A 64,005-nucleotide genomic window follows, 5' to 3' on the forward strand; every position below is an offset into this window, starting at 1 on the left:
TTTTGTCACATACGAATAAAGTTTTTTGTTTTAAGATGGGCTGAGGAATTCCAATACTTTGACTGCGCCAAAACTATATATTGTGTTCATTATTCTTCTATATGTATTTTATTTTATTTCATTCTTCTTCTTTGATTTGCTTTTAATTTTTGTTCACTCATGTTCATCAGTGTCTGACACAGTTTTCTGTTCGCCTCTGTGCTGTTCTCTTCCCAGCCTTTGCTTGTGATCTTTCTTTTGTTTCATCTTCATGGTCTATTTATGTCTTACTTCTGTTCTGTGCCCTTTGCTCTCTGCATTATATCTTCTGTTTATTTGCATTGTGTGCTCTTCTATCTAAATTTGTGCTCCTTTTTATCCTTTTCAAGCCTGTGCGGTTCTGTTCGACTCAGTCACAGTCGGCTCTGTTCGATTCTGTTTTCTGTTTTAATGTGAAGCCCTCTCAGACTGCTTCCTGAACCCGCTGGTGCATCAGAAGCAGCAGCAGCTCCAGTCTGTTCAGGTAGCCTCCTCCCCTGTGGAGCCACTCTGAGGAGGAGGCCTAATATCTGCAGACATCTATGGCCACCGCCCAATCTGTTGCACGCTCCATTCATTTCACGCACTGCCAGAAGTGCTTTGTAATTATCCTGATATTGATGAAGGCTGATTCCAGCAGGTAATCGCTGGCAGTTCAGCTGTTTTTACGCATCTCAGCAAAATGTCTCTATCCATTACCAGTGGCAAATTAATTTCCACTCAAGGACCATACTTGTTGATAAACTACGAATTGGTGTGTGTGTGTGTGTGTGTGTGTGTGATTGGGGGATGAGAAATCCCTGACAGAGCTCTGAACCACAGCATATAACTTGGTCTGCCTCACACAAAGATAACTGTGGGTGTTGGCGCAGTGGAGTGCAGCACACTGCTGTTTCAGTATTACTATATGCAGTGTATATTGTATATATATGTATTGTTATTGAAGTAAGAGTAGTCGTGGCTGTGCTCTATATAATACTAATAGCCTTGGAGCAGTTGTAGAGTCAAACACTATCAGTGTTATTACACTAATCGTAGCAGTATATTAGTAAAGCAAAATACCACCAAAATGAATTTTTAAAAAAGCAGAAATAAGACGTCAAATGGGAAAAGAAGTGGAAATAGCAATTGGAATGTGAATGTGAATTGAAATTGGAATAAGAGCAAGAGTTGAAATAGGAATAAGAATGATAAAGAGAATAGGAACAGGGACAGAAACATAGAAATGTCAAGCAAAATTGATTTAAAGAATGAAATAGGAGTAGGAATGGGAATACAAATATTAATTGGAATAACAAATGGGGAGATTGAATTGGAGAAACAATACAGATGTGATAGACAGGGAAGTACAGTTAGTGTATAAATGGGAATAAGAATAGAAATGAGGAAGGAACGGGAATGATAATCCGAATTGGGAAAAGAAATGGGAACAGGAAGGGAACAAAAAAAGGATGCAGGAATACAAACAAGAATAAAGATGGGAGCAAGCCTATGAATGTGAATAATAATAATGTAAATGGAATAGGAATGGAAAAACAATTAAGAATAGATCTGGAAATATGAACAAGAATGAAAGTGGAATTAGAAATGGGAATAGGAATAGAAATATGAATGAATGAACATACTGAAATGAAAACTGTGATTGATAAGAATTAATGGGAAAGGAGTGGGAATGATAATAATGGGAATGGGAAAAGAAATGCAAGTAAAAAGAGGAATAAGAATTCAAATTAGAGTAGGAATAGCAGTGGAAATGGGAATAGAATTATGAATAGGAATAGATAGAAAAATGGGGGTTGGGGTTAGGAATGGGGGGGGGGGGGGGGGGGGGGGGGGGGGGGGGGGGGTTAAGCATTGTTTCATGCGATCCACTTAGATCATCAAATAATGCTGGTCGTGTGTGTGTGCCGGGTGCAGAGCGGACTTCCTCCAGAGTTTTTGCTGCCCCCGTGCTGAGGCTCCACAGTGACTCTGCACGTCCCCCAGACCACCTTCCCCAATCACTGACTCCATTTCTTATGCAGCGGAAGGCATCAGCATCGGTGACGTGGATCAATGCACGAACCATGATGTGATGCATGTGATGGTAACAGGTGGGTATGAGGGATAATGTATTTTCTTATTTCCCTTTATTTTGCATGCACTGCACATGAACAATATTGTTTAGGAAATTCAGCAGAGAAATGGTCTAAACTGACTAAAAAATTTTTATAATGAATTAAAAGGCCACTTCCTCTTTTGTAAATGCCTCTCAAGGCCTGTTTTCCAGGTGCTTCTCAACAAAAAGATGACAATCAGTGCAATCTTAGGAGATGTTTTGATTTCTGTATATGTTGTGTTCTGCAAGATCAACATATGCTTCATAAAGATTTGCAGCTCAGTACATTAAAGATGTGTGATTCATGCTATAAATGACCGCTTAAGCTTAGATATGCCATTTCAACAACCTGCCGTGATGCATTGTGGAGTATTGGAGATCCCTTCCGCCACAGCACTAAGGGTAAATAAATACGCTTTAAAAGAGTAAATGAGCTTGAGCAAAGTGGCCCTTTGAGTCCCCATGTTTGTGGAGCAACCATAATGGATTCTTTAGAGCCGTGAACGGTTTATAGGCATGACAGCCATGTTTCAGCACGATGGGCTTATCCCTACGCAAGGCGCTAAGGATATTAGGGAATCAGCGTAAAGCAGCATGGAAATGATGACTGGAGCAAAGCCTCAGCTCGCTGGTATTATAAGCCCTCAATTCTCCAGCACTCCATCCTCGGGAAAGAGAGGGAAGGAGCGGACTTGGCACAGCTCCACAGCGTGATATCCTCCATTATTTCTTGCTCCATCTCTGTTTTTGCTGTATGATTAAAAGGATGTCACCCAATCTGGGGATGGGACAAATTCAGAGGAGGTCAGTGTCGCCTATTGTGGTGTTTCCTTTTCAAGACGGCGCTGGAATCCCTGTTGTCCATATGGAGATCTGTTGGAAGAGCTGGAGGAGAGCCAACTCTGCGATGCCTGGCACTGAGCTGCAGCCTCATATGCAGCACTGATGGGACATGCCAAGCATGAAAAGAGACGCCCACAGGGTTCCCTAAATGAGTCTACGTCAGAGCACTGTTTTCAACACAAATTCACCATCTTCACAGCAACCGTCATTGTTTGGTCGTCAGCAACAAAAAGTTTGTACAGCGTCAAAGTAAGTTTACCGAACTCCACGGTGAGCGCACCAAAACGAACGTCTCCACCCAATCCACCCACGGTGGCTCGCCTGTCAGAGAAGGGCCACGGCAGAAGGATGATTTATGTCCCACCTCTCACCCCCCACTGTAAATTAGAGACCATGGGTCGAAACAATTTTTCTTGGTGAGCAGGAGCGCGCTTGTGGCTAAAAAGCAGGGCAAACACTGTTTATCATCCGCCTGACGACAGCCCTCCTCGGGGCAAATTAACCACGCTGCCATATCGACTGGCACAGGCCGGGAGTCAGTGCCCCTTCACTTTGATTAATCTCCCCGTGTTCCTGTTCCAACTCTATCAAAGTGATCTAAGTGAAGACACGCAGCATTGATCTGTAAACACAGCACACTACTGTACTGAAAACACACACACTGAGAGGGACCGAGGCCACAATTATTGCAGGTGAGCCTCTCAAGTTAACATTAGTCCTGTTTGAATGAATTATAACAGTGGAAAATGTCACATGTACTTATTCTTGGATATGGATATCATATTTGATGGAGGTCGCTGAAAAGTTATGACAGTGTTTTCACACATAAAGGCCTTAATGTGAATCTGAAACCACCTTTTTTCAGAGTATTAAAAGAGGAAAATTACTGTTTTGTCACTGAAATGTCAGAATTTCATGAGCTACGAAAACAGCAGCCAGTTTTTCAGCTTCCTTCAGCTCATCCAACAGGGATTTTAATCGCTTATTTAGACAAATGTCATCCTTCACTTTACCTGACAAACTCAAAATGACCAAATTTGGAGAAAGAATCCAGCTACATAGAGAAGAACAAAGACACATTTACAATATTTTATTAGATGCAGGATGGTGGTTTTGATATTGTCTTTTGGACAGCAAAGTTTGGAGACCAAGGTCATACAAATCTCCATCAGAAAATATAGCAATTCTGCAGGCATGCAGTAGTTTGGTTGAAATAACTTTTTTCAAGGTAATTAAAAGGTATAATGAAACAAAGGATGACAAAAAAGCCACTCAAAAGTATCACCTGCTAAAAGTGCTACATGCAAAGTGCAGAATGGTTCCCTGCAAAGCTACTAGCTACACTGCTATGCTCTTGTCTTTTAATGCCTTCTGATTTCTGCAGGAAAGGAATTTAAGAATTCATCAAACAGAAATATTAGATGTTTTTCCTCCGTAGGCAGCATTAACTCAGAGGTTTGAGAAAGCCTGGCGTGACTGTATGTGTGTCTGAAACTGGCTGTTACGCCGAATGAAAAACATGCTGTTGAGAGCTGCAAGAGATGCAGAATATTTTCATCCCGATCTATAAAGTTTGATTGAGGTGGCAGATTGCGCTCATCTATTCGAGGAATCCCCACAAAATGTTGTGCTAATCCATTTCTGCACTGCCCAGCACCGACTGCACCACATATGCAAAACAATCTGTTTTATGTGTAGCCCTGCCAACGTGTTTGGCAGACGGTGACTGAGCATTTTTTTATTGTGTTATTTCTGTTAACTCATGTGGATCGGCTGCTTTAAATCCTGTGGCGTGACATTTACAGAACCCCACCTCTTGTCAGTGATTTTACAAGGAGGACAGATGGTGCGCACATCAGTTCACGTTAAACCGGACAGGGCATCAGGGCCTTAAAAGTACTATTGGGTGTCTTGGGTCTAAGTGATTTCAGATAGTTGAGTGTGTTGGCAGGAATTGCTTGTATGCAAAAGAAAAAACAAAAAACTGGTGACCATGTGGTGTGAAAGTCTGAAGCACTGGTAGAAAAAAGGCCAAAGATTTGCAAATATAGAACCCCAAATGATCTTTGAACTTATAACAAAACGCTGGTCTTGTCAATGTCAATCTTGGAGCCCATCAGCTATCCAGATAGCGGATATCTGCGCCAAGATTTCCTCTTCCATGCAACAGGAATTTGAGACTCAGCAACAGCTCGACATTTCAGATCCCAATAAACAGATGCCTGCATACGAACACAGATACATTTCTTAAAAAGCTAATAAAAAGCTAAATCACCATCAGACGATAGCAGATGGGTTCCTGAAGTTGCATTTCAGCCAAAGAGTTCTGCCTGTCTAGCACAGAACTGTTTGCAACCAAAGCCCGCTCAAACGTGATTGGTCAATACGACTACAACGACAACCGAAACAAGAACGCTCAGTGTTGCTCTTGTCCCCTGCCGACAGATTCTGCATTCATTTGTCGATCAATCAAGCAGTCATCTAAGCAGTCGGGAACTGTTGTTCAAAGGACCAGTGTGGAAGATTTAGTGGCATCAGTGGTGAGGGTCCAGGTTACAACCAATAACCCTCGCCGGACCCTTCCCCATGGCTGCTCATATGAAAAACATGCAAGGCACTGTCTAGGGCGAACGTTTGGTTTTTTCATTCTGGGCTACTGTAGAAACATGGTGGTGGACCCTGTGGAAGAGGACCCGCTCCATCTTTGAATAGAAAGTGCTCGTTCTAAGGCAACGAAAGCGCAAAGATTCTTGTTTTCATGTGACTTTATGTGAATGAAAAGGTACAAATGAATATTAGATTTTATTTCTGTCATATTCTGCCAATAGATCTGCCTTAATCTGACACACAAACCCTTTCAGGATCTTGCAACTATTTAAAGTAGTAGAAGTGACACATGAATGTTGTCATTTTTTTAACTGCAGGCACACATTTTAAGCGTTTTTTGCATTTAAAGTTAAGGCAATGGCTGGTGTTAATTTACAGCCCCAGAGAAGGACATGAGGAAAAGGTTTAGTGTGCTGGATCTCTGCAGATTTTGCTTTTAGCTTCACCATGTGGTCAGCATGTTTTCCAAGATCATCCTGAACACAAGTTTTCAATGTGCCGGGACATTGTGATGTGATGTGGACTGACATCTAAAAGATATATATAAATATATAAAAGCTGAGTGATTGAAGCAGCCAATGTAAGTCACTGTACTCAATTGTTTTAAAATGTACTGTCCTTGTTGGAGTTTAAATATTTTTATTCATCTCATTTGTCATTTCATGCAGATTAAGATACTTTGTGGTCAGTTGTCATGTGGCTTGGATTATCCACTTCATTCTCTTCTTTTTATTTTTTTGTGTTGCCATCTGTCTTTGCTTTGAACAGTTGCTTTATAAAGCTTTTTTAAATTTCATCCGCATACATTTCCACATTCCTTTTTCATTCCTGGTGTTTTTATTCTTATTATCATTATTATTATTATGAATGTTTTACCTCAGTTTTTATCAGTACCTTATATGAGATGTTACTGTCTAAATGCACAATAAATTAACATTCTATAAAACGTACTGCATACCCTGCAATCCACTCCATTTCCTTAGTAGATTTTAAAAATTAAGACAAATTATATTATTTCACCAAATTGACCAGGAAATTATTTTATTTTGGTGTGTTGTTGTTATAGACTGTGGGTTTTTATTTACATATCTGACATGAAGACCAATAAAGCTTTGATGAAGCAATTAAAAAATAAATTTAGGTTCCAATAATAATTATTTTCTGGCTACATTTTCAAAATATTTGTTGTAATTTGTAGTGCAAAATTAATCTCACGTGTCTCTGACGTGTTGCAACTTCCGCCGATGACGTCAGTTCTGCAGGCAAATATGGCGGCGTCCTGTGCGCGAACCGTGGGATTGTTTTTCGGAAGATGTGGGAATTGTAGCTGGAATTTTAACATAGTCACGTCGCAGTTACGTCGACAGGTGAAGTGCGATTTTGTTTTTTATAAAGTTACCGGCTGTGTTTGTAAAACAAACGTTAACTCGTAGAGATTTGCCACAATGCGCAAATGACGTCCTTGAGCTAGCATCTTCTTGGTGCTTCCGCTAGCCGAAACCGGCTTGACGGATAATTGAAATAACAGTCAACCAGCGTAGTTTTTATTGTTGTTATGGTGTGTTAAACTTTGGGGTATCGTAAATTGAATGATTGAACCCTTAATTAGAGTTCGGCTATAGTTGCGTGCTGCTCCAGACATTTAGGTAACATGTTTTGGCTAACGTTACATATCTCTACATAACGGCGCTTGTGCTTCTCCTCAGGTCCAGAGCAGGCAGATATGTGTGAGCTCTGCCCTCCACAGAAAGAATCTGGCGGCTGCAGGCCCAGAGAAGTTCACGATGGAGTTCATCCAGAAGCAGGTGGAGGAGTACAACATCGGGAAACGGCACCTGGCTAACATGATGGGAGAAGACCCCGAGAACTTCACCCAGGAAGACATAGATGTAAGAGACAGAAAGTGTTGTGCTTCTCTGCATACATGCAGACTGTCTTTAATGTGATCGAGACTGCATCCGTTTCATGAAAACTTAAAAATTCGCTGTTCTACACTTTCATGAAGTGTGATTATGCGTTTCTTGTTCCGGTTGGTTGTTTTTAGCATGCAGTATGTCAAGCAAATCAACATATGAAGGAGCTCTTAATTACCAGTGCTTTACAATCAGCTCTGCATCCATGCTGCTCCTCTTCCATTGTTTGGCTGTAGAAACAAAAATCCAGGCTTAGAAAGTTGCATTAGTTCAGACAGCTTCATCATTAGGATTTGGATTCAGTGAATTTCAACTTCTTTGAATAATATTTAAAGTTAAAAAGTGCAAAGTCCTCTTGGAGTCTGAAGCATTAAAATGGGCAAATTGAATTGACGATCAGTAATAACAAAAAACAAGACTGGTGATACATATTTTTCTTATTGTCGACAAATCCGAGGAAAAGACTGAAACCAACAAATATTTTCTGTGCATCCAAAGCCTCCAAAGCCGAAATTCATCTTCCTCTGTGCCATAGAGCTCCATTGTTGTCCACAAACTCTTAAAATCACATGAAAGAGCCACATAGTTGCACTGGCTGACTTGTTCCTTCATTACCATGAACACACACTCCAGTTTATTTTGACTGTATCCTAACTACAACTAACAATTATTTTCATTGTTGATAAATCTGTTGATTATTTTCTCACTCAGTCAGTTAGGTTGGTCATTAAAATAGCAGAAAAAAATTACAGCTTTTTTGGTGGAAAGTCAGACAGCTGATTTATCAACATTTATCTTGAATGAGACAGAGCTTTAAAGCCACAAGCAGTTAAAGCATTTAAAACATTGATTAGGCTCCATCTTTCACCAGCAGCAGGCAGGTGGGGCCACCTCTGGCTAATCCACCACATCAGGGATATTAGCAACGCCCTCAAACACACACCCACACGCTGATCTCAGATTTTGGCAAGACGTTAGCCCTCGCTGCTCCAGTCGTTTAGCTTGATTTCCCACTTCCCCGTCGCCTGGTCCCCAGCGTCCCTCACAAATAATGAAGAGAGCTGTTGGCGCCAGGCTGTGAAAGCCAAAGCGACGGCTCGCAGCATAAACTCAGATGTGTGGAGGGGAAGAGGAAAATTTAGGAGGACTGGATGAATCCTTCCACCCTGGTTTGGAGTCTAGACTCTTCAGGTGTGACGGAGAGAAGGAAAAATCAGATGGATGTTTATCGCCAGGGGGAGAAATTACTGCTGGCAAAAGACCCATAAATATCTCTTAGGACTGTTGAATGTACACAACTTTTAAAAGCTTTTGAAAATGTCTAAAAATACCTTTTCCTGGGAATCATTGTCACACATCTGCAGTGACAGTGATGGGAACCATTTGCTGCACAGAGATACACAGAAATGAGGCCTGCAACGGAAGATTTTCACCATTGATTAGTCAGTTGGTTGTTACTTTGATCTATTAATTAATTGTTTTGTCTATGAAATGTCAGGAAATGGTGGAGAATGAGAAGGCCAGTGTGATTTCCCTTTACTAAAACAATAACTTCAGGAATTATTTCATGAGTTGAGCTAAAGAAAATTAATTTTTAACATTTTAAAAAAATAATGATTGAGCAAAAATACCCAACAGCTGCTGTGGCTTTTTAAATATTAGAATTTGCTCGATTGTCTTCTTGTAGTTTCTTCCTCATATTTGAGAAGCTAGAACCAGCAAATGTTTGGATTTTTTTCGCTTGAACATGGCTTAATTTTCTGTTCATCTATTAACGATGTGCACGATTAGTCGACTAGTTGATTGAATGTTGCTCCTCTCGCTTGTCGGCACCAGAAATGCTGCCAGTTAAACTTATTATTATTTCATTAATGTAAGCTTTTAAAATACAGGGTGATGTGTAACGGCTCCAAGTGTCACACAGTATTTAAAATGTGATTTGTTTCCAGAAGAATGAGATTAATGGTTTCACGTTGAGCTTTTAGGTAATATTTATTCAGGCTTTGTTTAACCTTCTTGATTAAATTGTGTGTTTTCTTACTCTTAGACATCAAACTTATTTTATGACCTCTATAATTTGATTTCTGATTCTTTATCCTGTGGTTTTATGGGCTTAAAAAACCTGTCCGTGTACTGAGCTTGATTTTCATGACGCAGAAGCCGGCGGCCTTCTTCGCCTTTTTACGAGTTTCAAAAACAGCAGAGACGATAAAATAGTTTCGATCTTGTCAGCAGGCTTGTCAGAATTGATTCTGACTGATTTCCTGATGCTGTTGAAAGTAGTAAAACTTGACATCCTCCTGCGACGTGGAGCTGATCAGCTGTCCTGGTGACTGTTAGACTTTTTCTTCCTGCATCAGTCCGTCTTTGCCCCTCGGGGATTTGGCCATATTGTGCTGAGGCTCAGGGGACACACAGGTGTGTCTTCATCTGTTCCCTGCCTGTCTCTCCCTTTCCCTCTTTTCTTTGTACCCTTTAACTTCTTCCTCTTCCTGTCTCTCTCTCTCACACACACACACACACACACACACACAGCAGTTCTCTGGACCGGTCCTTTTTTTCCTGCTTTCCGTCGTTTTGACAACCTTAAAGGCAGCAACCTGCGTGCAGCACCTGCTGCCTCACTAATTGAACCGCCGGAGAGGAGGAACAAACGACAGAGGAAGAGGAGAGATGGTGGGATGCAGCAAGAGAGAGATGAACAGACTGTCTTGATGAGTGTGGCGGGGGCCAACACACTTCCTGTCTCGTCCTCTTCTATCACACACACAGTTTACAGTGCCATCTGTAGCCCTGCTAATAACCCGCACACACACGGCGGAGGATGAACTTGGAGTGAACTGTTGGACGTCCACAGTGTCCTCTGCTCACTGTCAGCCAGGCCAGAAACTTGTGCCTTTTTCAGCTTGTTTCCTTCTTGAACTCTGCAGACACACACACACACACACACACACACACCATGCTCGCCTTTCCTTGAACCCACCAGCAGCTTGTGCCTCCGCTTCTGTCACTTTCACTGTCGTCCGTTGGTGTGACCTGTGTTGTTCGGACACATCAGCGTTGTCATAATCTGCCATCGACGCATCTCTCAAACTGCCGTTTTTTCTCCTGTTATTTATTACATTTTTTTTCTCCTCTCGCCAACAGAGGAGCATCGCCTACCTCTTCCCCTCGGGCCTGTTCGAGAAGAAAGCCCGGCCCATCATGAAGGTACGTCTCTGCGGCTTAGACTCACATAAACTTGGCTGATGGGAAAATTTAAAGCTGTTAATTACTGGTTGTTATGATGTGCATTCTTGTGACACGTTTTCATTCACTCACATAATAAAACTAGAGAAGAAAATGTCATTTAACATTTTGATTTCTTGCCTTATTTGGATAAAGTACTTGACCCACTCGGGAAGTGGTTGTCAAACTCCTAACGTGTGTTTATGTTGTTGCGTTTTCTCTGATTGTTCATTTTTCTGCCTGTAAAAGTCCTCCTGTGGGTCACTTACAGTTGACTGACCCCTGAGATAAAGGGCTCACACAGATGGTGCTTCATTTTAAGCGGTTGGAGACCACTGTTCTAAGACACAATATCTGATATGTGTGCAACAGCATGTGTTCCATGTGTTGTGTCATGCATGACATGATAGCAATGTCACATGTCACATTTTGTTAATTCTTCCTGACAGCTGGCTCAGAATCGGTAATTTTGACAGCAGAAGTTTGTTGAACGACATCATGTCATCGCAGTTGAACTGCATAGAAAAATCAAGAAACGATGATTGTCTGATCTGATTCCTGTTAGGAGAAATAATTGCAATTCATGATTTAATTGTCTTTCTCTGTTCATTTTCCGCCACTGTAAAGCAACAAATGTGCTCTGTTTGATCCTGACATTGCAGCCCATTTGCCTCAACCAGCTGATGGACAAAAAAGGCCAAAGCTAAGATTTTAGCTTTTATTGTGCAAATATAAAAGTAAAAACAAATAAAAGCCCATAAAATGGACAAATCAGGTAAACAGGCAGTCAGAAGTGAGTGATTACAGATATACTTGAATTCTGAGGATCAAATCGATCACAAATCGTATAAGTGTGTCGAATATCTGAGCCAGTGTTTACTGCTGGTGTGAATAACTGACAGCAGCTGGACCTGCTGACCTCTGTGGATGAATCACTTCACTAACTTCAGTGTCACTCTTCACTCATTTACTGCTCGTTAGGGCATGACAGCTTTAATTTTCACGCTTAACGAGAGCAAAAATAGTGTCTCATTCACTCGTGCATGTTTTACCTCACACAAAATCTCTGTTTTCATTTCCAGCATCCAGAAGAAATATTTCCAAAGCAGAGGGGTATGTTTTCATTTATTTTACTTGAAATGGTTCCAGAGTTGTGAGTTTTGGGTGAACTTCTTCTCAACTGGTTCTCTGTCCTGTCTTCAAAGCTGTCCAATGGGGAGAGGACAAGCGGCCGTTCCACTTCCTGTTTTACACCGGCAAACAGTCCTACTACTCCCTGATGCACGTGAGTACTACAGGCAGCTGTCAGGCTCCTCTGTGAGGTGGAGCTAAATCTTCATCCAGCTCAACTCCCTGGTTTTTCCCTCACCCGCCTCCCCCTGCACCCTCGGGTCATCTCCTATTCAGACAGAGTCAGTGGAGGCTCCCTCAGAGGCAGCATCACATCCTCTGTTCACACGGAGAGCTGCAGCTGAGCAGAGCGACAGTAGAGGGGAGGGGGGAGGGAGGAGCGAGGCGAGCAGGGTGGAGGGGTCGAAGGCGGTTAAAGGTAGATCCACTGAGGAGTACGGCCATCCAGAGCAGAATCAGGCAGGACCAGTTTCATGTGACGTTTCTTTTACTCTGCTTCCTGTCATTCCTGTCTTGGCTTAGCTGGAAAAATGTGTGCATTCATTCCTTTTTACTGTTTCTTTGTGAGTTAGAAGACAGTTGAATGAAAGATAATGAGCTCCTTGATTGGGATACGTTGAGCATAATCAGGCGCAGTTCAGCATTTTTAATAACTCAGGAACACTGCAGAACTGATAGCTTTAATAGAAAATGTTTGCAGTATTTTTCCCCAAACTGATAAACGCTAAAAAAAACGCCTGCAGCTCAGGTCAGAGTTCGAGTTGTGGCACAGGGAGGGACTCCTCCATGAGGATCTGGAGGGAAGCACTGATTGCTCCTCCTCCTCCTCCTCACCTCTGAGCGCCTCTTTCTTCCTCCACCTTTTGTCGCTCTCGCACACTCAACTTCCTGTCTGCTGCTGACCTTGTTCAAAGACATTTCACGTATAAGAGGCGTGCGCCTGTATCGAAAACATAGAGAGAGGTGTGATGTCTGAATGTTGGTCCAGGCTCACACTGCTTGCACACACACACACGCACACACACACAGCATTGTGCCCTGCAGCTGCAATCTGCACCCCCTGCTGTTGGTTTAAATAGGTATGTCAGACATGTCTGAGGGCTTGTGCTGCCTGTCTGCAGCTCTCTTTTACCCTCAGATTTCCCCTCCTCTTCCTCCTCCTTGTGTCCATTCCAGGGTTTTATTTATTTTTTAGCCGTTATCACCAACTGTCACTCTCTCTCTGTCACACACACACACACACACACACACACTCCTCAGGAGTGTTGCCAGGAGGGGGCAGTGGCGTGTAAAGCAGCCTTCCTGCTCGGCTGCTCTGCTCTGGCTGTCGTCGGGCTCAGCCAGCGTGGTGCATTAACCTGCTCACTGCTCCGCTGAGCCCTTTATGGCCACAACCCCGGGGGACCTGAAACCCCCCGACACACCTTCCCCCTTCACTTTAACCAGCGTGCAAACAAACGCACGACACCAGAGCCTCTTTTAGTCACATTTAAAGGCTTCTCTCGCAGCGAAAGCTTGAACTGGAGGGCCGGTGCTGTGCATAGTCTTTATATGCTTTGCATATAAAGACTACTTATTGAATAGTCTTACTCTGTGACCGCCTCGACTTAAACCTACCCAGATATTGGCCCTCTTCCTCTTTCATCCAGCCAATCCATGCAAATTATTCCTCGCCATTGTAGCGCCCAGTGTTTGCAAACGTGTAACGCAGCCCTCCTCCTCTCCTCCTGCCTTCTCTTTTTTTCTGATTTTCTATTAAGCTTTTTTTTTTTTTCTTCAGAAAATTGGTTTTTGCTTGATGTTTGCTTTTTTTTTTGTACACCCCCTCCTCCTCTTCTCCCTCCTGCTCCTGCTGCACCTCTCTGTCGCTGGTCGGAGTGGCAGCGGATTAGGCACACTCTATCAAGAAGGAATTAAACAAACATCTGGTGAATAATTGACGGGGAAATGAGTTCTCACCCAGGCGCTGGGCGGCTGAGGTGGGGTGTCTGCCTCCGGGACGTGACCAGCATGCCCACCCTCTACCCCCACCCACCCACCCACCGTCTGTCTCCAGCTGCACCCGTTACCGTGGCGCACTCCCCCTCGGGTTATTCCCAAAGCGAGAGCGATCAAATGACGAGCGAGCCCAGATACTGTCCCGCCATTTATTGAGCCTCGCGTTGCTGCTGCGGCAGGTTTCCTTCCAGCTTCGCTTCGGGCCAAACACAGACGCAGGTGTCGGGATCAGTCCAGTCCAGGAACTGAAGTAGAGTGAATAAAGTTTTTGCTACTGTGTCGCTGCTCATCTGTGTGCAACACACCAGAAAGTCCTCAGCAGCTCCAGAGGGCTGTGGATTCATTTTAATTCAATCATCGGTCATTAAACACATCAAAATGAAACGATCATCTTTAATGTAAATTGAATATTGATCACCGTAGCGTGAGGCTCTTTGCTGCTTTCGTCAATCTGCAATGCTTCAGATTTGTTCACTTTTTCATTCATTCAACATCATGAAATGTTCAGGAGCTGGGGCAACTAACCCGTTTGATTTTCAAGTAACGGGTTAGTCTATAAAATGTAAAATACTGAAAATGCCCATCCCAAGTTCCGAAAGCCCAATGTGATGTCCGCGTACTGCTTGTTCAAAATGGAACGATTTTCAAATTGCAAAGATATAAAACAGAGAAAATGGGTTGATCATCACATTTTAGGCGTGATGAACCTGCATCAGTGGTTAAGGATGTGCATCTGAGGCTCTTAATGTATGTGCACCCAAACATTACACACACATGTGATTGTAAAGCATTTAGCCCCAGAAACACTGGGCTGCTGGCTGGAACATCCTCCACCCTTCTGGTGTGAGGCTATCCACCCTGGCTGCAGGAGTTTGCTCCCATTGATCACATCAGTGAGGTCCAGCTCTGATGTTGGGTGATCAGGCCTGGCTCGTTTCAGAGTCCCAAAGGTGTTGGATGGGGTTGCGATCAGGGCTCTTTGCAGGCCAGTCAAGTTCTTCCAAAGCAAACCGGGAAACCCTTTTCTTTTTGGACCAGGAGGGCACCAACATAAACTGTTGCCACAAAATTAGAAGCACACTGACCTTTTTCCTACTTCTATCACAACATATTTATATAATGGAACTGATTCTTAAATCCTCGACTTCAGTCTGGTTCTGATGTTGATCGAAGCTACAATAACTATGGCTGCATTAGCACTTTAATATAAAAAATATTGGTGTCTAGAAGATTGTTGTTGCATCAGAAATAAAGTGCATCCAGCCTGGAAACTCATTCACATGACCATTACATACACTATGCATGTGTGTACCAGTGCCTGGTGTTTTCCTCCTGCACATGTCGGCATTAGTAGCTTCAGAAAATGCAGAATTTAACTGCAGAGCAGCTGCCAGCATAGACAACACCTGCAATTCATTATCCAAGTTAAATGAGCTGCTGCGAGTCCAGGCTCATAGATATACAGGCTGATATCTTCCAGAAAAGGGTCACGTGATCAGGCTGTGTCGAATCAAAGAACATGCTGTTAAAAAAAAACAGGAAGCGAACATGAATGTCACTCTGAATGTTTTTGTTGCGTTTCAGGAAACGTTCACCAAAATCCTGAAAGTCGAGAAGCACCAAGATCGTCTGAGAGCCAAGGGACTCTTCACCCCGGACGTCAAGCAGATGTGAGTCGAGGAACGTGGTTCCTGTGCTGTACCACCTTTGTCAGCGTTGTATTTGTCTTAATCTCACTGACTCTGGCCTGGCCTCTGTCTCCATCAGCTCGCTCAGCACAAGCAGGTGGCTCACAAAGGAGGAGCTGGAAGCGCTGCTGGTCGAGACCATCTCCACTTACGATGTAAGAACTGCGTTTCTTTCCCCTCCTCATCTGTCCACTCTTTTATTGACAGACTTATGTGACAGAGAATTTGTTGTTTTCTTCAGTATGATCGCTTCCTCCAGCTGATGGGGCGCCTGCTGTCCATGCCCTACTGCGCCACAGAGGAGGAGTTTGTCCTGCGTTACCGCCGGCAACTGGAGGCCCAGTCCACGAAGCAAATGATGCCGACGCTGGAGAGGGACGACAGGGGGGTGGCCTTCAGCACCGCAACCGGTACCTGCTCCTACCTTTAATTTACAAGCAAAATTGTTCATTTTTAACACTAAGTTTGGTTTGATTTGTCAGCCTCAGTGATAATTCTGTCCCCACGAATGCTGCCGTCACATGTGCACACTGACAAAAAAAGACCCCAAGATTTAACTTTAATCTCCACCAAGAAAAGAAATTCACCTCGGAGCAGAAAGGAGGATCTATGAGCACCAGTCCGGCTTTAAAGAGACGCATAAATCATCCTCTTGAGTTTATACATGAAGAATACAAATATAAAGGTGTGTTTCCTCTCAGGTCGGAGGAAGACGTCCACCTGCTCCGTGGTTCTTCGAGACTGCGGCTCCGGACGCGTCACCATCAACGGCCGGGACTACCTGCACTACTTCCCCGTACTACAAGACAGGTAGGACAGGCGTGCACAAGTAAACCTTTTCCACATGGCAGGCCGCTTCATTCACAGATGCCGCTCCCCTTTAAAATGCAAGGCGCGATGCGTTTGACTCCCCCCCCTCCCCAGAAAAAAAAAAAAAATTAAAAAGCAGCTTTTTCACTCTTCACGGCATCGCCTCGTTTTTTATTTATCTCCTTGTAGTAAGTTAATTACACAGTTGAGTGAGTGTGTGTGTGTTTCTGTGTGTGTGTGTGCGCGTGTGTGAGAGAGAGTGTCCAGAGCTGGTGTTGTCACGCAGTGTGAGGACGGACTGTAATTGGAGCAGAGAGGTGACAATTGACTTTGTCAGCAGCCATAGGCCATTCAGCCTGAGACGCCATCCAGAACACACACACACACACACACACACACACACACGGCCTTATCCCATTCCTGCTGAGTCAGAAGTTGCTCTGTAATATGTGGTGGTGAGATTGTAAAAAGAAAGCTTTTCACAGCGCCAGGATCCTCTGGTCTTGTCTGAAAAGTCACCCAACCAGACATTAAATTAGCTAAGCCGCCGCCGTTGATACCGCTATCTGTTAAATAGCACACGCTCCCGCTCTGCCTATTCAACCACACTTCATTCTTCCACCTCGTCTTCTTCATTATTATCTCTCTGTTTATCCCTCACCTCTCAGAGAGCAGCTGATGTTCCCGCTGCAGTTCAACGGCCTGCTGGGACGCTTCGACCTGGAGTGCACGGTGAGCGGCGGCGGGCGGTCCGGCCAGGCGGGGGCGCTGCGGCTCGCCATCTCTCGGGCCCTGCTCAGCTTCCTGTCTGAAGGAGAGATGGAGGCCATGAGACAGGGTGGGTGCTTTTTCACTGCCGGTTCGGCTTGTGTTTAATGATTCCTTTTCCTGTTTTTTACTCGTTAGCTTTAATTAGCTTTAAACTCAAGTTCACTGTTATCACTGTGACTGATTATTTTCCACAGCATGCCATAAATACACAATCTTTAAATACTTGGTTTTCTGTGCAACTTTCAGAGACCATTTTTTAAAATGTGCCTTTCAATGCAACAAAAGCACATTTTTAAAAAATCCACGTTGGTTTACTGACTTCCTGATTAGATTTTAGAACAAATTGGGACAGCTGATGGTAATCAAGATGCTGCTCTTCAAAAACAAACTGTATGAGGACGTTTCAAGCCCCTGCAGAATGATTTTAATAAGTTGCTGAGCTAAAGTCCTCTTGCATGCTGCTGCATGTAGATTTTTATATGCATTTTCCTTCTAGTTTACTGTCAATAAATGCTTCCCTAAGAGCTGAAAGGAAGAAATCGTTGAGATGGTTTGAAAGGTCTAAAAATCTTTGATCTTCTTGTGGCGAAGAGAGATGCATTGAGACAAATATCAAACTCATTCATCCAAAAAGTACCCAGTGCTGCACTCATGAGTTCCTCCTCTTTGCATCCAGTTTCACTTGTCCACCTTTATTAATTTTTTTCCTTCCAGCTGGTCTGCTGACCTTTGACCCGAGAGTGGTGGAGAGGAAGAAGCCGGGCCAGGAAGGAGCACGAAAGAAATTCACTTGGAAGAAACGCTGAGGAGGAGAATCCCCCCACCTGAACTGAAACGTGAAGCTCATTATGAAACTTAACGTGCTCCCATCTGAAAAGATTCCTTTGCAGCGTCTCGTCAGTCCTCCTCAGTATATTTGAGCTCTTGGAAGAACACACAGCTTGAATGTCTTCGTTCTCGCAGGTCGCCATGTTTCACGCTGCAGCCCGACAAGCTGCAGTGAGCATCTTCGGCCACCAGATGGAGGTGTGTGCCAAGGAATAAATGAAAAGGCTCAATATATTTATCAGTCCGTTAGACAATAAATGAGGTTTTTTCACAGAAAAATACGTTTTCTTGGTATTCTTTTAGTATTTTTCTTCTTTTGTTTGTAATTATCAAGGGGTTCAACCATTTTACATGTTTTCTGCACGTTTTCTGATGTCCAGAATTTCCCACATTCATTTCATAGTTTGTTTACACTTAAAATTCTCGATTACATTTCTGTCGACCAACTAATAAATTAATTGTCCAGTCTTTTTGGCACACTAAACTTTTCCAAACCCACTCATGTGCAGAATTCTCCACTTCATGTCATAACCACCATTTGGCCACAAGATGTCACAAATGCTCGTCATTGTTTGCCAGGTGCGCTGCTCATTAAAACCTTTAACAGCCGAGGTTCATTAGGTCATTGATTCATTGACCGGACGCTGATTAGTAATTAATGTCTGGTGTAGTGTTTGTGCTTGAAACATAGAAACATGTTTAAACTTTAAAGTCTGGTTGGAAAGAAATGCTACAGGTTTGCAGCCCAAACTAAAGGTCTAAAATAGCTTTTGTTTTGGATGTTTGCCCACATTTTAGCCTGACAGGTGCAGCATCTACCTGTAATCAGGCTTGTGTGTTAAGAAGACGGAGGCTGGGGTGTGTGTTTGTGTGTGGTGGAGGGGTGGAGTCACATGGTCTCCCATCGAGTGACGGTCCAGACAGGCGTACTAGACAGATTACTACCGCTCCCAGAACACAGGACCCAGTCTGAGGGCGACGGGTGAGCCGGGAGCGTCGCAGCAGCTGGGCCCTGCCTGTCCTCCATCTCTCATCCAATTTGGAGGCGCGGTCGTGGCTAAAATAACGCGTTTCCTTCAGTGCGCCGGTCCAATGGAGGCAGCGGTGCTGAACCCCGCGATGTTGACCGAGGTGGACTGCAACAGCAACACCCTGAACGCCGAGCTGGAGGTGAAGAAGCTGCAGGAGCTGGTCCGGAAGCTGGAGCGGCAGAACGAGCAGCTGCGGACGCGAGCGAGCGGCTGCTCGGGCGGCCCGCACGCGCTGCCTCCGTCCCCGGCGTACGTGCTCGGCGGCGCCGGAGGATACTGCCTCCCCAGCTCGCTGCCCACCTTGCTGTGTCAGTCGTCCTTAGGGTCATTCGCGCCCCCGGACGAGCCTCTGGACTACTTCCTCCCGAACGCGGGCGGCGATGGAGCGGCGGAGGCGGAGGACGGATCCGAGCCGTCGGTTCTGGATGAGCTGGAACTTCTGGACCTGAATTCTCTGTCCTGCTCAGATGAGTCTGATGAAACATGGTAACTACCTACTGTTTGCATTCATTTTCAACCATTTGTTGCGTGTCTTGCAGGAGCTTTGGGTCATGACTCCTGCATGCAGAGGCCACGTGTGTGATCGAGGCGATCCTGTGATTTTCCCCCCGTCATTGTTTGCGGGTGGAACCAGCCGGTCCGGCCCCCTACCATGCCGAGACAAAGCAGCACACCTCGGGAGCGAATTAGGCAGCTGGGAGGAGAGGCCACTTGTTATCAGGCCTGTCATCAGGGCTGCACCAGGCTGCCAGTCCTCCCACCCGTGACTGTGCCATGCTTTAAAACATGTATCTCCAGTAGATAGTGAAGTGGATAATCTTAAATGTAATCAAAAACCTGCAGAAAAACCCTTTAATCCTGATGTGAGACATGGTGATCAGTTATTTATTGACTGATAAACACGCCTGAGGTTGTTGCAGAGACCAAATCAAAATCAGGAACTGAAATCTTGCTTATTTTGCAGGATGAACTGACAACAGGAAGCCTCTTAGTTTGACTATCGGACTGTTTTTGTTGAATAGGGCTGCAACTAACAACTGTTTTCATTAGCAACTCATTGATTTTGCTTTTTCACTTCATAAATTAGTTAGCTACTCGAAGTGGTGTCCTGAAATGGCTTATATTTCAGTCTAACAATCAAAAAACTCCTGTATTCAGTCAATAAGCTGTAGAAATGGGTAGTAATCTGCACATAGTATTAACTTAACAGCCAGGAGTTAATTATCTGTCAGTACACTCATTGATTTATCACCTAATTGCAGCAAACACTGCTGTAAATCTCACTAAATAACATGAATGTGTCACAGGTGTTCATTCAACTTTGTGGCCATTCTGGAGGCAGTGTCCACCCTGTTTACATCAGTAGAAACAGCAACTGTGCACTGCAGCTCACTCTGATTCATCTTTTATTGACTGTGTTCGTATCGCAGGCGTTTCCCGTCCCCGCGTCCAGGAATAGCAGCTGAGGCGTGTTCGTGCGTCCCCTGCAGGTCAGACTCACCTGGTGCCAGCCCAGGTTTTAATCTATAATTCAGCTCCCTCCATGTTGGCCTCGCGGAGGAGTTGAGGGCTGTCAGAATAATCAGATCCACTCCGTTTGAACAGAGCAGCTCCTCTTCCTCGCAGCTGAAAAGCTGAGCCAGGGCCTGTCAAGAAATGCACTGAGGAGTCGCTCCAACAAATAAAAATAAAATAAACCCAAATCTATCAAAGAAGGTTATTTTAATGTTTCGTTTTTGTAGCAACGTGGATGCCATCATGTCTCAGAATAAAGAGTTGTGTTTCTGTCCTAAAAATAAGGAATAACTGAGGAAAAGGCCGCATGTTGGCAGTGTGCGTGTTAGCATTCGGCTCAACGCAGCCTCACACAGTGTGTGCATGTCTGCAGACGTCATGGCGCCCATTCTCACACAAAAACCAAAGTTTTGCCTCTCAGCATCTCGATCTGTTTGTCTGTCCAGGTTGTACGTGTCCTCAAAAGCTCGAGAGTCCGCGGGCGACTCCCTCACACCTCTGCAGTGGTGTCGGCAGGGCCTGGACAGCCCCAAATCCGAGGTGGAGGTCGCCAGGCGATCGCTGTCCCTCCGACTGGAACAAGGTACGAGACGATGGTGTTAATTACGCTGTGTGAGATGTTGTTCTGTTAAAGATGATAAATTATTTCCACATTTTAAAAACATAATACTTTGAAAGGACATCCAATAGAAAGATGTGCATCTTAACTGAAGATGGTAGTGCGACATATACGTCTTCCAGTTGTTGCTTTTCTCTTGTGTCTATGTATGTGTTTTTAGCAAGCTAATAATGTAAACTTTCACCCCTTTCCAACTGGGAGACGCCCAGTTCAACCAGTGTGCTGCAGATACTGAGCAGCTGGAGGGTTTCGCTGTGGTTTGGTCCAAAGCCTCAACAAGAAAGTAGAGCAGTGAAATGTCTTTCTGCGTGTGTTGTGGAGGTTTGGAGGAGCTTCTCGCTGTTGAACGAGCGGTGCAGAAACGTCTCGAGTGGGGTTCAGCTGGAGTTCAGTCTCAGGGTGCTGCTAATTTTTAGATTTGTCACTTCTTTCTTTTAATAAGATTAGAAGAGTTTTTTGTGGCTGTTTATGGCTTATTTAATTATTTTCTGTGTCCATTTTATAAGTTTGGCGTCCTTTTCTTTTCACACGTGTCGCTCACACACACCCTCAGCTTTTTGTGTCGTCAGTCATACATGACGGGCCGAAGCTAAGGCGGAGACAGAAGATTAGTTCGCAGGCTGCTGTTCTCCTCCAGGCTATTTCAAACCGATGCACGCAGCTTTTAGGTGTCTTGCCAAAAACACAGGAGCTCAATGACTCACACGACTCAAATCTTGGCTGCGAAGAAGCGCTAAAGTGCCTCTCGTCTAGACTTCACAGCGAGATGCTCTCGCTGTCTTGGGAAGGAAACGGCCTGGCACCAAAATCAATGTAATTATCTTTTTCTTCAGATTGCTCAGTATGTAATCTGTTAGGGTCTGTATTGATCATCTTACTGCAGCTATGTAGCTGCTGCAACAATGGATGTTAGCAAATTAAGTCATTTCTAAAAGTCTAAAATGAGACTACACTACAGAGCAGGTCAGTGAGTCTTCTGTAGGCTTTGTGCCATCATTTACACACAGAAAAACTGCAGCAGTGTTTTTGTGGAGCAAACCACCTCATCGGTGACTTGGTGCTGTACTTTAAAGAGCACTCTGCTGATGTTTTTTTAATTTCACACATTCTTCTTCCTTGTCAAAACCTGCGTTACATTACCCACAATGCAACTCAACCACTCACAGTTCGGTCAGATTGAGGTGTTTTATGCAAGTAGCAGCTAATATAACAAGGCACAGTTTTGAATTAACTTCCTTCAGTTACTCCATTTTATATCTTTTCGTGTTTTCGGACTGTTTCTGATGATGATTTTTATGATTTTAATTTGTCCAACAGGTCTGGAAATCTTCCAGAATCTTAAACAGGACTGTTTCTCTCCACTGTCTATGTGCTGCAGGGTTAGGCAGTAATATTGTATTACTCACTGATATATCAATTCACGCATCTGTGTTGTTCAAATTAAGGATATCTTATTATCTTATCCAAAATAAGATAATAAAGGCTTTAAAATATGATTTTGCATGCGTTTGTTCTATGGAGATATGCATCAATACCAGAAGAAGAGCCATAGACATCAATCTACCCTAATGTGCATTTGTTCTGCTTTGAGAAAGGTTAATTTTCTCAATTGTTTAAGTCTTAAAGCTCTTTTAGAAAGGATTAAGTGCAACCATTCTGCACAATCTGTGCTTGTGATATTTAAGCACATTTAGAGGCGGCTGTGGCTCTGCAGGTCAGCACATCGTGGAGCACTCTGGATAAAAGCTCGATATTAGCGCAGGCCATTAGCTATTTTGCTGTAAATACAGTACTTCTGTCTACTTGCAGGACCTGCGCCTGCAGTGGAGTACAGTATGTGTACATTGTGGTAGTACTTTTGTATCCTGCCACTGTAATTAATATCACATCCACGTATCTCCAATTATGCAGCCCTGTTATTGGCTTTGTGACTCTCTCAAATAATCCAATTGGAGCCAAGTAATAACATGCTATTTTTACGAAAGCACGCATATTCAAACGTGATGAATGGTAGTTGCTGCTGCCCAGAAGAAAAACAGAACGGAGTCCAAACACTCGCTAACGCTCCCACGATCGTTTATTAGCAAGCCCCTCCTCAGCCAGGTAACAACAGAAAGTGACTTCTCAGACGTTTTCCTTTGTGGCCACAATAAGCAGGTCGAAGCTGGATCACCCTCATCACTTCACTGTGACTAATGGGCCTCAACAGGACCTTACAGGCCATAATCCGTCCCTGCCTCACAGCATTAAGCAGATCAGGCCCGGATCACCTGACCTGCATGTCTGCTGATTACAGGCATCACTTAGTAGCAGCGATACTGAAGAACAGTACTGAGGAAGTAAAGCAGGAAGAGCAGCGACTGAGCTTCCTGTCGTGGTTACATCAGCTGACGGGACATCTGGAAAAAAAATCTGAATTCTTTGTTGTCGTGGTTAACTCACACGCCTGAATCCACTCTTAAAAAACAGATTTCATGTCTTGAGATTATCGACAGTCGAAGCGGGAGAAGCAGATGAGGGTTTTGCGTCCGGGTGCTGGTGTGTTGGACTGTGAGGGGGCCGAGCAGTGGGCCGCGGCTGAAGTGTGAATGGAGGCGACAGCTCCCACGGCCTCAGCCGAGCAGGCAGCTTGACACCCCCGAAGCCTTTCATGAGATAAGATGGTTCTCGACTAACCTGCGTGGGCGCGCTTGTGTCTGCGTGCGAGGCCGCTCCGCCCTCCCACACTTTGAAAATAAAGTCATTATCTGCAGTATTTTCAAAGGAAGTGCATCCGTGCTGGACTGCTCTTTTGCCTTCAGTCAGCGGCCAGTTCATGAAAGATTCTGCAGTTTCTGGTGCAGTGAAGGGACTCCACACACTGCCGCCACCACCTTTATGAAAAAGACAGTTTAATGGCTGATAAAATGACCAGAATGTTGCTTTTTCAATAAGATCAGTTTTTGGAAATTCCCTCGCTGTCGTAAAAACTCTTGCTGCTACTTAGAGACTTAGAGAGAAGATTGACACCACTCATATCTGTGCATTAAATATATGAAGCAACAGCAAGCAGCAGGTTATCTTAGCTTAGCACCAAGAGTGGAAATGGTGGGAAACAGGAAGTCACTGCGTCCACGTACTGATTGAGCAAACAGAACATAACATGCACATCAGTGGGCTTTGGAGGTGCCGACTGCTGCATTTCGACACTTTTAGACAGAGCTAGCTGCATTCCCCTGTTTCCAGTCTTTATGCTATGCTAAGCTAATCAGCTGCTGGCAGCAGGCTTATTATCTGCACAGACATGAGATACATCATGAGTGGTATCAATCTTCTGACATTCCTCTCAGCACGAAAAGCAATGAGTGTATTTTAATCATGGATTTTGTTACCTTTGGAGTGAACTAGGGACACTTTTTCTCTTGTTTTCAGGTGCCAGCTGTAGTTTTTTCTTGAACGTGCAGACAGGAGTGTGTGTGGTAGTAAGTGTATTTGCCCAAATTTCATTTATCAAATACCATAAAATGGCAGATTTGTGCAATATTACATAAAAAGAGGTTCAATGTAGTGAGTATAAAACAAAGCTCTTCACACACTGATTTCAGCTTTTTACAAACCATTTGCTTGGAATCATTAACGTCAGCTTTCTTCCCCAGCAATCTGAGAAAATGTACAGACGTTTAATTGCACTGCTGCTGGTGTCCGCATACTTTTGGCGAGCTCTGACGTAGAAGTCTCTGCAGTATGCGGGTCACAGTGGTCGACCTCTGGCTTGGCTGAGTGCTGTGAAGTTGCACCAGCCGTGCAGCTTGTTGCATCAGAGGCAGCGAACCTTCCCTCCACGACGCTAACGGTCCTCTGCTGGAGCCCGAGCGTGAGCGGCAGAGGAGTCCTCCCACCAGCTCGGCCTCGCTGCCTCAGGTTGAGCGCAGTGAAATGGAGAGCTGTTGCCGTGGCAACCGTTTACATGAAAGAAGCGCACCCCCAGCTTCATTGCTAAGTGGCTTACATTCACACTGACAGGTAACAGAGAGAAATCCTTTTCCTGGTGCTTCAATAGGAGCTGCACAATACAACACATTTTTATTCATCTTTGTTCCCACGTCACCTCAGTATTCACATCACAGGTGGTGCAAAGCCGTCGAAGTGCCTTGTCTCCATCTATGAATGATAACGGTTTGTCTGAGACGCTCAGCACCAGGTACAGCTGCAGTGAGAGCAGCTCTGTTGTGTTGAATGCAGCTTTGTTGTGGAGCTGCTGAATAGAGCGGCTGGTGGCAGTCACAGTGCTGGTGAGGTAACGGCTGCACAGTGCTGCACCCCCCCCTTCAAACACTGTGTGTTGTGTATGAATATTTCTGTCTTTGCATTATTGTTGTTGGAGCCAGCTTCTGCTTGTGGAGCTCTGAGATGAGAGAGGGTCTGTTCTGATGTCTATTTTAGGAATTTTGTTGATATTCTGTAGAAGCTTCATACACTCTGCACTCTTAGCGAAGAAAATCCCCATTTTAACTGCTAGAGACTTGTTAACATCTGCTTTTCTAAATGGAGTGAGGAGGAATGAGGCCTCCCTGCAAAAGATTTGTGTGAGGGCCCACCATCAAAGAAAGACATGGTTGCACCCATGCATTAAGAAGCTTTTCAGTGCCTTAGTTATTTAAATGTGACAAAAAGTATGACGTGAAAGAATACAACGGAAATAAGACAAAATAAGTGTCAAGAGAACTCATGATGTGCAAAGTAAACTGGAGTAACTGATGTGAAAAAGTACAGCGTGTTAAAATGCATGGAGGTCTGAGAGCTGAGCTGTGCTACATAATGAAAGAAGAATCCTTTAAAATAAGGAGAAGAAGAAAATGTGGTATGCTGCACTGCTTTAACAGCACAGTGGGAGTCCACATTTTTGGTTTTGACACGAAAATGGTGGTGCATGAGGCGGGTGGTGTTAATATGGAGACAAAGTACAGGCAACTAAGTAAAAACCTAAATCAGTGAGTAGAGAAACTGAAGGAACACCAAAGTGACTGTTTTGGAATAACATGGTGGTAGAATTGTTATTTTGATATAAAAATAATCCTTCATCGACTCATTTGCATTTAATGAAGCACATTTACTCGAGTACTTGTACTTAACTCTATTTATTACATTTTCTGCAGTTTTGTACATCTACTCCACAGCACCTCAGAGGGACGTCTACTACAGCTACAGCTTTAGTTACTCGATACTTTTCAGATTACAATTCGTCAGACCCTTCCGTATCTCCAACTTTGCTAATAAACTTAAATATGCTTTTGAATGCAGGACTGGTATTGAAGTATTTTCACAGTACTTTTCCTTGAGTAATGGCTGAAAACTTGTTCCTCCACTGATTCTCAGACACTGATGATGTATGAATGCTGAAATGAGGGTGACTTGTTCTTAACACCCCCTCTGCCTGTCTCCTGCACTCCCTCCTCAGTCTCCAGGTGGCGTAGCTCCCTCTCCAGCCCTTCTCCCTCCTCCTCCCCGGGCCCCCCTCTGAGCCGGGTGGCCGGAGTGTCACCCATCAGTGCTTCCTCGCCAGCCAAACCCTGCTCCACCCCCCAGTCCTCTGAAAGACACGGTAATGTTTGGAATGAGATGATGCTTGAGCATGAACCTTTAGAGCTGCAAAAAAAACCACCTCGAATTCCTCCTGTCCTCCCTCAGCTCCACCCCTCTCCTCCCCGCTCCACCCGGTCCTCCATCGCACGCTGAGTCCTGTAGGGAAGGAGCTCTCCCCCGTAGCTGAGAGGACTCCCACGTTCCTCCCTCACCACCGCAGTAAGCCTCAGCACTTCTCCTGCTTTCATACCAACACACCGCACTCCCTGCTGTTCATACAGAGCAGGACATAAAACCAAATGTGCTTCGAGTAATCAGAATACTAATGTGTAGGTGAAGACGCTGTGTAGAACTGGGTCAGCCACAAGCTTTTCAGATACTCTTTCAGCTCACGGATGTCGTGGGAGTGAAGGAATATATTTTCCCCGCAGCCTTCGAGCTACGCTTCGCTCGCAGAAATTAAACTGTGCCACAGCCTTTATTGTGCATTATTCGTGATGGAAAAAAAAAATTATGTTCCAGACACAGCAGAGGGCAAAGCTGCAGGGAAGGAGCGAGGCCACGTTGGAGGACTGTTCAGTCTTCGCGGAGCAGCAGAAACTAACTGCCACAGGGAGTCACTGGTGGCTTTTCAGCCCTGGGCTCAGTTCCATGACGGTGCGAGTCCAAACAGCAACGTGGCATTTTCTGTCAAGATATTCAGTGTGTTGTTCCGAACATAAAGCTCACTTTCATGTCTGTGCCACCAACCAAACTCCATAATGATTTTTGACTATTAAAACAAAAAACACACACACAAAATTGCAGTTAAAGATTGAATGCTTGACCTTCCAATGAATTTGATTCACCCACATCAAAAAAGAAGGAAACCTTTTGTGGTATTTGATATATCTGCATGGCTTTTAATTCAGGGTGCTTATACTATTGCAATAAACCAATGTAAGAAACCATGTCTTTCCAGAAGCAGATTACTTAGAATAACTCTATTTTCCTTGCTGTAAACAGTTTTAATAAAGGGGAGACTGTTTCTTCAGTGGAAAGCAGTAAAAGTTAACCATTATAGTTAAGTTAGTGAATGTGTTGTGTAAAATTTGGGTGAAAAATGACCCAAAAAGGCCAATAAGGGAGCAGAAATCTTTGCCTGAGTGACCACATAAGAGCAAAAGGAATTAGACTAATACAAATGATGGAGAGGATTACTTTAGAGCGCAGTCATGGTGCGCAGATATCTGGAATATCATTAACTGGGGAGAGGTTGGTATAACCTCTGTGCTAATATTCTGCCTCACTGCTGCTTAATAGGCTCTAATTCTCAGAGCCAAGTGTCATCCTCCATTAGTTTGGATCCTCCATCTTTGTGCAGAGGACACTCAGAAGACTCGAGGGTGCTTTTCTCATCTGCGTGCTGCCAAAACTGTGCCGGTCTCGCTTGTTTAACTCTGGCGGTTGTGTCGCACACGAGCCGGAAGGGTAAAATGAGATCGAGGGGAAGTTGTCGGTGAGGAAAACTGGCAGATTCTGTTTTCTAAGACCGTTTTTATTTTTGTTCAAAGGCCGCAGCCTCCGGCGCTCAACCCTCAGTCCCCAGTCGTCTGTGGACAGCGACTTCGGTGCCTCAGAGGTGGAGGACGACTCCATCACTCTGGGATACAAACTGCACGACCTCACCGACGTCCAGGTTATGGCCCGACTGCAGGAGGAGAGTAAGTTATGGACTCTGCTTGGTTTCAGACAACGCTAAGCAGGAAAACATGCAATAGTTTAGCTCTGCCTCTTGAGATTTAACACCCCTAATGACAGTATTTCTATCCCCAGAGTAGCTCTTGCTCTGAGAAATGGCGTATAATTAACACTCTAAATTGTAGGGATTGTGGCTCACTGCATGCCGGCTGTATTGTTCCTTATTTTAGGTCAGAGGGCCGGAGACATTGCAGAGGAGGCCTGGAAATATGGAGTGAATTTAGAGTCAAACAGACCAGTTTCACAGCAGACATTTCACCTGTTCACAGGCGGGTTAGGGTTATGCGTTTATAGAGGCTACGCATGGATGCCCCGAGTACTCGCATTATACAGATATACGCGCCGCTCCTCTGGGGCTAATTTCTTCAAAACGACTCCAAATGCCACCAAAGTTGTCTGGGTGTCTAAATGGTCGTATTTAATGCTACAAATAAGGTCCAGGTTGTAAAAAACGAAAGTTATCCTTTAAGTGACATTAAATGAAACTGGAATGGGGTGTTTTTAAAAGAGCTGTGTATCATCACAGTACTTTTTTCAGTGCTATACAATGTTCCAGCAAAAATTACAGTATTTCTCTCTGAGATGCAGTCAAAAATCAAGTGAAGTACATGTACCTTTATACTTACTGTAAGTACAGTACCACTTCATGTGCTGATGAAGACTGGAGAAATTAGCTAACCTCTACTTCCAGATAAACAGTCTGCTATAAATAATTACAGTATCTCCTAGTTATTACAGTGTTTTTGAAGTCGTCTCTGTTATTGTGTGTCTCACTTCTTCTGCTGTCCATCTGTCTCTATTGTTCCCTCCTTTCTAATATTTTAACATATGGCACCAGATCTCAGAGCTCATCGCTACTTCAGCTTCATTAACCCCAGGAGGTGATGACTGTGTGTGCGTGCGTGCGCACGTGTGTTTGTCCTGTCTGTGTGTGTGTTTTGCACGCCGGTCCTCATATCTCGCTCCCCCAGGTCTAAGACAGGACTACGCCAGTACATCATCGGTCCTGGCCAACCGCCGCAGCCAGAGCTTCACCTTCCAGCTCAGCCAGCTCAGCGCCGGCCCCGACCTGGAGGAGGAAGACGAGGAGGACGACGAAGACTACGGCCTCCTGCCCCCGCCGCAGCCACGCCTCACCCGTCTCCCGCACTCCCACACCTTCTCCAGCATCCGAGACTGGCGAAGAAGCACAAGTTCCCTGTCCACCCCTCCTTCCACCCCCTCCACCCCTCCTTACCCTTCCGCTGGGTTCGCCTTTCAACCTCAGCCCCAGGGTCTGGGACTGGGACTGGGCAGCCTCTGCGCAGCCGAGCCACAGGGCCTCAGACCAGGATCAGGTGAGAAAAGACGCTTTTAAAATCTGGTGCAAATCTCTGCAGATTTTTACTGGAGTCGAGGGGAAAAGAAGGCCTGAAAGAAGCGTCAATACGCTTATAAATACTTTCACATTACCAGAAGAACAAATGGCTATTTGTAATGTAAGGGGTTGGTCGTGCAGAATTATCACCAACACTGCATATTCTCTGAGCCTGACAGTCGTTTTAGAGTCTTTGAGCTCGTTGTTTCGGTTTTAAAGACCAAAACATCACTGTTTCGTTTCACGACCACCACTCTTATTTACATCGTCAGACACCACAGGGAGCGACGCCAATGTTTGGGACTAGCTGGTGTAGCATTTAGCAGCAGAAGAGCTTAACTTTCCCTCAGGAGACCAAAACAGAGCGAAAGGGAGACTGAATATTTCACTTACATTATCCGGTGGTGGGAAACAGAGCTCCAAAGGGTGTATAGAATACGACGTGTCAAACCATCAATCCTTCTCTTCCCATCATGCAACTCTTCATGCACGTGAAATGACTACATCTGGCTTTAATTTTTAGTGTAAAAAATGAGGGAGAAAGATGTTAGCCTCGACCTTGCTAACTTATAAATACACCATGTGATTGCTATCCATAGCACTAATCAGTTATCTCTTTGTTTACATGTTTTGTACGTGAAATACTTATGTGTGTATTTGTATATATGTGAATGCTGTTGGCCGTGTTGTTTTGGGGAAACCTCGTCACGGCGTCCAGCCGAATTTGAGAGTAAGTCGACAATGTTTTTACACTAAGATGAGATTTCAGTCTTCTAACCTCATTAACATTGAAAATTTGCTATTGAACATTAATCCAACTTTTAAACACAACATGTTAAAGCCATTTATTGCTTATTGCTTATTTCCTAATTTTTTCACATTTTGAGACATATCCTGCCTTCGCTCTTTAACCATCCATCGACACCCAGACTGACCCACACCGATGTCCCTACGACTTAATAATAACTCTGTCTAAGCCTCTTGTACAACCGTTCTTAAAGTGGTGACTGGCCTGTGTTTCCGTTCTGAGACTAGAGAGAGTTTGATGGGATTAAGAGTTAGGAGTGTATATCTGAAACTGCTGTTACGGTGAAGGAGATCACGGCAGCTTTACGAGCCGTCTTAAGGGACGGGCTTGTAATAAAAGAACAGGCAGGGATGGACAGAAAACAGCTGCATTTTTACATTAAAATCAGCCCTTGTTTATCTCATAACTAAATGGATTTACATTTGTGTGGGTTTATCTCTCTGTCTGTTAGATAAGCTGCGGAGGAGCATGCCTAACCTTGTCAGAGCTCCCAGCATGTCTAGTGTGCCCATTCCAACCAATCCTAGCGCTTCCCCTTGTTTGCTTCGTAACAGCCAGAGTTTTGATTCGTCCAGTGGGCTGACTCGACTGCAGTCCTCCAGTAAGACACCACCTCTCTTCTTTCAAGTGTTTCTTTGGATTAAATTAATTATTATGCGTCACTAATTTTAGCTTTTTTTTCTGCTCGTACATCTGTTAGTCCCCTCCCCAGGACAGCTGCAGAACAGGGTCCAGAGCGTCGGGAACTTTGCCTCGTTGTCACGGCAACCACTGAAAGCCACCGCCTACGTCAGTCCCACCATCAAGGGTTCGGCCTCAATGCCGACCTCCACCAGCCTCCAGTCTCTGAGCAGCAGCAACGGGGGTAACAACGGGGTAGGCAGTGGGATCCCTCTTCTCAGTAAACAGGCTGGTGGAGGGGGCATGCCCACTTCCACCCCAGCCGCTCGCAGCAGCCTGCCCCGCCCCGCCTCCTTCGTTGGCACCACAAGTTCCACCCCCCGCAGCAAGGTGGCCCAACCAGCACGAAGGTAAACCCTCTTTTATTCTTTCAGAAACACTCGTTTAGACAGTTAGAGAATAAAGTATTTGATATTTGATGGTGTGCTATGAAATTTGATAAAATTAATGTGTCCAATTCTTTCATTTCTGACCAAATACCTGCAAAACTAAAGACGTTCACATCAGCCTCAGGTGCACTTTGTGTTCACTGCTAATTAGCAAATGTTAGCAAGCTAACATGCTGACCACGGTTAACAGAATGCCTCCTGGAAATACTGTGCCTAAGTGCAGCTTCACAGAGCTACTAGCACCGCTGTAGACACTTGTTTGTTTACAATAATCATCAAAGGAGTTGAAGAACCCGCCAACTAATGTTCCAAATTTGCCCTTTTTTTTGCAAGCCATTGCTTTCACAAAATGTGTCTGAAACGGCAACATCAGATCTTATTTAGCAGCCTCTGTACCTGCAAATCAGGTAAAACTGTGTCTGGGCTTTTGTTTTGTAAGTATGGCATTAAAGTTGTAGATTTAGTTAATCTCTTATCTGTCTTGTCAGCTGATTTTCCACCATTCTTTTCTTGTTTTCCTCAGTTTACTGACACCTCCAAAGAGCCTGTCCACCCTCAGTGCCCTCCGTGACAGCACCTGGAGAGACGGCTGCTACTGATGAACGGATGAAGTGGTGCAGTGGCCCCCCGCTGGCTGGGGTACGTCACTACGCCTCAGCAGAAATTGAGACATTTCAATGGGTTGGACCAAAAAGTAACAATTAGGTTGTCTGAGATCCTGCATAGAATGGGTCAATGTCCAAACAGTAGAGGAAGAGAACTCATCCATTCAGTGCTATGCAGAATTTCTTCGGGGAAGGCGGGTTGTTTCTATCTGGATGCACGTCAGGTCTCATTTTACTGACGGCTCGACTGAGTTTGGTTCGTGCCAAGAGGGAGTTGCTCCCTGCTGCTCTTGTGCAATAAACCACCGTCTGTAGGGTACCAGTAATACTAAGCGATTAAAGAGGGCTGCCAGTTTTTATCAAATGAGTCTCACAATACTGCATTTATTTATATATTTATTTTGAACAAAGTTTTTGACTAATCAGGTGTTTTCCCTCTGGCAACAAGAGCCAATGATGCTGCTAAAATGTCATCAGTCCCTGTTTGTTTGGGCACATTTGGTCTGATTTTTTTCAAGACATTAAAGTATGTATTCGTGTACAATGCTGAACGATTAAATGTGCATACATATAAGTATATATATATGTATATATATAGATGCAATACTATTGAATTTTAAAATCTGACTCTTGACCAAAAGGAAAATGTTTCAATGTGTTTACTAAATTCTCACCATGGCGTACATATTTACCCTTTCTAATCACCGACAAAGGATCTGTTCTTGTTGCACTTTGTATAAATCTCTGAAGTTACTGATATTTTTATGTTCTGTTGACTAATGTTTGCACTTCTGCATTTAATCTTCTGAATTTATGGAATAAAATAGTGAAGTAAATGTTTTGGGGAGATTTCACAGTTAAACACGGCATAATGTAGCACCCTTTGTTTGTAATATTCCACCTGTGTTTTTAAATGGCCGCTACCACGTTTCACAGAATCCTAATACTTTTGTTACTGTGATGAACTGAAGCATTTTATTAAAACACACTGAATTAAAGATTTTTTTTTTTTCTCCTCTCATTACTTAATGTTGACTATCAACAGGCAGTGATTTGACACTTCACTGCAGCATGTTGCCTTGTTAGAATGTATAGGAGAGGTTAGTTGTTTTGATGTTGCCATCTAGTGGGAGAACTTCAAATAGCTCAGTGTCATCATTGGCCAAAAGGTATGATAATGCTTCCTGTAATAATGAACTGTTGATAATTAGATTTGAGTTTTCTGTATTTCTTTTACATTTTTTTTATGCCAGGGATGTGCTACGATGGTGTTTAAGAGAGCTCGGGTGTAATCTGTACTTAAGGTCACCTGGACCGTCGTCTACAGGAATAGCTGTTCATGTGGTTAAGATAGATAATGTTGATCAGACTGCAGCTTCAGCTCAGTGAGATGAATTGCTGATGTGGTTGATATGGATAATATCTGTGGTTGGTGGATCATATCCTGGCAATATTTTCAATGTTTTCTCTTCAGACTCATGTGAACAACAAGTACAAGTTCCAAGCAACCCCTTAACAAGGTCAAGTACAGCTCAGTAAGATAAGTTGCTGATGTGGGTCTTGAAAGCTGAGGTTGGTGGATCAAAACCAGGCTTCTGTGGACTGATATTTTCACTGTGTTCTTGTCAGAGTAAAGTGAACACCAAATAGAAGTTCCGAACATCATTTATTAATATCAGGTACAGCTCACTGGGATAAGCTGATGTTTGCAATACCTGAGACTGGTGGATCAAAACCAGGCTTCTCCCCTGGTGAGATTTTCATTGTTTTCCCTTCAGACTGACTTGAACAATAAATAGAAGTTCCGAACACACATGAATGCAAAAGGCTCAGTGGGGCAGCGGTACCGTCCAGGCTTGGTGAAATATCTGCACTGTGGCAGACCTGGTTCGAGACCCGTGTAACCCTGAGTCCTGGAGCGGAGGGTGGGGGGTCTGGGCGGGGGCCGTGCCCCCTGGGTTCCTGGAGAGTTACAAGCAAAGGGTTATGCAAGAGAAAATCAGATTCAGCTGGTGTTTTAAGAGAGGAGAGAAGAGTAGACAGGAGGAGGGAGAAGATGTAGACACAGAGGAGGGCAGACGGAGGGAGGGCAGACGGAGGAAGACTAGGCAGACGGAGGAAGACTAGGCGGAGAGGAGGGCAGACGGAGGAAGACTAGGCGGAGAGGAGGGCAGACGGAGGAAGACTAGGCGGAGAGGAGGGCAGACGGAGGAAGACTAGGCGGAGAGGAGGGCAGACGGAGGAAGACTAGACAGAGGAGAGCAGACGGAGGAAGAGAGAAACCTTCACCTCTTTTTGCAGACTTTCTCAAAAATTCTTCACAAGTTGCAGGCCAACATGTGCTCTTTGAATCAAGCAGCACATCCAGATGACAACAAACCAGACTCATTCAACACAAGTTCAATTATACAATATGCTACACATTCACTCTGTCACAGTCAGTATGAATGAAAGCGATATGACAGACCAATGAAAATTCACCTTGTTTCTGGTTTTGAAAATACATCAATACCAATTGAGGTGATGAATTTTATCATTAAAGAGCTTATAACTTGTCCATTTCCTTTGACAAAACATCTATGTGTCAACATACACACAATCATAAAGACATAATAATAAACTTGATACTTACCTGAAGACTCTTCCAAAGTTGTCAACATCCGTATCCATTGTGTATCCATCTACAAATATCAAACACAAAATAAATATAGTCATTTTGTCATCAGATTTCATGAACTGTTGCATTCATGATATGAAACATGGTGCACACATGTTTCAGAGCTGCACTTGTCCACAGCAGAGTGGACAACACAGTATTCTGCACTTCACTTAATCTTCATACTTGCTTTTGGCACATAATGCTACACATGCAAGTGAGTTTTGTAACAGGAAAACTCAAAACCAAAAAACAAAGCAGAGCAGATCAAAATAGGCGCCCGGGGATCTTAGTTGACCGACAGGGGGCCAAGCAGACCACGATGATGTAACACCGTCTCCCGTCCCTTCCCAAAGATGATTGCGACCAAAGACCACCCACTCTCTTTCTTTTCCGATTCGATTCCTTTCGAACTGTAATTGCTCAGTCTGTAAAATGTTAAACGAATTGTGGAAAAATACTCAACTAGATTGATAGATTTACAATTATTTACTTCTAAGGCTCAAATCCTGGTGAATTTGAGTGTTTGCATTTTCTTTTCTCTGAGTGACACATCTTCCGGCGGAGAGGATCTTCGGCCACACACGCCCAGCCTCAGCACCAGCTCATCCTTTCTCCACGGGGCTTTTCCCCCGTATGTGCGCACCGACGTTACAAGAAACGGTGAGAGAGATGAGGCCTTCGTGAAAAGGACAAGCACCGCTGGACATCGTTCTGCTCCTCCCGAGCTCGTCTGTCGCGGTTCGGTATGTCTTTGAGCCTGCTCCCCCTCTCGCCATGCCCGCTGCTGATCGCCACCTGCCGTCTCCGCTGCTGCTCTTTCTGCGGTCTTTGCTTCTGATTTCCTGCCTGGATGTGGCGGTGAGAGCAGCGGAGGAGGGCGGCGGCCTGCCCTCCTCTTCGCCCGGGGACAATGGCCTCACCGTCGCAGTGGGAGACCCGACCGGCCCGGGGCGATCCGTCAGCCCCTCCGCCCCGATAGCAGGTAAACACGCACAGGAACGAGCTCGGGCTGCTTCAGGCCGTCATTGTTAGAGAAAATGGAAATTAGCTGCAATAAAGTGACTCATAACGTATTCAGGCAGCAGTGTTAGGCGGTTTGTTTTTGTTTCACCGAAACTGAAAAATGAGACGTGTCATTTCTTCACATTATATTGCTTATATTCTTTGATTTCTAGAGAAAATTATTGAAATATGGAAATACATATATATTTTAAAATGTACTAAAATACATTGCATTAAATCCTGTCACAAATCCATATTCTGGATATTTATTTTCTACCTATCTTAAAGCATAATGTACTTCTGCCAGTCAGGAAAAGTGGCATTTTTTCTGAAGATGAAGAGATGCCAATGTTTAAAGTAAACCATCTCCATTAATACTAACCTTTGCTCTCATTAACTATCCTAAACACCAAGCTATTGTCTGATTGTCTGTTTCCGTTGGCCAGCACACTAACAGGATTAAGGTGTATAATGTGGAGGTTTGAGGGATTAGGGTTTTTATCTTTTTGGCCTGAGCAGGTGATGTATTAATGGGGAACATGGTAATCCTGTGCTGCACTGCTGATACAGTAGGTAAACCTGTGCTCATTGATGGCCTTCTGTTTACATTCAGTGGGGTTTTCAGGTGTCAGTTTACATACTGTGAACCATCAAAAGCACACTTGAATGCTTTCCAGGAACTCTGCTGGCCACATACAGACTTACAGACCATAGCATCATGTATATGAGCAGTTACAGTGCTCAATACATCCACTTGGACAGTCTGACTAAGATAAAAGAGATAGATATGTAATACATGTTCAGAATGCATATGTAAGTGACAGCGTTAGAGGGGAAGAAATGTGGCTATGCAGACTTGCTTTCTTCTCTGTCACTTGGTTTTGATGTATTTTTCATTCTCCCACCAAATCTATGTGGCTGCCTCATCACTTTTTCATGGTGAGGGAAAGGTTACTGAGTGCTGCTGCTGAGAGGAAGTGGCAGAGGCTGCTCTGCATACAGATAGAACTTATGCACAGACACATGTTATACACCTAAGACATTTAGGTGATAACAGAAAGAATACAATACGAAATACAATTGTGTTTCAAATTTAACAAAGTAGATCACTTGAAAGCCTCAAACAGGCATTTTGATGGTCTGAATTGCATTACTTTTGCTTACAGAGTCCCAGTTTGCCCTGAAGGTGCTGGTGAGGGACATGGCGACCCGTCAGGTGCTGCCAGGTGCTTCAGTGGATGTTTACATAAACCACACCCTGACGAGCTCTGCCCGAACAGGGGAGAGAGGTGAGGTTCTGCTCTGGGTAGCGTACAGCCCAGGCCTCACTCTGACTCTGCTGGGCAACATGGAAGGCTACGTGCCCAGCCCCCTGCCCTGGAGCACCACCAAGAGACCGAGTGAGTAACACCCACGCACCCAAAACCTTTGGCAATCCAAACAAGACTGGCTGACATCTCATCGTGTCTCTATAGGCTCTGTCCACACATTCAGACAGGTCACAGCTGACCCTGACCTCCCCTTAGAGGGAGGCGAGTAAAGAGGATTTTCCAGCAAGTATCGATCGGAGCATGAGGCTTGAGCATTGCTCTTCATAGACGTACGCTATTTAAGCTGTGTAAACAAAAAAACATGTAAATTATGGTGTGGGGAGGCTAAAACAAGCCATTTGCAAGCACTTATTTTCAGCCGTGCCAGCCAAGGTATTCACACAACTGCATTATTCATGGACATTACAGATTGATGAAGTGTCTGCGACAACATACAACTTGTCACTGAGGTTTGTTCATGATGAAGCAGTTTATGTTCCCAGCGTACAGTGTAACTGAAGGCTGTGTCCTGGAGTCATTTTATTGATTGTCTCCACAGCCATGGAGAGTCGAGTGCTCGGGGGGAAACGTATCCCTGCCTCAGCAAACTGTCTTTGTCCTGCCCTGACTCAAACGCAGAGGGGGGTGGGGGCTCTTTAGCTACACCGGTTTTTCTATATGTTTTCCCACTTCCTCTTCTTGGTCTCACTCAGGTGCAGGAAGGTGGTGTTTTAAAGCATACATGGAGCAGGTGTTACAGGGTATAAAAATCAGACGGATGATAAAAGAGTGTCATCTGTCGAGACCTGCTTTGCTCTGCATTATCAGAGGCGCCTCCCTTTTGTGCTGCTGAGCCAGACAGCTGAACCCTAAAAAAGAGGTTTGTGGCAGTACTGCCATCTGCTGGCTGTTTCACAGGCCTACAAGTCACCATAAGCAGCATCTATGTCCAAAAAGCAAAAAGCAAAGGACAATGACAGAAGCGCTGGTGACTTTTGTCTCTTTGGAAGAACTCGGGTAAAAATGATGAATGAATCATGATTTTTCACCTTTTTTTTTTTGTCTCCCTGCAGTTTTCTCTGCTGTGACGCTGCTGCTGCTCCCTCACAGTCAGGGGAACATCTGGCTGTTTGAAGACTCGGTACTCATTACCAGGAAGCTACCTGGTAAGTTCACACGCTTTTTTGAGGTCGGAGCAAATCAGAGCTTTGATTTGGAGCTGAACACATCCTTCACATTGCACTATGAGGTGGATGACAACATTTTATGTTTGAAAAATTTTTAACTAAATGTGAGAATTATAATTACTTTTGGTTGCTCTTAAGTTTTTGATTTGCACAGATTAAAGTGGAAAATTAAGAAGTGACTGGTTGACAAAACACAAGAAAACAGCAAAGTAACTGCATGACTATTGACTGTATTACAATATTAAAGTGTGAATAGGACAAAGCTACAACACGGCATTATGTGCCATCTTGTTTTTACAGACAGCTCCTCTCAACCCAAGGTTAAGTTCCCAAAGAACCTCCTCACCATGACTGATAAGAACAACATCTCTTCACTGACGGCATACCTGACTGTGCCACAGCACCACCTAGCTAAAGACTGCAGCAACTGCACTCCAGGCATCATCAGCAGCAGCAAATCAGGTGAGCCTTAAATATGACAAGGTGTGTGGAGTGTTTGTTTAGATGGGGCCTTAAGTCTAGCTTTGTTTTGTTGTTTTATGATAATTCTTTACAAATTGGTTGTTACACTACTGAAACTTTAAACTTAAGAATTTACCTCACTCTTCCTCGTGTCTGCAGTGTTAAGACGTGTCGAGCTGAAGGCGGTGGCGGCCGTCAACGTCCTGCTGTACTCCGGTGGTGAGGAGCTCCAGGTTCGAGGGCCCATTCAAATCAGCCTGCCCCTGGGACACAGCACGCGCCTCAGGGCTGCTGATACTGTTCCAGCCTGGGCCTTTAACCTAAAGACAGGTAATAATAATAATAATATAATACTACATGACACACTCTTAGATTGCTTAGAGAAATGCATAAAAGTTGCATCATGCTTGTAAATTTACTTTCTCTTTGAGATCTTCACACTGAGTAAAACACATAAACACAAAATGGTGTAACTCAGTAGTTCACAACACCTGCTGTAATGTACAAACATCAATTTCATTGTGTTTGAAGGTGCCTGGGAGAGTCAGGGTCTGGGAATAGTGAAGACAGTTGGTGATGAGCTGGTTTGGACCTACACCGCCTCCCATCTGGGCCACTGGATTGCCGCCCCCCTTCCCTCATCTAACGGTACATAAATTTCATCAGCTCATACTGGAAGCTTGTGACATTTGTACTGGTAAATGTTTTATATCTATCTCTAAATGTGACCTTTCAGATTACCAGGGACACGGAAGCTCTTTGGATTTCTTATCCTACCACACCTATCTGTTGCTGGGAATACTGGGAGGAACGCTGGCTATTGTGATTGGATTTCTTTCTTTGGTGCTGTGTCACTGCGGGTAAGAATCTCGGTCAGGTTGAATTTTCAGTATAAAGAACACATTTTTTTTCCATTATTTTCTTCATTATTTTCCATTTAGTTATTTAGTCAGAATCACCTCTCTATGTACTGTATATAAAAAACATAGACTGTATGTAAAGATGGACAAGGCTGTGCAAAAATTAAGGCAAAATATCCCAGATATAGGTGCTGTTAGTAATGACATTACATCCCATCTTTGTTGCAGAACATAACTAATTAAACACAATCAGAAAAGTAAACTAAAAAAAGTAAACCCCGCTTTGGCTTCACTTTTGGGGAGCTGTCATGTCATCCATCTGCATATACAGTCAGCTTTTGCCTGTTTGGAAATCAACCCGATGAAACTGAAGACCACCCTGATTAAATTCAGTTTCTCCCATATACAGAAGCTTCCATGGACAGCCGAGGAGAAGGACAGCACGCTTTTCCAAACTCACGGTGGTGAAGAAAGACCAAACCACCTCCACCCACATGGAAGAGGGTCTGTTGTTCCGTTCTGGCGACAACAGCCTCGCTTCCTGCAGTGTCCAGTGTGAACCCTTGTCCACGCCGAGGCACAAAGCCAACTACAACATCTATGTGGAGGATCCAGGGAGTCGCCCGGCGGCTCCGTTTTATGAGAACATTGCTCCGGATCGGATGAAAGGTCCCCAGCCGCCATCCCACTACATCAACAGTGAAGAGGTGGCTCGGCTTCGGGAGAAGTCAGAGCAGAACCGGGTCAACGTGAACTCTGACAACTTCTTCCAAGATAAGCTGGTGCATATCTACAACCAGCCAGTGGCTATCATTCAGGCGCCAGAGCTTTTCAGCGTTCAGGAGCCGCAACTGTCAGGTTGCAAGTCTGCTACCTTCCCCCGCAATGGAGTTGAGTATGATGCTCACTCAGAGCCTGCAAGTAAAGACAGCTACACCCAGACACTACCCAAAGTCCCTCACCACCACTCCCAAGGTGGAAGCAGCCCACAGCAGAGCAGCCAAGACGAGCCCCAGCCTCTGGAGACTCCCCCCCAAGGCCAAGGTCCTAACGCCGCTGTGTGGGGACGCTACAGTAACCTCCTCGAATCCTCCGTCTCTGTGCCTGGGACTCTTAATGAGGCAGCTGGTATGGAGGCCTTCAGCAGTGGGCATGGCGTACCCAGCGAGCTGCAAGGGATTTCAGAGCGCACCTTGCTCGAGCTGACCCGGGGAAAGCCCTTGTCGTCTCACCCCAGGGCCTGGTTTGTCTCCTTAGACGGGAAGCCGGCCGCACAAGTTCGCCACTCCATCATTGAGCTCCAGAGTCGCCACCGCCCACCGAGCAGCAACGACACCAGCCTGGACTCGGGGGTGGACATGAACGAGCCTCTGCAGAATATCCGCGAGACAGAGCGCGACAGGCCTTCAATCAGGGCCTCTTCCCTGCCGCACCACAGCCGAGGGGGGCGTTACGGTGAAGAGCAGGACCTGAGCAGTAGTGAGAGTGGCACAACGGCCACCTGTACGCCAGAGGACCCTTCCCTGAGGAACATTTTAGACGGGAGCAGTGGAGCTATTCCCAACATTCCCGAAGAGCGGGACGGGATGGATACTTCCAGCGCTCAGGAGGACAGTGAGTCGAGAGGTACGCCGCCTCCACGACGCCTGAGGAAGGTGAGGGAGAAGGGGAAGACAGAAAAAAGGAGTGCCAAGCATGTCCGTGAGGGGAGACCTCTGACCAAGCGAAGTTAGAGCATGGCCCATTGCAAACATGGAGACGAGCATTTTTTCGTTCATGCTTAATTTAAATGTCCCATTTTCCATCTAACCCATTGCGAGCTATTTTCATCACAAGATCCGAACTAGTTTTTAAACACTCGTGCTCACACAGGCATTGTTGTTGTTGTCGAGTTATGTGATTGTACAACTTTGCCAAAGAATGCATGAGCTAGCTCAAGAAATAAAGCAGGATCTGCGTCATGTCAAGCATTATGTAGCTGCTGTTAGACAAGTTTGTGCACCATGTTCCCTCATATTCTACCGAATCTGAAGATCACCAGCGAGATTCTTCACAGCAAAATGTCCGTGTGAACACGATATCCCACAGCCCCCAGTACTGGCATTATAAAGGTTGCCTTCTTACTGCCTGTAATCATTAAACATGATTACAAAAGACACGGTATTTGTCTATATTTAGTAAAATCTGGTGAATTTGCAGGATGGAAACAGATACAGGTCTATGTGTAGTGCACTTATCCTCACCATTAATGCCTGCTGTAAATTAAATAGCATATAGAAGCTTTCCCGGTTTGCAGTGCTCATGTCTTGTTTGAATCATACTGCATCATTTTACTTAAAAAGACACGCTGGGGTTCATAAACAGACTCAGTTATGTCACTATTGAAATGAGCTGTGTTGGAAAATTTCATATTTTTAACCCATGGCACGAACTTCTCCTTTGTATTGGAGTAAAACACGGATGTATATTGTAAAGCTGAGCTGCCGTTTTGAAGTTATCACACCTGATATTCAAGGTTTTAAGCCTACAGTTATTTTAGAATGCATGAAAATGAATGTTTCCTTGTGTGTATGAAAATATCTTGTGTTTTACTGCAGAGCTAACAGTACATCATAGTAGCTTTTCGATTGCTTGATGACTGAATGATTCATTTTGTTGTTTAGTCTTCAAAGGAGACTCTGTTTTGTGCTGCAAACTGTAACTACAGTTCTCATACTTTTACAACAATAATATTCCAGGACTTCTACACTATGATTATGGATTAATACCACAGTTGGCTTAGAGCTGACGCGTAAACATGCCAAAGCTACATTTTCTGAGATTCATTAGTGAGTGTGCGACAATTCAGAATGCCTGTCTGAAGCAACTCATGGTACAACCCGCTCCTGTTAACAGCCTGAGAAAGGAGTCGTTGCTGATTGGTTTGAAGGATGCTGTTAAAATAATTCTAAATGCACAGCTCTGAGGTAACAATTTGATATGTTCATTAATATGAACAATTTTCAGGATTAAGGAGGCCAAAACCTTCTGCTTAACCCCTCCGATTGTGCATTTGCATTATTTTTTTTTAATAACATGCAGTATTATCCCTTGTAATTATTTTCTTCACAACATGAATTTGGGGACTTGGGAGTTTTGGTTTCACGACCTGTATTTCCAAACCTCTTAATGCTTGTGGCTAAAATATATTTACCTCCTGATCAGCATGACCATGGGATTTACTTTTGATTGAGAGATGTGACTGAAGAAAGAAAAATGGTTGTAAACTGATTTTTCAACTTTTTAAAAATTGGTGCTGAACATGTTGTCCACAGAGTGGTCGTGGCTCTCGGGATGGCAGTGATGCTGACTTTGGTGATCCCTTTTCCTCCAACGCCACATGACATTTGTGGATCCCCTGTGAAACGTTTATACAGCTATTGGATGGATTGCCCCCTTATGAATTGGAATAACTTTGGTGATCCCTAAACTTTTAAAACTTCTACCAGCATCATTAAAATCTCAATTTATCGAATAATTTATATGGCAACAAACTGACAAAGCTACATTCCTTTTAGCCTCAGCTGTAATTAGTGTTTTGTGCAAATAACCAAATGTTAGCATGCTAACATGCTCAAAGAAAGATGGTAAACGATGTAATCATTATACCTGCTTAACATCATCATGTTGACACTGTCATTGTTTCATGTCTTTCCTCCACTAAATGACATGGCAGCTTTTGTCTGGAGTCAAATAAAGCACACCACACTTTAATATGAGCCCATTTGGTACACTAGCATACCCCATTCCCAGAAATCTTTTGAATTCTCAGCGTGTAAATACTACGACAACAATACAATACTGAATACTCGTAGATGTATGATCAAATTTGGCAAAACACTCACCACGAATCCTAGAAAGTGGTTCTCCAAGCAATATGTACCATAAATTACATTTTAAAATGGAACTTTGCAGCCACAATTTTGCCATATTTAGTCTTCCGTCTTGGCACGACTGTAAATTTTTCAGTGATGAGTTCATTTTGTATGTATAAGGCTCGATTCTGTAGCTCCATTCATGTGTTTTTTGTATATATATAGTAAAGCAACATTTCATGTATTTCGTGGCTGATTGTATTTATTTTGTGCTGTTTTTCTCCCATCTGGAAGCAAAGGACTGAGAGGTGCATCAGTGAATGGCTGAATGGTGTTGTATGAGATACTGATATTCATTTTCTTTAAGGTTAGCGTAAAGAGTTGAGTGTCTTTTCAAGGGAGTATTTAACAAGCCTGAGCTTTGTAATTTAAAATGTAGCAACAAGATGAGCTCTTAATCATGAAGTATGCTTACAAACGACAAGAATTTCTCCTGATTGTCAGTGTATTCCCGCTTACACAGCAACATGAGGACTAGTTTGTGAACACTTTGTGCTGATAATTATAGACAAGCAAATCAAACCAACTGCCACTCCTGTTTTTAAAGTGATCTCGCTGAATGTATTTGTATTGATTTCAATGTGTTCTATAGTGTGATCCTCTTGTGTCCAGCCATTGAACCTCATGGGCTTTTGTTGATTCCGAATGGGCACCTCTTGTGTTTACCTCTGTAATGATGGTAGTGTTATAGTGTTGCCTTTCTGTACACTAAATTAATAAACTTACTTGATACCAAGTGTTGTTTTAATTCTTTTTTCCAACTTTGAAATATGCAGTTGATGATTTTATTTTAGCAAAATGACATCAATATGCAATCAAAAACTTTCAGATATACTTGAGCATTTCATCTTTTTGAATGAAGGCTTACACATTTTTTTTCCACCACAGTAAAAAGAAAATAAGTGCAGATACACAACTTGAACCTTGCACATTTGACCCACCTAAGATCAAATATTAAATTAATTCTCTGTCTTCCGCTGATGTGTGTTTATTAAGACTCCAGTCAGTCTTAACCCTGAAATGAGTCTGTTGTTAGCATCTTTAATGGTCACCATGCCCATCCTTTTAGGTTGCAGTCTAGTCGGTCTGGTCTCTTTGGACCTGAGTCAGATTTACTTGGGTGATCAAAAGAAGAGCTGAAACTCTCTTTTTCCTAATGCGATTTTAAAAGCTGCACACTGACATTAAGTTCATGCAAGCACACGATGAAAAGAGTTACCTCGTGATGGCAGGGCAGAGTTTGGATGTACTGGCCCAGACTAAAATCCTGCAGACAGATCTGACACTGCTGTCCCTCATCCAAGAGCAGAGACCCTGGTCTGACCCTCACCACAGGTCGATGGCCAAACATATGGTCTGGTGGAGGGTCTGCAGCTTCAGGGAAGGTGCTGAAATGGGAAATACAAAGCAAACATTCGCATATTATTGTTATGCTTCTGACCAAGATGGTTTTTGATTTTCTGGATGTATTCAGCGACTAACCTGTCATTTGTAGGCTGACAAGTCACTCCTCTGGGTGCCACTTTTCTCTCCTTTTCTGTTTGAGGTTCAGAGTTTCATATAATTGAGCCCCTTATAGTGGCATATATTCAAAAATTCTAGTTCATTAAAACAACAATTAGTAATAATAATTGCCTTAATATAAGACAATTTGCTTGTGTGGCATTAAGATCACATGAAGACCACAGCTTATATGGTAAAAGTGTTATTTCAAAGCTGAAACCAAGTAACTTACTGTCAGTGAGGCAAGTGGATGCTGTGGGTGGCAGCCCCTCTTTGAGCAGTCCCTGAATAGATAAAGTAACTGCAGACTGTTCATCTGAAAAAATAACAGGGATCAAAGAAGCCAAGAAGAACACAAATGTCAGTTTAAATGTACAAATATTAGATACAATTACTTCAAATAAACTGCAATATGCTCATTACATTTGATTGCCACAAAGATTCAATACCACTCTATGTACCGTACATATGTTTTTCTACATATTCTAGGCCCAACTTAGTTATGGCTGCCACTTGCTTACTTGAAATAGTTGACAATGACAGGGCAGACCTGGCAGCTGTGACAGAGAACTCCCAGGTGTCTGCCCGGCGTTTTTCACCTGCTCCTGGAGCAACTTCAAAGAGCAGTCCTCCCTGCACAGCGGGCACTTCACTGTGTTCTACCCTGCCTGAGAGTCTCTGGTGATCCGCCCACACCTTCATGCAAGAAATGAGGAAGCTATTGCCACAAATGAACCTGGGAGAGACAGGGACAGCACATGAGAGCACATAAAAATCTGTCTGCACAATACTGCAAATAAAGATTTTCCACATAATTTATTTGTGTTTGAATGAAATGTCCTCTTCTGTGAATACCAGGAGATTTAAACCTAATTTTATAACATCCGCAAATCTGTGCTGGTGGTTTCCGCGAAACATGCTGTACGTCAACAACTGGATGTGCTGCATTGGGACCCATAATGCAGTATGGGGTCATGATCTGGTCAGTTGTGCTACAAAAGTTGACGAGAACATACACCATTCTGAAACATGACTGTACTGAAACAACAACAGCGTGAAACCCCGACCCCAGTCTGAACACAGCCGCCCACACACCTGCAGTCGAACACAGGCTGTTTTTTTCTCCAGCAGCTCTTCTTGACAGATAGGACACACATCCTGGGCTTGAATCACTTTCCGGCACACACTTCCAGCCTCCTGGCCCGTGACTGGTTGGCTCGGGGTCCGAGAAGCAGCAGACGGATCATTTTCTGTCCGGTGGGCTTTGGCTTTGTGTCAACCATGGAGCACCTCCAAGATCTGTCTCTCCACATGTCCATGCTAAAATTCATCTAGAGCAGAGTTATTTCAAACACTGTATGAGCACTTGTACATGGGTGGGTCAGATCTTTAAACTGCCTGCAAAGTCTACACCCATCTAATCTTTCAGTGTTCAACCTAAAACACTCGTGCAGCACAAAATAGGATTAAGAGTAGTCTAGTCTATTAAATCAGCATTGTGATGTACATAAACGACAAAAGGATTTTTCTCTCTGCTATGAAGATAAATCTCAGGTATAATCTGTCTTTACAAATTATTAAATTGGAACTGAATTGAAATGATAAGTATGCAAGCAATGCAAAATACACATATATAGCAAAACATGTTCTCTATTTCTGCACTAAAGCCCTGCAATGATAAAGATCAGAGGTTCAGAGGTACTGCTCATATAAAAGTGATCATCATTGATACATAAACATACATTCTGTCATTAGCATGCCTGTGTATCATTGGAATTTTTAAAATATACTTGAGTTGTGCTCTACAAAAAAACAAAACTGAAAATATTCTTCTTTCCTATTTGAGCTAAATATCTCAAATCAATCAATTTTTAAAGTTGTCTGAACAAAACAGACAAGTAAAAAGTAAATCCATTATATTGGGGAATATCTGATCAAAATGTAAACAAAAAAAGGATTTCAATTTTCATTGGTCCATCTGTGGATCTGGATCAATGCAAATAACACTTTGGATGAAGCATTTATTAAATGTTTTGTTAAATTTGAGCTTTTTTTTTTTTTGGTTGGCTTAGTACTGCAGATATTCATCTTAAATTCTGCTTCACAGTTGTGTTATTTCTTTATTTTCCATTACATTTCAGAAGGAAATATTGTACTTTTTACTCCATTACTCCACTTCCATTTATTTGACTTTTTTTTACAATACAAACCATGCTTAAAATATTACACAATACTCTTCTACTAATCAAACCAGCAGTTTAGCCAGAATCTAAAATTGGCTTCACATTTAGGACCTACAACATGACAATGCTTTTATGTGAATTGATGACAGGAATCGTTTAATATTCCATAACAATATAACACAATGATTTTACTTTAGATACTTCAAGTGCATTTTGACGATGACGCTTCAGAACTTTCAGTTCTCTAACATGTAATGATGTATTTTCAAACCAGCTGTGTGAGTTACACGACCAAACATTTACTGTTGGACTTCTCGGGCTCACTTTAGTTACCTTTCAGCAGACACCAGGATACACCGAGTATTTGTCTTTGTATCTTTTCGCTAAGGTAAATACAACAAGGTAGGTCGGGCAGGTAAGGCTAGCTAATGAGTTTCACGACTAATTTAACGTTGAATATTACGTTACCAGGAAATAGTTCGGAACGTAGTGAGCATGACATTCATTTGGCTTACTTATCCGGCAGTTGACCTCCTCACTACTTCCGGGTTAATGCAGCGTATTACGCCACAACCTCAATGTGGGATGCGTTGAAACAAACAGTAATCCAATTTTATAATCTCATCAGAGTAGTTTACTGAATTTCCCTCCCGAAGACATCTGAAAAAGTACCTGTATCTTTATCAAGCACTAATTTCCGAAAAACAAGTACGAACTTAGTCACTTGACAGAGTCAGGTCCCAGAACGCTGTAGCCATGGTAACCTCACTGTTGCAGGTTTACCCTGCAGAGGGCGCCGTTGCTAATGAATAGAAACCCTCTTGCTGATTGGTCCGTTTTGTTCTTCACAGTTGATGTGATGAAAAAAAGTCTCTTTTGAGGAATATATTGTTTATTTCCAATACAATTATTAGCCAGAGCAATCTCTATGTCTTTATTTATTTACTGATAAGGGACTCAACTTGTTGAGCTAATAGGATTATTCATGGGGCAGTTACTCCCACCTAATACAAGTTATTATTAATGAATGTTCCCCATTTGACCAGAACAGTAACTGATACAAAAAAGATAGAGAAGCTACTAAAGAAGACCTGCACAGGTATATTGAGTAGCAGACTACACTCTACGTGATAAGGTACAGTGCATTCATGAAGTTTCTTATGATTCACAGAACTGAGACTTTAAAGATCAACAGCCAGGACATCAAGGTTTACTTTTTATCATGTATCAGGTATTACACAGAATATTAATTACACTATTTAATGGTTATCAACTGTATCAACACTTTTTAATGTCCATTACGATGTAGGGATTGCCCCGTATCTGCCTCCACAAAAGGCAAGCATGTGATGTCATCCACAGCCTCAGTCAGTTTCTAGCAGGACAGCTCAGTGTCGCCTCTGACTCTGGTGTGAAGCACATACACTGAAGGACTACTCTTGGCGAAGTCACGCAAATTGTTCTTTTCCCACAACAGTGACCTATCAGACTGAAGGATAACTCTCTTCAAGAGGTGGTCTTATTATTTTTCAGCTGCTGCAAAGGTACGTTTCTTTACTTGTTACAGTTTGTCAGTTTGTCAGCATGTACTATTCAAGCATTTCTGAAAACAGGTCAGATGTTTTGAATCTCACACTGAACTAGACAATGACACTTTGAGCTACATGTTGCAGGGCACACATGGAAAACATGCACATAAAGCTGTTAAGGCGGAGAGAAACAAAACTTAGGTTCAAATATATTTTAGAAAAAAATGCAAATGTATCTCTAACCTCTCTAAATCGGTTTATTTCAAAAAGAGTATATTATAATTAGTATGATTTCCAAATCCATACCTGCCTCTATATGAGTGCAAAACAGTGAGCAAATTCACATTGAAACACTATATATTTAGGTTTGTAAGCAGTGCAGGTTAGAACTGAGGAGAGCATATTATATATATTAGCATATACGCTAATACATTGATTTGACAAAAGAATGTTTCCAATATGATGAATTAGCTCAACCCACCTGCAAATCTTACACCTAACAAGAAAAGTCTGCTCACATGGTGGACCTAATGTGGTGAAATGGGATTTCCAGACCAATGTGTTGAACTTCACATGGCAAAAAGTGTTAATCATCATGTTCTGGGACAGATGGCCGACACAATAAGGGAGTAACTTCACTTTGAGTTATTAAGTGTCTTTGTGGGCCATTAGAGAGATATACTGTTTGTCTTTGGGTGTGTTCAAGAAGATATTAATCTTATAAGATGACAACTATTTCCTGAATTAGCAGAAGGGGGAAATGGGAATTAATGAAGTTTGTTGGTTTGTGTCACGGTATAACAAACTGTCTTTAATTCCAAATGAGAACCAAAGTATTTGGGAAAAGTGTCAGTCTCAAACTGCAGCATGAGGGAGAGGGCACAGTTTTTTTTAGAAGGTTTTAGAAAGTAAGACTCATCATTTAGACTCGTCAGACTGTCTAATCTTCTGTGTTTTCAAAATTTCCAAAGTATTTTCATGCATCATTAAAGTTGTTGTGCAACCTTTTGTTCCCTGCTAATAATCAAGCCTATTGGGTGATATGTAATTGCTTTATAAATGTTTTAGGAATAGGAAGCAGATGCAATATTATCATGAAACTACATTTGTTACATATGTTAAGATAATTTACAAATGTTAATCTTTTCCATAAATGTCTTCCTTTGTCTTTCTCAGTTTGAGGGCTCAACAAATCATGATTGGGATCATGACTAAAGTTTAAATAGGAGGATTTGTTAAACAATCCTGATCAGATTAATTTAATATGATTTTTGCACTACTTTTTTGTTTTTTACAGTATTTTGTCCTTATTTGTCATGTTTTTTTTGTTGTTGTTGTTGAGCTGTGTGTACAGTATAAAGGCCTACAGAGATGGATGTTACAAACTAGCTTAAGCTATAAACGTATGGGAATGTGACATATAGGTCAGTTATCTAAAGACACAACATATTTGCATCTACGAGAAAAATATTCCATAAATATTTATTTTGATTAAAAAGACTGTGGTACTCCTAAGAGCCTATGCTAATATTTACCATTTCAAAATACATAAAACCTTCGCTTACCATACATATTTACTCTCTTGAAACACCATCATGATATATTGCTCTTTCTTACAATGATTGCTTTATAGAAAAACTTTTCCATTTGGGCCTAGATGGAGTACTTTTGAGTGTGTGTGTGTGTGTGTGTGTGTGTGTGTGTGTATGAATATGTGTATCTGTCTGCAGCTAATCTCGCACGCTGCTGTACGCATGATTCTTATATTATTTATGACTGTGTGCTCGAGGACCTCTCCTGGTTGCAGTGATTTCTGCATTTCTGAGTATTTTTCAGTAGTTTGTCGGTCGGAGCCACAAGTGATCAACAGCTGCTTCAGTTTGGGTTGTTGTTTCCTTAGGATCCAACGTTAGCAACCTATTCACGCTGGACACACACACTCCCTGTTCCCCACCCACATGCCCTCAGACACACCTTGTAGAGTTCTGCGCTGCATTGAGGGCACTCCTCTAGCTTGTTATTCGTTATTGGAGTTCATCACAGGCAATTGCACTTGTTAATAACAGTGGCTGTCAAGGATGTAGCCAGTAGGAGATATGAGAGGTGATGCCATCCCACCTTGGATCTATAGTATTTTCTAAAATACATAAATATACTGTAAATACTATAAACGCTCAATTCACAGTCAAGGTGACAACATGTAGTCACAGAGGAGCAAGAGGATCATAGAGACACTCTGCTGCCTGTAGTATTCCTCTGATAGTCCTACAATATTCCTATGACCATCCATCATCCCTGTTAAAAATGAGCAAATCACTGACTGGGTGTAGCTCATCATGAGTCAGTAATGTTTCCTAAAATAAAACTACAGATCATGATCATGACAAACGCCTGTGCCAACACAATCTCCATTTATGCTGCTGTGACTGATTTGTATTATTTTTACCTCCTTTACAGCTAGGACAGTCATAATTTCCAGTGCTTTCACACTGGCCATCACGCCTCTTGGACCAAAGCAAGACACATTATCTATAATTTCGAAAAAAAAAGTTTGGAAACTTCACCACAAAGTATTTTCTGTCTCTGCTCATCTATTTGAATGTATATTCCTGAAATGTTGAGGAAGTTGCTACTTGTGTATGTTGCACACCCCATTTTAATGTTTTTTAAAAAGCAGTTTTAATTGCTTAACATTTGGATCAGCATATAAAGTCTGCAGTTAGCTAATGAAAGCATCTGTTAACTGTATCCAAGTGGGTTTTTAGCACATGCTCTCACTGTATGCCATATTGATGTCTTCTGACTAAACCTTGGTTAAACTTGCTCAACATGCATAATATGAATGCAGGAAGGAAACTGTGGAGAACAAAGGAAGCAAAAGGCCAAATCTGTAACCCTGAAGTCCAAAAAGGGGAGTCCTGCCATTACAAATGAAAAAACATGGGTTTGTCATTTTGTTTACATGACTTTTGAGGAGGGCAAAGGCAAGGGAACTGGACATTGTTTAGAGTAAATGCAGGTTCGGGTAAAACTGAACATACGTCCACTATATTTTCGTTTCTGTTCAAAATTTCAAGTGCAAAAATAAAATGTTGCTGATTTCTAGCTAATTAGCATCTAAGCATAATGATGAAGCGTGCCAGTACAAATTAACAAATTACATTTTGCACACGGAAAACAAAAAACAACATATGATTTTAAAGACTCGATTGTACAGCATGGGTGTGACAGTGCTGAGCATGACAGCTGGAGTTTGGATCCAGCTCCTGTCAACACATCATGTGTTGGATCTCGTTGGCAGCTGCTGCAGCTTAGGAAGCTTTTTTTTATATTATTGAGCTCCAGGGGAAACTATTTGGGATAGTGCTAACATTTTTACCTGTTCCTCCGAATAGCACAAAAATAACTTCAAATGAAACAAAAATAGGTTTCATCATCAACTGTACTGCACTTCTGGTTTCATATATGGGCATTAAAGCACCAGTTTCTTTTGTCTAGTTGTCTGTTGTTTCATTGCAGAGAAACAGATTACTAACTTCTATGTTGTCAACTTTCTTCAGAATACCCATGATGATCAGAGGGCAGATGGATCTAAACTGCCTCATGTTTCTCCTGGTCCTCTTCTCCCTCAATAAGGTAGCTTTGCAGCTGTTTTTAGAATATTTATACCCATAACTACATTTGTACAGTACTTACAGGAATGACAGGAAGTCCCTTCCTGTCATTTAAATCTCTTCATTTGATTGGCCGAATGCTTAAACCTCCTGAGCCGGTCCTTAATGGGATACTCCTGTGATTTAGTCTTTATGAAATAATGGTCAAAATCCAAGCAGCAGAGGCTGAGATATATTAAGTTTTAGGTTTTGATAGGGTCAAACTTGATCCTGCACTTCCCATAATGCAACTTGAGAGCTCTTCCAGAGCCACAGGACTATGTCACAGTTGCTATCTTTTGCAAGTGTTATATATAATACACACCGTAGCTTGCATGACAGTTGCAGTCTCATGTATGTTTGTGTCTCTGTGTGCACTTGCATGCTGCATTTCATGAATCTCAGCTGCTCGTGGCCACAAGCCCTGAAGGTGACTACCAGGAGCATCTGAATCACCGGGGTGAACATCAGGCGACACGGAACCAAATTGCCATGGCCCAGTACGAATGCTTTCAGCGGATTGTGAAAGAATCCCACCGCAAAACAAAAACAATAGGTGAGAAGATAGAAAAGCCTGTGACGGCTCAGTGGTAGGGTTTTTCTTGTGACCATTTTCCATTGCATCCAGTGCAGCATATTACTGTGTGTGTGTGTCCTTTGTTGTCAGCAGGGACAGAGTGCAACAGGACATGGGATGGGTGGCTGTGCTGGGATGAAACTGAAGCTGGGATAACAACAGTGCAGAGCTGTCCAGACTATTATAACGATTTTGACCCTCATGGTAAATTCCTTTGTCTTTTTTGTCTTTTGCCTATGATTTCTGTCAGTTCAACAACATATTAACCATCACTAACTTTATTAGCCTTTAATATTTTAGTGTAATGTTGAGTTGAGTTTGTCAAAATGGCAAAAGGTTTGGACATTTAGGCTATGAAATTAGATGTAAAAGATCACTTTGGACATGTATTTGCAGTGGGAATGTTTTTTATTGCAGTTTCTCTTTTTAAAGCTTAATTTCTCGTCGTTAGGTGATATTCGAAGAATTAAGAAATCAGAAATCAATTGGATTTTGTAACAAAATGTGACCTTTGTTGCTCCCTTTCTTACTGACAGTTAAATCTAAGATTGATACCACACTTACTTTTGTGCAGTGAGCTTTGGTCAGGACCATAACTTAGCTTAGCGTAAAGACTAGCACAAACACTTAGAGGCTTGCCACTAAGAAATGTGAAATTTATGGAAATCTAAAATTGTGGTTTAAAGGATGGTTAACATGTTGTAGAACTTTTGGAGAAAGCCGTGCTAGCTGTCTTGCTCTGCTATGCTAAGCTAGGCTACTCAAGCTCAGTATTTAGAATAGACATGAGAGTAGTATCAATCCACTCATCTCTGAAAAAACCAACAAGCAAAAAAAAACAAAGTGAATGAGACTATTTCCCAGAATGCTCTACTATAATATAATCCATTGCCAGCGAAACTAGCTCTGTCTCTTTGCAACGTGTTTTACTTTTCTTTACACCTGATGCTGAATCTCAAATCTGTTCACAGCGGTAGCATCCAAAGTCTGCACAGAGACGGGGGACTGGGGACGCCACCCGGAGAGCAACAGGATATGGACAAACTTCACAAACTGCAAAGCCAACACCACAAATCATAGAACAGTAAGAATAAAACCATCAGACAATAAAGAGACACCATATAAAGAAGTTTTGACTGTGCAGTTGTATTAATTTTGTCTTCTTCCAGGCGGCAATGACTCACTTCTACTTGGTTATGATTGGTCATGGGCTGTCGCTGGTATCATTGCTTATATCTTTAGGAATATTCTTCCATTTTAAGTAAGTGTTGTTCCTGTTTAAACATACTAAAACCTTGTGCTTTTAATGTCATGCTCATGCACAGCTATTGTAAATAACTTAGCTGAAGGGACACGTTTTTTCCCGACAAACAGTAGAAAACTTAAAATGTGGATTACCTTAAAAGTCACCTGTTACATGCTCCTGCAATCAAATCAATTGATCCAACCTGGAAATCAAAAATGAAGATGTATTTGACATTTATACATCAATATGTTATGGCATTTAGAGCTTTATTAGCAAGTGAGTTTAGGTCATGGCCATGTTTCTCACATTTCATACTCACATCAGGGCTGCTGCAGTCATAAATGTAAGTCAATCATTAAAAAAGGGTTCTTCCATGACAATAGTCCATAAAAACTGGAGTTATGAATGTTCATATCTTGTCAATGAATTAAGTTTTGTGTCCAGATACTCAACATTTCTTGCAGAAGCTAATATCAAGGTCAAACTGGGAAGCTTTTTTCTGATAGAATTGTTGCCTTATTTCTTGAGCAGCAACACATAATTTATCAAGAGTCAGAGTTCTATTACATTTGAGCTAGTGGTTGAATTTAATGGTATTTCCATGGCTCAGCTAACATAAATTACTGAATCCACCTGTTGATTTGTCAGAATATGACTCTAATGTATGTCTTCCACTGCCCTCAGGAGTCTGAGCTGTCAGAGGATCACCCTCCATAAAAACCTCTTCCTCTCCTTTGTGCTAAACTCAGTCATCACCGTCGTCTGGCTTACAACAGTGGTGAAGAAACAGGGCCACACGTATAACGATTCTGTGAGTAATTTCTGCCTTTTACGTCAAATCTGCCCAGATATTCTCAGCAGTTTCATTTTGATTAAAGCCACAACCTCCTCCCAGGCCAGTTGTAAGCTGCTCATGTTCATCCACCTCTATCTGCTGAGCTGTAACTACTTCTGGATGCTTTGCGAGGGCATCTACCTGCACACGCTGATTGTTGTGGCAGTGTTTGCAGAAAAACAACATCTCATGTGGTATTATCTGCTCGGGTGGGGTGAGTACGGATCAAATATTCCATGATGCACATTTAACTGTCCCACACTCAAATGCCATTAATGTTCTAAATTGATTGTGCAGGCTTTCCACTCGTGCCAGCGGTGATACATTCGATAGCGCGCCACTGCTACTACAACGACAAGTGAGTCTTCTCAGTCATCACCTCCATGCATGTCTAAAAGTATCATTGTAGCAAAGTCACATGTTTGCATACCCTGGAATAAGGTGATCTGATCCATGTGTTCACAGATGTTGGGTCAGCTCAGACACTTCCTTGCTGTACATTATCCACGGCCCCATCTGCGCCGCACTGGTGGTAAGGCCTGAACCCCTGCGGGAAATCCAGATTTATTTTTTTACTAAAGAGACCACAATGGATCACAGTACATCATGAGTTTTGGGCTAAAACCTCTCTAATGACAAGTAACATACACTTATTCAGTAGCAAATCCCTTAAAGTCAATGGTTGTCAGCAGATCCTTGGCATCACGTGACTGTAGCAATCTTTTTTATGGGCATTTCCTTTGTTTCTGCATCAAATGTAATGCTATTTGATTCCAGGTAAATCTTTTCTTCCTGCTGAACATCGTGCGGGTTCTCATCACCAAATTGCGGGTGACGCACCAGGCTGAGTCCAGCCTCTACATGAGGGCTGTGAGAGCCACCCTCATCCTCATCCCTCTGCTCGGCATCCAGTTTGTCCTGCTCCCTTACAAGCCCCACGATCACTGGGTCTCCGAGATCTACCTGTACATCATGGAAATCCTCATGCACTACCAGGTCGGCACATACATATCTAACACTGCCAATAAAAAACTTCTAAAACAGACTAAAATTCAATTTGTTTTGTCCATTAAAACTCATAGTTTCACGACTGCATGTGCAGACTTGTTGCACAACTATCCAGTGGCAATATCCTCAATAATTTTGCAATGGCGGCTGCAAATATCACAAATATTTTTAGAATAAGAGCATGCACATGTGTCACTGTACACTATATTTTTTGCAGGCTCTTGTGCAGCTGTTTGAGCTTAAAGGATTCCTATGTTGTGTATCTTCTCACACTTGTTTTTCACACGCAGGGTCTCTTGGTTTCTACAATATTCTGCTTCTTCAACGGGGAGGTGAGTCATGAACTCGATTCAGCTAATTATTGCTGTCAGTCTCATATTTGAAGGCTATATTTTGAATTTGTGACCCGTTTCAGTTCTTATTTACATTTTGGGCATACAGATATGAACTGATACTGCTGTTATATACCCCCCAACCAATCAGATAATGCTAACACTTTTGCCAGTTGCAGAGCAGCCAAGAATACATTTTAATGGTTTAATACTGAGTTCTTATTATTCTGTAGGCCAAAGAGAAATCAAATTTACACTTACAACTATATAAAGTCAGAAAATATGAGAATCAGCTTATAGAATATCTACCATGTGTAAGTTTTCAATTCAAAAGCATGCATCCATATGTGTAAGACAGTAAAGACCAGTCCATTCCTCACAGCAATAACGGACCATTTAAATACTGTATTGATATGATAAACCTTCCAGTTGAACAAACAAATCCTACATACGGCTTTTAGCCTCAATGAGCTGCAGCTTTCTCAAAAATAAGAAATGCTTTGTGTTTCCTCTCACAGGTCCAGAGCGTTCTTCGGAGACACTGGAATCAGCAGCGGATGCAGTTCGCCGGCACGTTCGCCAACGCTGACTTCTTCCGCTCGGCCTCCTATGTGGCGTCATCGCTGACGGAAGTCCACCGCTGCTACAGCATCGAAAGCCACACCGAGCACATGAACGGCAAGAGCTACTCAGACATATTCAGATCGGACAGCCCTTTTGTGTGAAGTCGGCCCTCCACGTACGACACCTGAGGCTGTTTCTTTGACTTCTCCCAAGATGTTACGAAGATTGAGGTCAATGTTTGGTCGCATGGAGTTGTGCGACTGTTCATGGCTACTGAGTACAAACATTTCTTTCACTTGATATTTTTCCATCTCCCAGCCAAGCAAACTCACATATTTTACTTTTTTGATTTTTTTTTCATGAATATTACCAAAACAGAAGGAGCTTGAGACCGAAGACGCTGTTTTATCGTCATTATTTCTGCCCCATAAATATTCAAAGGAGCTGTTGCCGGATATAAGGAAGACCCAATGAATCAACCAGCCTCATTGTAAAGCATTAATGCGAGGAATTAATGATTTTTTGTAAGTGTGGAATAAACTTGACAAGCCCTCGGTAAACAAGAAGCTGTTCTGTTGAACTAACTGCTACAGTTCTGACTTTTCTGGGTATACTGTATTGATGCCATTTAAAAATAGGTTGTTCTTGTCAAGGGTATTGTGGACCCTGTTGAACCACCTCTCAAAATTCAGTTGTAGGCACATAACACTGCGGTAGAATTTAAGTTGCTGGGAGTTAGCCTAGTGGCTAGCTTCAATAGCAAAGCAGGAGCGGGTCAAGCGGTGGCCAGTTAGCCTCTTTCTGCTGAGACAGGCAAACTTTGCGCCTTCAGGAACGTAAAAGAACGAACAACAATGAATTCTGTGTTTGGTACCTTACAGAATTACTCATGTATAATGTAGAAAATTACAAACACAAAAAAAACAGGAAATAAACAGCTAGCTTGCTTTGCTAAATGTCATCCTGCGTTAGCTGCTTCTCAAATGAAAGGCATTCAACTCAAAATTTGGGGTGAATGAAAAGAGTTATCTATTGATGTATTATTTCCTTTAGCTAAGTTAAAAACAAACAATGAGTTTCACAATAAGAAACAGACGCTTACGTTGTCACATCTGGCTTGACGACAGCTGCAGTGTCTTTTAAGCTAATGAGCCGTTTGGCTCACTGTGTTTGTTGCTTCACATCTGATTATTCCAAAATGCTGGAGAGGTTGTAGTCACAGAGGAAAATATGACTGAAAAGTGTATGTGTTTGTACATATATTTGAATGTGTATGGATATGACATCTATCAAGGCACAGAATATGATTTTTTTTTATTTTGACATCTTGTATGCAACATCCTTTGTATAATTTTCAAGTCAGCAAGTGAACACATCATTGTATATTACTTATTAGTTCACAAACTGCAGCTGGTTACTTAACAGTATAAAGAGTGAAAATGCCAAGTTGCATGTTTTTAGATGAATTATCTAAAGATTTTTGTGTCTACAAAAGAAATTCAGCAGGAACTGACTTATTCTGATTCACTGATTTGACTCTTTTTACACTGATAACTATTAGCTGTAGTCATAACACATTCAGTAAACCCTCAATATGTGTGAAGATAACTTTTCCTGTCAGACAGCTGCTGGTTTCAGCTTTCCAATACAGGAATTATTATCAGTCTCTCATGCAACACTAATATTAACTTACTGTTGTTTTAAATCACCCAAAGAGAAAAAATAATCAAGATTTTTGTTGAGAAATAGATGAGAAGATTGATACCACTCTCATGCCTGTCTGCACAATATGAAGCTACAGACACCGGTTAGCTTAGCTTTGCATAAGTACTGGAAACGGGGAAATGGCTCGCTTGACTCTGTCCAAACAAAATCCATGTTTACCAGCTGCTGGCTGTAGCTTTACACTGTACACACATGAGAATGCTATCTCTCTTTTCATCTGACTTTCAACAAGAAAACCAGTACGAATATTTTCCAAAAGGTCAAACGATATCTGAAAACTCTTTACAAGTCTAACTTGGGTTTGCAGACATCTCTATTACTTTGCAAGACAGAGAATATTAGTGATAACAGGGATTTGTATTGCTATTAACATGGGCTACAGTGGAAAAAAAAAACAAATACACATATTTGTACTGAAACTTTCTCAACTCAAAGTTCACTTACTTGCTTTCTCTGGAGCTTTTAAACATATTTTATTGCCTTGCCAATGGAACTTCTCCAGGCCTTTACATCCGTCTCATTATAGTTCCTTTTGCTGAAGAAGTCCATGGGGCCAAATCTAGTAAGTGAACCTTGAGTTAAGAATCTATTATCCCATGTTTGAGCTGTTCCAGGTTTTATGCATTTTCTTATGTCTGAAGATTATTTTAGTCCTGGTCTGAATCTTATTTTCCTTTTTTTTTTAGCATAGTTTTGTCAATAAATCCAGACAATGCTTGTTCATACTGAAGTAATAATGCTGTAAATAAAAACAAGCTGTTTTAAACTGAGATTCAGAAATAAGAGTTGCTTTGTTTGTGTTTCTTCTGTTTTTCACTGTTCCCGTTGCATTCCCCTCATAGACAAATGAAAGAAAATATGTAAGTGTATTTTCTTTCCCACATTTAATTAAGGGTGGGATTTCCTTGTCTGACCTTAGCAAATGTCTCCCACTGAAATGAATATTGTTTCCAGACAAAGCAGGGCGTGTTACTGTCTGTTCCTCGTCCAAAACATATATGTGAGCAGGTACAATTAGGAAGTCCCAAAGGAAAAGTGTTATATCCATCCTTTCAGGGTATCATTTATCAAATTCAGAACAGAGAAGCTGTAAAAGCACTTAAGCCGCTTTTCTCTCAAATGTTAAATGCGTCCATCTGCAAACAGCACATGATGATCAGAAGCATGTGTGCATTGAAAGCAATATTTACGAGCTACTTGCATGCCTTTCGTAGTCATGACCTCAATCCACAAAGGATTCTGGTATCCGTGGTTTTGGACAGTGCATGGGGCATCACAGAAATGACACCATCCCCTCCCATGTTATTTTGTGCAGAGCGCTAATTATCTGGCATTTTCACAGCGCAGCTAACCACACTCTTAACGTGCATCCTGTTGCAGCAATATGAAAGATGGTATCTTGTATAATTTTCTTTAAAAAAAAAAAGATATGGAAATAATGTTTAAACTTCAACTTGAAGCATGAAAGATCTGTTTTTGTTGTTTACCTATCACAACAGCAGCCCACAAGTCCCACCTCCCTTTATTTACCTCAGTGGAAATCAGACCAGTGGATGTATTGCAGGCTTCCTGTTTCTAAGAATACATTGCCATTGAACTCTTGATCCGTCGGCTCTTGTGTGCTGGTAGCAAACACTTCCTCAGTCTCATGACTAACACTTGTTTACTGCCTTAACTTCCGAATGCTTCCACTGAAACTTAAAGCATTTAGCTGATGTTTTGTGTCCACAAGGGCTTCCAATGTGCGAGTAGGAAGCAGTTCTGTGTCTTTGTCAGGGACATTTCCACAGGACATGACTGAATAGAAACACAGTCTGTCACATGGTGACAATCCTGCACATGTAGCTGCAGAAATTAAGTTGTAGTAGATGATCACGTAAATCTGCTCCACATAGCCGTGGCCACATTTATCTTTAATTTGGCATTTACTATATTTGACGCACTAATCTGGAGTGTTTTCCTCTGAGGGAGAAACAGACCACTGTTAAGTTATGTAACACATAGTGACTTAATATTTCAATCGACCTCTGTGATTTTCTCATGACTGCAGACAGCCCGACGAGTCACTGTGCTACTGTACAACAGGTAGAATACCTGAAAATGAACACGTCAGTTGTAGCAGAGAAATGCTTTTGAATGAGTTAAACATCTCCTTTATTTAAGGGACTCTCTGCTGGGGGCAGTGCCGGAATACAACTCAGAGTGCATTTACTCAATTACAATTTTGAGTTACCTGGTTATCAGTCTTATCAATGCATTGAGTTTGATGATATATATTCATATAATTCGCCCGCAGACTTCCACCCCATTTACACTTGACTACAGGTCAATTCCATCAAAGTGAATGAAAAGATATCGGATAAAAGTGAATAGTCTAGTATTGAGTTTCCAGGTGTGCATGTTTCACCTTGGTATATGCATGCATAAACTTTCAGAACCTCCAACATTATGTTTAAATTTGGTAATACTGATTTGAAGGACACAAACACAAAAGTACAAGCCAAAAACATGGATTTATCAAAGCAAAGCATTTATCTGGGCTAAGGGACCATAGTGCACTTATTCAATAATCCTACTGAAAACAAGTTCCTCTTCACCTTCTGCATTGATGTTTATCTCAAACGATGCCACACACATTAGTAAAAATCTCCAGAAAAGCCCAAACATGCTGCTTTATCATTCACACATATTCATGTCGTCACAGAACAACATGTTGTAGAAGCTGGAGTCCAGACAAAATGTCAGTTCATGTGGCGTTCAGAGTTTGTGGGCCATTCAAATGGAGTTTTCCTTCCCTGATGAAGGAAACTTCCCACTCCCCATTTATCACTAGTGTGAGTGCATTCTCGGAAAAACCCCTTGAATGAGATATGATGCACTTTAGCTTCCTAGCAACAGCAGAGGTGGTATGTTAGGAATGCAAAGAGTGAAAAAAAGAGCCGCCGCAGCTGATCGCAAACACCTCAAGAGAAAATTAAAGCAGCAAGATGTGTCATCATGTTTTGCAGAACAACTTTGGAAACGCTCCTCTGATTAGAAAGAGGGCTGAGGATACTGACAAAATTCGTCTCTTTCCACGAAGCGTGACTCAAACTGAAAACAATATGCTGCAGCCGTTTCCTCGCTGTTTGCAGACATTTCTGGTTAAACCACGCTCACCACACTGTTGCACACACACATACCATACACACATCTGGCTCATGGCGTGATCTGGCCACTTGTGCATGGGGATGTCTCACTCTTGAGAACAATGGAATGAGTTCTTGGCTGTGCTCGAGGGTGTGGAGGGCGTACAGTACAGGGGTTGGGGTGAGCAATGTGGCCCGGCTGGATGTGACCCGGGCCTGGGTGGGACTGCAGGAAGTCTGCCGTTTACTGCACGGCCCTTTCAGACCGCTGCAGGGTCATGAATTATCTGAGCAGCTCATCACTGAGTGATGTCAACACTTGGTTGTCTGGTATTCTCGCTGCTTTGGTGTTTCTGGAGGGACGTCATGATCAAATGTGTGAATACATCATGTGAAGAGTTCATTTCCAGATCGCTGGCCAGGGGCGTAGCGCTTTTTTTTGTCCTTTGCAGCTGTGGGCCACCATAAATGTCATCACCTTTCACACCAGCGGCAAGAAAAACCTGCCTGATTTCTTTTCATATCACATTTTGAATTTGTACTGTCAGAGCTGTGAAACAGATTTGACACTGGGGTTCTGAAGAATTTTATATGATGTCTTGGAACATTGCAACATCACTACAAAGTAGCGTGACAAGAGAAAAGAAACCTTGTCTAACAGGTGGGATTTGTCTGACTCCTTTCAGTCTTTAACTACTTTGTAACAATGTTGCAGGGCAGCCGACTATTTACAATTTGTGATCATGCAAATTTCAGTGGCAATGCATAGAGTGTACGATAGGTGTTCTCATCATGTTTGTGTCTTTTCGTTTTTTTTCCATGCACACAGACTTTCCAAGTGTTTTAGTCTGCCATACCCTAACCAGGAAATTATTAGTCTGCAGATAATGCAGACTAATAATTTACAATCATGCTTGCAGCTCTGCTATGTTACTTAGGCAAGATGTTGCTTTGAGCTAAATGCTAACATCAGCATGCTAACGTGCTAAAGTTGAGCAATTCTAATGTTAACCATGTTCATCATCTTGGTTCGGCCCGGACAAAATGCTAGAATTTGTCAGTTTGCAATGTGAAGTTGAGACTGGGTGGGAATGTGAATAATTTGCAGGATTTTAATTAAGTGAAGTTTTTGACCTGAAGATGTCACGAGATGATTGATCATTAACTAATTAATTAGGTTAAGGGATTGCTGAAGTTATTAGTATTCACTCTGAGAGCAACATAAATGTGTGTGCCAAATTTCATGGCAACCAGTCTGATATTGGTTATATATAGAGATATTTCATTAAACCCAAAAATGTCAACCTGCTAGTGGTGCCACAGAACCAGAACCAGAACCATGAATGTCTGAACCATATTTCTGGCTATGCATCCAGCAGCTGTTGAAATATTTCAGCCAACATAGGAAAGTGTCCATACTGAGTGGCGTGATCGGCCACAGGAACAATGATGAAGTTGATTTGCTTTGCAAGCACTTTTGTTCTGATCATTTTTCAGCAGAACATCTAAGACATCCCTCCCTTCAAACGTCAGACATTTGATATCAGACTCTTCAAAAACATCTCAAACAATAAGCTTGTTACTGTTTTAAAGCGCCCAGTTCCTACTACCCAGGGCGGCGGGCCAATATCCACTTGTACGAGGTGCGCTGCCACTCTCGTCTTCAGCGTCGTCCTGCCAACAGGAACTCCCTCGCTCCTCTCCCAGTTTCCTGCCATTGTTCTCTCCGCTGCCACCAGGCACAGGCTCCTCCCAGGATCTGGGAAAAGGTGGGATGTTAAAGTGGCCCGTTTCCCTTTTGATCAGCTTCAACCTCAGCTGCTGGAGGAGGGGTGTGTGTAAGAGTGTGTGTTTGTGTGTGTGTGTGTGTATGAATAGAGAGGCAGCACCCATGTGAAGAGCAGCTTTTAAGTGCAGTCAGATGTCCGTACAGTAGCAACATTTAGTCTTACTTTTCTCAGTTTTTTAATATCAAAGACTTGTTTGGCTTTGATATTAAAACACACAGTCCCCTAAATTGGTTATTTATAATACACGAAAACATTTTAATCTAATATATATTTATATTAAAATCTTCTATGAACTGAT

General features: G+C 42.7%; 4 protein-coding genes across 5 annotated transcripts; all 4 read left to right on the forward strand.

Moving 5' to 3' along the window:
• The first annotated feature begins 6,820 nt into the window (after window positions 1–6,820).
• On the forward strand, window positions 6,821–18,184 carry mrps9 (mitochondrial ribosomal protein S9). The gene is made up of 11 exons (XM_041966363.1): window positions 6,821–6,933; window positions 7,273–7,455; window positions 10,627–10,689; window positions 11,790–11,820; window positions 11,913–11,992; window positions 15,421–15,506; window positions 15,604–15,679; window positions 15,766–15,934; window positions 16,226–16,334; window positions 17,003–17,172; window positions 17,820–18,184. Exons 1-11 carry the CDS (start codon window positions 6,835–6,837, stop codon window positions 17,909–17,911), a joined length of 1,158 nt encoding a protein of 385 aa, XP_041822297.1. The 5' UTR covers window positions 6,821–6,834; the 3' UTR covers window positions 17,912–18,184.
• Window positions 18,185–19,025: 841 nt separating this feature from the next.
• Window positions 19,026–33,192, forward strand: LOC121627428 (SLAIN motif-containing protein 1-like). Its single transcript, XM_041966335.1, has 10 exons — window positions 19,026–19,450; window positions 20,926–21,062; window positions 26,536–26,679; window positions 26,766–26,879; window positions 28,214–28,363; window positions 29,372–29,737; window positions 30,476–30,487; window positions 31,017–31,166; window positions 31,266–31,596; window positions 32,159–33,192. Exons 1-10 carry the CDS (start codon window positions 19,026–19,028, stop codon window positions 32,232–32,234), a joined length of 1,905 nt encoding a protein of 634 aa, XP_041822269.1. The 3' UTR covers window positions 32,235–33,192.
• A 2,411-nt stretch (window positions 33,193–35,603) lies between these two features.
• On the forward strand, window positions 35,604–41,582 carry LOC121627388 (protein FAM171B). Its single transcript, XM_041966273.1, has 8 exons — window positions 35,604–35,881; window positions 37,068–37,301; window positions 38,285–38,377; window positions 38,699–38,860; window positions 39,020–39,190; window positions 39,392–39,508; window positions 39,597–39,720; window positions 40,130–41,582. The coding sequence occupies exons 1-8, from the start codon at window positions 35,674–35,676 to the stop codon at window positions 41,451–41,453; spliced, it is 2,433 nt and encodes an 810-aa protein (XP_041822207.1). The 5' UTR covers window positions 35,604–35,673; the 3' UTR covers window positions 41,454–41,582.
• Window positions 41,583–48,730: 7,148 nt separating this feature from the next.
• On the forward strand, window positions 48,731–59,545 carry calcrlb (calcitonin receptor-like b). Of its 2 annotated transcripts, none has more exons than XM_041966012.1 (13): window positions 48,731–48,864; window positions 52,410–52,485; window positions 52,908–53,058; window positions 53,170–53,283; window positions 54,051–54,163; window positions 54,249–54,340; window positions 55,010–55,136; window positions 55,221–55,374; window positions 55,458–55,518; window positions 55,626–55,692; window positions 55,938–56,156; window positions 56,459–56,500; window positions 57,019–59,545. In XM_041966012.1, exons 2-13 carry the CDS (start codon window positions 52,417–52,419, stop codon window positions 57,223–57,225), a joined length of 1,416 nt encoding a protein of 471 aa, XP_041821946.1. In that variant the 5' UTR covers window positions 48,731–48,864; window positions 52,410–52,416; the 3' UTR covers window positions 57,226–59,545. The 2 variants fall into 2 exon arrangements, with proteins under 2 accessions (XP_041821946.1, XP_041821947.1); XM_041966013.1 differs by having other exon boundaries at window positions 53,173–53,283.
• Window positions 59,546–64,005: the final 4,460 nt, after the last annotated feature.

The sequence above is a fragment of the Chelmon rostratus genome, chromosome 24 (assembly GCF_017976325.1).
Source record: "Chelmon rostratus isolate fCheRos1 chromosome 24, fCheRos1.pri, whole genome shotgun sequence".
Lineage (NCBI taxonomy): Eukaryota > Metazoa > Chordata > Actinopteri > Chaetodontiformes > Chaetodontidae > Chelmon > Chelmon rostratus.

Bases quoted from the DNA above. Each gene is read 5' to 3' on its own strand.
- calcrlb (XM_041966012.1), top strand. From the start codon at position 52,417: ATGATGATCAGAGGGCAGATGGATCTAAACTGCCTCATGTTTCTCCTG. The intron at 54,164-54,248 runs GTAAGAATAAAA...GTCTTCTTCCAG, and splicing joins ACACCACAAATCATAGAACA to GCGGCAATGACTCACTTCTA. The intron at 55,693-55,937 runs GTAAGGCCTGAA...ATTTGATTCCAG, and splicing joins CCATCTGCGCCGCACTGGTG to GTAAATCTTTTCTTCCTGCT.
- mrps9 (XM_041966363.1), top strand. From the start codon at position 6,835: ATGGCGGCGTCCTGTGCGCGAACCGTGGGATTGTTTTTCGGAAGATGT. The intron at 10,690-11,789 runs GTACGTCTCTGC...TTTCATTTCCAG, and splicing joins AAGCCCGGCCCATCATGAAG to CATCCAGAAGAAATATTTCC. The intron at 17,173-17,819 runs GTGGGTGCTTTT...TTTTCCTTCCAG, and splicing joins GATGGAGGCCATGAGACAGG to CTGGTCTGCTGACCTTTGAC.
- LOC121627388 (XM_041966273.1), top strand. From the start codon at position 35,674: ATGCCCGCTGCTGATCGCCACCTGCCGTCTCCGCTGCTGCTCTTTCTG. The intron at 35,882-37,067 runs GTAAACACGCAC...TTTTGCTTACAG, and splicing joins CCCCTCCGCCCCGATAGCAG to AGTCCCAGTTTGCCCTGAAG. The intron at 39,721-40,129 runs GTAAGAATCTCG...TCCCATATACAG, and splicing joins TTGGTGCTGTGTCACTGCGG to AAGCTTCCATGGACAGCCGA.
- LOC121627428 (XM_041966335.1), top strand. From the start codon at position 19,026: ATGGAGGCAGCGGTGCTGAACCCCGCGATGTTGACCGAGGTGGACTGC. The intron at 26,680-26,765 runs GTAATGTTTGGA...GTCCTCCCTCAG, and splicing joins CCAGTCCTCTGAAAGACACG to CTCCACCCCTCTCCTCCCCG. The intron at 28,364-29,371 runs GTAAGTTATGGA...TCGCTCCCCCAG, and splicing joins GGCCCGACTGCAGGAGGAGA to GTCTAAGACAGGACTACGCC.